The sequence below is a fragment of the Haliotis rufescens genome, unplaced genomic scaffold (genome assembly GCF_023055435.1).
Source record: "Haliotis rufescens isolate VD_foot unplaced genomic scaffold, xgHalRufe1.0.p SCAF_5, whole genome shotgun sequence".
NCBI classification, from domain to species: domain Eukaryota; kingdom Metazoa; phylum Mollusca; class Gastropoda; order Lepetellida; family Haliotidae; genus Haliotis; species Haliotis rufescens.
In genome coordinates this window covers 14548491-14620579 of record NW_025964223.1, presented here as the reverse complement: position 1 = coordinate 14620579, position 72089 = coordinate 14548491, and the positions used below count along the sequence as shown (strand labels likewise).

The 72089-nt window shown below is 40.8% G+C and overlaps 4 protein-coding genes across 4 annotated transcripts in view; 2 read left to right on the top strand and 2 right to left on the bottom strand.

Moving 5' to 3' along the window:
- The first annotated feature begins 5692 nt into the window (after positions 1-5692).
- On the top strand, positions 5693-11984 carry LOC125373465. The gene is made up of 4 exons (XM_048384553.1): positions 5693-5771; positions 7741-7846; positions 8880-8992; positions 11146-11984. Exons 1-4 carry the CDS (start codon positions 5714-5716, stop codon positions 11217-11219), a joined length of 351 nt encoding a protein of 116 aa, XP_048240510.1. The 5' UTR covers positions 5693-5713; the 3' UTR covers positions 11220-11984.
- A 2906-nt stretch (positions 11985-14890) lies between these two features.
- Positions 14891-21950, bottom strand: LOC124138284 (bifunctional homocysteine S-methyltransferase/5,10-methylenetetrahydrofolate reductase-like). The gene is given in 5 exon segments (XM_048383851.1): positions 14891-15553; positions 16788-16892; positions 17191-17369; positions 17771-17882; positions 21840-21950. Coding segments are annotated over 5 exon segments (843 nt in total). The 3' UTR covers positions 14891-15217.
- Positions 21951-58176: 36226 nt separating this feature from the next.
- On the top strand, positions 58177-64546 carry LOC124138328. The gene is made up of 4 exons (XM_048384569.1): positions 58177-58255; positions 60269-60374; positions 61421-61533; positions 63842-64546. Exons 1-4 carry the CDS (start codon positions 58198-58200, stop codon positions 63913-63915), a joined length of 351 nt encoding a protein of 116 aa, XP_048240526.1. The 5' UTR covers positions 58177-58197; the 3' UTR covers positions 63916-64546.
- A 3453-nt stretch (positions 64547-67999) lies between these two features.
- Positions 68000-72089, bottom strand: part of LOC124129484 (betaine--homocysteine S-methyltransferase 1-like) — a 5084-nt gene continuing 994 nt past the window's right edge. The window contains exons 2-7 of the mRNA XM_048384605.1: positions 72007-72089; positions 71394-71588; positions 70431-70542; positions 69855-70033; positions 69284-69365; positions 68000-68598 (exon numbers count right to left, since the gene is read on the bottom strand). The exon at positions 72007-72089 is cut by the window's right edge and continues 108 nt beyond it. Coding sequence (XP_048240562.1) covers positions 68318-68598; positions 69284-69365; positions 69855-70033; positions 70431-70542; positions 71394-71588; positions 72007-72089 — 932 coding nt within the window. The 3' untranslated portion in view covers positions 68000-68317. The remainder of the gene's footprint in view (positions 68599-69283; positions 69366-69854; positions 70034-70430; positions 70543-71393; positions 71589-72006) is intronic.

Below are 72089 nucleotides of genomic sequence, written 5' to 3'. Positions count from 1 at the left end.
GGTCACAGGCCGAAAGGCTCATTACGTTAAGAAGAGTTGTCAGGTGACATTCAGTACGTATCATTCATTGTAGCGACCTTTGAAAGTGAAGATTAAAGTCACGGGAATGCTCATTCAAAAGGTATTTCTGTTTCTTTATGTCTTGAGTGAGTGAGTGAGTATGGTTTTACGCCGCTTTTAGCAATATTCCAGCAATATCACGGCGGGGGACACCAGAAATGGGCTTCACACATTGTACCCATGTCGGGAATCGAACCCGGGTCTTCGGCGTGACGATCGAACGCTTTAACCTCTAGGCTACCCGACCGCCCCCTTTATGTCTTGAACTAACCCCGTGTTCGTATGATATGTTGAAGGGACTACAGCCAATGTTCCTTTCCATAGGGGGTGGGCCAGCTGTGCAGAGTCGCGTCCCTTGGGGACGCCAGAAACCTATGATTGTGGGTTCGAATCCCGGTTCGCCCCGATTATGTTTCTAGGTTTGTCAGCACCATACCGAAGTGGTAAACGTCTGAGACCTACATCACTTCGGGCTTTCCTCCACATTAACTGGAATACTGTTAAAAACTCATTCACACTCACTCCTTTACATACCTTTACGTTTACATCTGACTTTAACGTCACGCCCAAGATTACGGCCCTTATATTACGACGTGCATGCTCGTGTGTGGGTGTGTGCGTGTGCGTGTGTGTGTGTGTGTGTGGCTGCTTGTACTAGTCCGGACTGATGCCGATTTATAGTGTTAGCCCACTGAGATACCATGCCGCAGTTTAACATGAACACCCCACTCAGACACAGTATACTGACTCCGAGCCGACCAGTCCTTGTTTTAGACCCTTACGGCGCCAGACAGGGTAACAACAAGTACCACCTTTTAACGTCATTTGATATGACGCGGCCGGGGATCCAACCCCGGATCTTCCGCTCTCCCGGACGCTTTACTACTAGACCACGGAGGTGGTCGGAAGTACATGCTGGAGGCCATGGACTTTCTGCCTTAAAGTGGTCCTTCATACGACATCTTGTGTGAAGCCCATTTCTGGTGTCCCCTGCCGTGGTATTGCTAGAATGTGTGAGAAAGACTTTGACACATCTCTTTGAAAGAGTTTACAGCCACTAAAACACTAACCTTTTTTCAGAATTAAGGATAAGTTGTCTCCCTATTAGACTTCTGTAAGCTATTTGGTGTACATATTGTAAATGGGAGATCTGTACTGGATAGCTCTGGTAACTTTACCTTCATCTCCTATACAGGTTGCAGCGTTGTCGATTATTTTATTGTATCTACTGAGTTATTTCCAAATGTATTAGATATGTCATTTTTACCACGCACAGAGTCTGATCACTTACCTTTAGTGTGCAGTTTCAAGGATATTGTTACTGGTAGAGTCTACAAGGATAGTACTGCTCCTGTTAATTTATCCTATGTTCCTAAATATAAATTATCTCCAGAACAGTTTTCATCTTATATTAAGTATCTCAGCGAAGATATTTGTAAAGTGATGTTTGAAGAATATATATTATTGGTAGATCAAAATGTAAATGCTGCAGTATGTAAACTCAGAGAGTCAGCTGGTGCTGTTTCTATAGGAACTACAGGTAGACAAAAATAACAGCCTCCGTGGTTTGTTAAGGAGTGCGAGATTCTGAAGTCCAAGAAATACAGACTTTTGAAGAAATTTAGAAGTTGTAAGTGTGCTTCAAACTTAAAGCAGTACATATCAGCCAAAGATGGTTTTAAGAAATGTTGCAACAAAAATAAACTTAACTACGACTTACATCTAAATGAAGAAATCAATACTGCTGCTAAACACAGTGATTGTAAACAGTTTTGGAAGACGGTGAAATAGGCCATACAGAGACGTCCACTGAGAAGTTATATATCTCCAAGTGACTGGCTGATTTACTTTAGAGATCTTCTTAATCCCTTACAAGGAACTGATAATAATGAGTTTGATTGTGTTGTGGAGGAGTTTCTGCTCTCTCATACATGTGATAACTGTAATGATTTACCCTTTTCGGATGAACTCTTGTCAGGTGAGATCACTGAAAGAGAGGTCACGAACGCTATCAATAACCTGAGTACGGGCAAGTCTGCAGGTGAAGATGGGATACCCCCGGAATTCTTTAAACTACCATCGAATCTCTTTGCACCATACTTGAAGGTATTGTTCAATGAGATTTTAGACACGGGTGTTTTTCCAGAATCTTGGAATATAAGTATGATTATTTCATTATATAAATCTGGTTCAGTTTGTGAACCAAGTAATAGAGGCATTTCACTACTAAATGTTATGGGAAAAATCTTCACGTCAATCATAGAAAAACGTTTGAGAATATGGATGGAAGTACATGATTTACTCACCTAGTCTCAAGCAGGGTTCTGACCAAACTACTCTACTGTTGATAATTTGCAAAACCAGAGTTCGCTTTTATTGTGTATTTATTGACTTTAAAAAAAGCTTTTGACTATCCTAGGAAAAAAATTATGTATTTACTTATTACTTAGGGATGTCATGGTAAAATGTCTGTACTTTTAAAAAACATGTATGCATCAGTCAGCGCATGTATAAAGATCAATAATGAACGCACTGACTGCTTTACAACATCTTCCGGTGTACGACAAGGTTGTGTTTTAAGTCCGTTGTTGTTTATATTTTTCATAAATGAACTTGCTATAGAGCTGCAAAATAGTTGTCACAATGGGATATTTGTAACACAAGAAATAATGGACATTATTCTCCTTTTCTTTGCTGATGATGTTGTAATTTGTTCCTATTCTGTAAATGGCTTGCAAAAACGGTTAAATGAAACAAAACATGAAAAGCGGTGTCTTGGTTCGTCTGCCTTGAGTGTAGTCACTTACTATAAATATTTAAGTCTTATGTTTTTCTCTAGATTGTCATGGTCTATGGCATGTAAGCAATTAGCTGTTCAGGCGTCCAAAGTCATTATGCCTCTTTATAATATATTCAGGAAAAATAGTCGTGTGTCCTTTTTCAGAGCATGTACCATTTTTGAAGGCAAAATTATGCCTATACTTTTGTATGGTTCTCAAATGTGGGGTTCTCAAGTATTACGCTGCAATTGAAAAAGTTCACACTTCATATTTCCAAATTTTTCTAGGTGTTTGCCTCAAACAAGGTTATCCTTGGTGAAACAGGCTGTAGTAATATTTTTGTAGCCAGCCAATTAAGGGTAATTAAGTATTGGATTAAGTTACTTAGAATTATGCCTGATAGATACCCATATCAGTGTTACAAAATGTTAAAGGTACTTGATGACAATGGTAAAAATAATTGTGTTTCAGATGTGAGAAATCTATTTTTTGTTAATGGCTTTTCATATGTATGGATTTCCCAAGATGTGGGAGATCCACAGTTATTTTTATATTCATTTAAGCAAAGACTAAAGGATATATTTTGTCAACAGTGGCAGCAAAGTATTTCTGAATCACGTTATCTTAGCAATTACAGCAAAGTAAAATCATTGTTACAAACTGAAAGATATTTAACTGATAAAAGTTTAATCAGAGCTTATTGTAAACATAGAATTTCATTGCATAATTTTAATGTAAATATATGTCGAAGGTCCAAAGACGGTGATATGGTGAACTCTATTTGTACACACTGTTCATCCGGAGAAGTAGAGGATGAATACCATGTCTTACTTATATGTGAAACGTATTCCAATTTCATGTACAGATTTCTCCCCATGTTGGAAGGTATTTTTAAAGACCGTCAGTTAATGATAAATCTGCTAAACTCTGAAAATCCTGATATGATCCATGCTGTTTCTGTATTCTTAAAACATGTCTTTATAATGAGGAATGTGTAACTTGATTTACAATCTAATCATGTACATCACGTGACAAATGTTAATATCCAATCTGCATTGTACTATGGGCATTGGTGCCTAAATGACTGAATGAACTGTCTGTCTGATATTGCTAGAATATTGCTAAAATTACCCACTCACTCACTCATAACCCATTTATAAATTACTCAACTAACTCACTTCCCAAGAAGAAATTTTCCGTCACTGAACGATAAATAGAAATAACTTTTTCATAAAAGTATCTAGGCATGTGACCTTCTTTTTTAAAGTCGTCTCACCGTTTTCGCGACCACCTGGATATATCAGTAAAATCACAGTCTCTGCTGGTTGTAAGAGGCGACTAAAGACATGTGGTCTGGTAAATTGATTAATTGCGGTCAGACCCGTGAAGATTCCGGGGAAGAATAGGTCTTCAGCAACCCATGCTTGCCGTAAAAGGTGACTATGCTTGTCTTTAAAGGCGACCAACGGGATCGGGTGGTCAGGCTCGCTGACTTGGTTGATGCATGTCATCGATCCCAATTGCGTGGATCGATGCTCATGATATTCATCACTGGATTGTCTGGTCCAGACTCGATTATTTACAGACCGCCGTCATACAGCTGGAATATTGCTGAGTGCGGCGTTAAACAACAAACAAACAAACAATTGCGGTCATCGTACCAACTTCGCGTAGGACCTTACTCATGATTACAAACAGGCTTTCGTCATGATATAGCTGGAACACTGTCAATACACTGACGGTCAAAAGAAACTTTACAATAGTCTTAAATCATCATTGTTTAAAGACAACAAAGGATAGATGCATGAATTAAAATGTATTGGAAAGATCACAATCTCAACAAAATCAACATCTAGAAGGACAGGCACACATTGGCATATCAGTTGACTGAATTGTGGTCTTTCAAGGTAAACACATCTAAATCGCATGACCACCCCTTCATTATCCCAAAATAATTTTGATGCGGCTCTTTATGTGAAAACAAAACCTGATTTTGTTTTGGTGGGATTATTCTGAATTAGACAGTCTTGAACCAATTCTTATATTTGGTAATTTTAATTAAATTTGCTATTCATAGTACTTTGAATGTTTTTAGATTATATGCCCAGTGATGTGTCGTCGGCAAACAATATTGTTGAACAGTTCAGTATATAATTAGTTATATCGGACCCGTGAAGATTCCGAGGTAGGATAGGTCTTCAGCAATCCATGCTTGTCGTAAAAGGCGACTGACGGGATCGGATGGTCAGGTTCGCTGACTTGTGTTCGCAATTGTGTGGCGTTAAACAACAAACAAACAAACAGATATAAAAACGGCCTGAACAGACCAAATACACTTGCAATGAACTTCTGAAACAATGGACTACATTGACTAGTTCACTTTGTTATTGCCCATAGTTGACAATTGGCTTAGAACTTTTTTATCAGTCCTCGTATTTCCAGTCCGATGATTAAACTTTGCAATGCTCTAACACACTTGGCTGTATTGTCCAAAATGCACCAACAATACGCCTGAATTCTCCTTGTATAATACACATTAAATTAAACAGAAGTCATTCCCATTCCAACACAGAACTATGTCTCCGCCGTTGTCAACGGGGCAAATTAACATAAACATGTACATTGTATATTACCTCAAGTATTTTGTTCAGGATGGCGTGCATATCATATCAAGTTCACATCTTCGTTCCAAGATCAACCAGTCCAAAGGACGGTTGACTGGTTTCCAGTATTATCAAGATACCAGCCATTGTCTTCACCATACCAGTACATACTTGTGGTATCAGGTCCACGGTGTCAGTGTTAACATCAATATAATCGAGGTAGTTCTACACTGCTGACAACCCTCCTGTTTCCCACTCAGTACAACAGTAATGGTAGGGCTGACTTTAACCAAGAGCGGATGGTTGTACATCATTGTGTTGTTCACGGGTGAGTGTTTGAGAGTTTCAGTGACAAAAGTGTTTCAGAGCATCTGTTATAAATATGATGTCCGATGCAATTCCCTATTTTGACTGAACCATACACTCTCGTGTTTGTGACGGGTGCCACCGGTTGGGCAGGATACGCGCACTTTTCCGTGAACACCTAGTATCATAACTATTTTATTCATAAACACATGTTCATGATGTTGTCGGAGATTTCTTATGCATATGGAATATGCTGCATAAATGTTCTATTCACAGTATCCATGGGTGGATCGTATGTAAATCTTTCGTCAAAGCAATGGGCAACAACTAAAACACACTCACGCTTTATGCAGATTGCGTGAGTGGAGGATACCACGGGTGGAGGTGAGGTGAGGTGAGGTGAGGTGAAATTGGGTTTAACGTCGCATCTAAGATTATTGCACTTATATAGCGACGTGCATGCACGTGTGTGTGGCTGCTTGTACTAGTCCGGACTGATGCCGATTTATAGTGCTAGCCTACCCATGCCGCAGTTTAACATGAATACCACACTCAGACACAGTATACTGACTCCGAGCCGACCAGTCCTTGTTTTAGCCCCTTAATGCCGAGCGCCAGACAGGGTAACAACAAGTACCATCTTTTAACGTCTTTTGGTATGACGCAGCCGGGGATCGAACCCCAGACCTTCCGCTCTCCGGGCGGACGCTCTACCACTAGACCACGGAGGCGGTCAGTGATCCATTCATATAATTTCTCATCACTTTTTTTGCCCAATGGAATCTGTCTCTGTCGTTGACGTTTTAAATTTCTATAATAAGCATGGTATGAATTGAATAGCGAATTGTTCAAGGAAGATGAATCTCAAGAATATTATCATTACAACTAACTCCCCCTGAAACATTTTTAATTGTTTTACTGTAATTAAATCTAATAACCCTACACAAAAAAATTTCTATAAGTGCCCATGACAGATAAATTGATTATCATTAGCATGCACACGATTTATATTATTCCTCGATCTTCGTGGGTTTGTCGGACCTCGTTAACATAATTTCATTTTGAGAAAAAAAAGGTTTGCCCGAGGAACGCTATTTAAACAGTTCGGTAAAATGTCACAAAGGATATTAAATGGGCGGCATTCCACTTTGAGTTCATCTTTCCCACACAATGGACCGCTACCGTGGCCTAGTGGATAGAGCGAAAGGTCTCTGGTTCGATCCCGCCGGCGGCGTCATACAGAAATACGTTACAGGATGCTACTTGTTGTTACACTGCCTGGCGCTCGTCATGAAGGGATCACATTAGGGCTGATCGGCCTGGAGTATAATGTGTGGAGGTGGGGTGTCCATGAAAAACTCATACCCAATAATACATCGGACCTAACTAGTCAACAACGATATAAACCAAAAAAGCGTTGTAAAATATTATCTTGCTGTCATCAGCGATAACTCCTGCAGTACTAACTGCGGTTAATTATGAAAGCTTGAGAGTGACATTGTGTCTCAGGTGGCTACGAATATAACCGGCATTAGTCCGGACTAGAACAAACAGACAAGCACACAAGCACGCACGCACGCACGCACATCATACACACCCGCATGCACGTCGGTAGAGAAGTTCAGTATTTTTGGACGCAACCTTAACCCCATTTTACCTTCCCACATAATGAATGACGCACTTACTCCAAAGACCCGTGAAGATTCCGGGGTAGAATAGCTCTCCGGCAACCCATGCTTGCCGTAAAAGGCGACTAACGGGATCGGGTGGTCAGGTTCGCTGACTCGGTTGATGCATGTCATCGATCCCAATGGCGTGGATCGATGCTCATGATGTCAATCACTGGATTGTCTGGTCCTGACTCGATTATTTACAGACCGCCGTCATATAGCTGGAATATTGCTGAGTGCGGCGTTAAACAACAAACAAGCAAACAAATCAAAGCACACTGTGGTTAGACGTGTACATATTACACGAGCCTTCTTCTTTAGGAATCGGGAATGTGGTGATTGGTCAAGACTGCGACAGTTTTGTCTGCTTGCGGGAGTTCCATGGTGACATGACGACAACCGTAGGGGGTACAAGCACCTTATGTAGGTACGTACATGTAGGAGGAACTAAATGGTACGACTTCAATGATTTAATGTATAAAACAAGTGTATCATCGATAACCCTAACAACCATCAAAACACGATGCCTAGAGTTCAATCTGTGCGTGTGTGTGTGTGCGTTCGTGCGTGCGTGCGTGCGTGCGATCTGCGCGTGCGTGTGCGTGTGCGTGTGTCTCAGCGATCATAGGATCCGCTGGTTGTGTATTTGAACCACACATTCTTGGTTATATGTCCCTGCTCCTGTAACATCAACATTGTGCGCACAAATGAATAGATAATATTGCAGGAATAAATGGTTTATATATTTAAATCAAAGTTGCCTGTTGAGCAAGTATAATTCAAAATATAGTGTTTTATAGTGACAGTGACATTCAACATGCCATTTCCTACTGGAGAGGTTGCACGGGTGACGTTTTCAAACCAGCCAGGGTACGCGGTTTTTAGGTTTGAATCCCAGACTCGTCGCAATAATGACCCTGAAGCTTGGTGTGTCGGCACCATAACCACTCTCATGGGTTTCGATGTGTTAAATGTCTATAACCTGCATCCCCAGTTTGTCCTTCACAGTCTGCTGACACGCAGTGATATAACTGCAGTACTAACTGTTCAAAGCAGAACTAAACCCAATCCAATCACTCAAATTCTATGAGAAACCGATAAGTCAGCTGATAAGTCTTTAATAGGCATTACTTAGAAGTGGACGGATGACAAAGTAGACATAATTTATGGATAACAACTTCTTTACTGCTGTAAAGGCGACGTTTCGGTCTAGATCCTTGCTTGACAACGGTATAAGGATCTATACAGAAACGTCGCCTTCTCAGCAGTAAAGAAGTTGTTATCCATAAGTTGTGTCTATTTTGGTAAGTGGTCGCTCTACAACAGATGTATATCATCAAATTGAACTTTCATGTTCACGTTCCATTAGCTTTCCATGACGACATTACAAAGGTTCGCTTAATGTTAAGGACCATTTGGACAGTAAAACGACGTTCATAACATGACCGTTTTCTTCACAGCATTACACAAGCGTACCTATCCTGCCTCCGCAGGTCCACGGTGATTTGTACGTCCCTGACAATACAGGAGATGACGGACATGGCCTCTCTCCTCATGACGCATGCTGCATGTGGTAAGTCAGGACACGGGACTATTTGGTTTCATTGTGGCGTGACAACAACCGTAGGGTACAAGCACCTTATGTAGGTATGCACGTGTAGGAAGAACTAAATAATACGGCTTCAATGATTCAAACTTAATGAATAAAACAAGTGTGTCAATGATAACCAAAACAGTCAACACGGTGCCTAGAGTTCAATCCCTGTGTGTGTGTGTGTGTGCGCGTGTGTGTGTGTGTGTGTGTGTGTGTGTGTGTGTGTGTGTGTGTGTGTGTGTGTGTGTGTGTGTGTGTGTGTGTGTGTGTGTGTGTCTGTGTGTGTGTCTGTGTGTGTCTGTGTCTGTCTGTGTCTGTCTGTGTCTGTGTCTGTGTCTCTGTGTGTGTGTGTGTCTGTGTGGTTGGGTCTATGTGTGTCTGTCTGTCTGTCTGTGCGTGTATATGTGTCTGGTGTATGTGTGTCCATCTGTGTGCCTGTGTGGTTTAACTGTGCATGTGTCTGTGCGTGTATACGTGTCCGTCTGTCTGTGTCTGTGATTGGGTGTTTGTGTCTGCCTGTGTGTGTGTGAGTATGTGTGTGTGTGTGAATGAATATTGGTGTCAAAATAACAAAGTTCATGTGCAAAACAACGATGCAAAATCTACAACAATATTATTTAAAATATTCCTTAGTCCAAGTGACCGTTTTCACAGATGTTCATGTATTATGCACCAAGCTGACTATCTCTTCAAGCTCTTCCTGTGAGCGAATGAATGTTGTATTACGCCACAAGTGACAATAGTATTGCTGCATCACAGAAAATGTTTTGAAGTGAGTGAGTGAGTGAGTGAGTGATGTTCTACGCCATAATATGGCAATATTACAAGTATACCATTGCAAGATTCTTCCAAGATCGTGAATGTAGTCAATATAAAGTTCCGCGCATAATAAAGCATAACCCATGTTTCATGGTGGCTAAAAAATACAAAAACAATAAACAGTATTCAACGGTGCTGATTTGATACGTATTACGGGTAGGTTTGCAGTATTTCGATGATTGTTTTCAGCCTAGTAGTTTAATATTTGTAATGTTTTGGACAAAATGGTTGACTGCATGCCATCAACCCCCCCCCCCCCCCCCCCCCCCCCCCCATCCCTACGGACGTTGCACAAAATATCAATCACTGAGTCGTCTGGTCGGGTCAACCACTTGATTCTTCAAAGACCCTCGTTTTATAACTGGAATATTGCTTATTGTGGCGTTAAGCCAAAAAGACCAAGATTTGTCGCCGTATTTTATAGTGAGGGAAGTAGCTTGATTTTCCGGCATATAATCCCTCAACCGCCGCACCACGATAATAGAATATAAATGATCATTGAGTTTATGAGCAAATGGAATTTTGGAAAATGTTCAAATTAAAAATATTGAGGATGCAAATTATAAGCCATTTTTACTTATATCTCAACAAATGACACATATATAAGTTGGACTTTTTAACTTTTTTTCATTCTCCCACCGGACGCTAAACATAAAGATGAGAAACACAAAATAATATCGATGTCATTTTGGACTGGAGTCGTTGCCAACAAAATAATCACAATTCTAACTACATGCATTACTATATTTCCATACGGGGCGGTATGGTGGCCTAGTGGGTAAAGCGTTCGCTCGTCACAACGAAAGCCCGGGTTCGATTCCCGACATTGGCACCATGTGTGAAGCCCAGTTCTGGTGTCCACCGCCATTGCTGGAATATTACAAAACGCGGCCTGAAACCATATTTACTCAATCAACTCAATATTTCATACACGCACACTCTATCATAAACCTCATGAGACCCGTGAAGATCCAGGTTAGGTAGATCCAGAATAGGTCTTCAGCAACCCATGCTTGCTTTAAGAGGCGACTATGCTTGTCGTAATAGGCGACTAACGGGATGAGGTGGTCAGGCTCACTGACTTGGGTGAATCTCTAGTGTGAGATTGTGTTAATGATGTCAGTCACTGAATTGTCTGGTCCATCCTCGAATATTTAAAAAACGCCGTCATATAGATGGAATATTGCCGAGTGTGGCGTTAAACAACAAACCAACAAACAAACGTAAAAGGCATGAGATCTGGTTGAATTGCGTTTTAAATCAAATGTTCTTGTTTTATATTCCCTTGCACTATTTCCTATTTGATGTTGCAGGTATAGGGTCTAACAAAGCCGGATTCATTTTCACCGTGATTGCTGCTTGTATTGTCAGAGTACTAAGTGTATGAGATATGGGGAACACTTTCTCAACAGCGAACAACAAACAGGCGCTTTACGTGAGACTAGATTTAATAACGTTTGATAGTTATGTTTACCTAACATAAATACGTCATGGAGACATCATAAGGCATTCTTTGCATACTTAAGTCATCCACCAATATACCGATTATGTGTCACGTACCTATGGCGTCAATTTTTTCCTGTCCTAAAGATATGCCATTGTGCGCTAAATTGATGTTAAATTTTTGGCGGCTAACTCTACACTAACTCTCGGGTTAACTGATATATTGGGAGAGAGGTATATGTTCACGATTAAGGAACTCAAAATATCAGGCTAGTTTCAAGAAATACGCTACATAAAATGCAATGGCTTAGCAGTTTATCACAAATGTGAATTATATTATATGTTTTACAAAATATAAAATCTTTCGAAAGCACACGGAATCGACCTCCAGCCTATTATAATACCAGTAAATTGTAAGTCTTCAAAAACAAAGTCAGCATTTATTTTGGGGTGTGTGCGTCTCCAAAATCCTTGTATAAGAATATGATATCCTCATACTTTGAGTATAACTTGTTGCATTGATGTTCCTGTAAAATATGTCGGGTGTTCCTATATTTACATTTGTGTCCATTTTTAGATATATTCCTCCGCCTTGAATAAAACTATATCAATCATTTTATCAACTTCTCTGTTGTGTGTGCGTATTCATGTGCGTGTGCGTGTGCGTTTGCGTGTGCGTGTGCATGTTGTTTAACAACATTCCAGCGATATGATTGCGGTCTGTAAAATAACAAATCTGGACCAGACAATCCAGTGATTAATATTGTGAGCTACGACCCATGCAGTCGAGGTAGGATGACACACCACCAACCAAATCACCAAGCCAGATCGCCCGTTCCTATAAGTTGCCTCTTACGAACCACCTCCCACCCCACCCACACGGGGATTCTCTATTGTATTAGTGTTATCGGTGACACAGACAGTACCTTGTATCATACTTATACCATCTGAATCACAGCACAATGCGCCGTGTCGGGGAATAACACTAATACTTCTTTTGTTTTGATCATTCTGCTAAAGCAGACTCACTCCAAATTGTTACTGACTTTCACGGTCTTCATATACTGATTTGATCATTCTGCTGAAGCAGACTCACTCCAAATTGTTACTGACTTTCACGGTCTTCATATACTGATTTGATCATTCTGCTGAAGCAGACTCACTCCAAATTGTTACTGACTTTCACGGTCTTCATATACTGAATTGATCATTCTGCTGAAGCAGACTTACGCGCTTTCGCGGTCTACATATAAGTTCATTATTTGAACAGCTTGTTGAAGTATGCTTGAAGAATAGGATTTTTCCGCACCTTACGAATGCTGAGAATAAAGTTGGTGACGTTATATGTTCTGGAGATTCACTTTCCCATTTGCAACGGGGCAATGAGGAATTCTAGATGTTAGCACTTTCGCTTGAGATATCGGAGACCTGGGTTCGAATCCACACAAGCATGGGGGTACAATATGTGAAACCAGTGTTTGGTTGGACATGGCTTAATATATTTTTAACCTCGATCGGCGGAAATTCCTACTTCACATTCTATCTATGGGTGTCCCACTTGAGGAAACCTGATAAAATACGCTAGTTAACAATGACAGTCTTCCCCTCTAATCCAACATATTCACCCCACCTGCATTTATAGTGTACACAGATGATGAGCTGCCGGATATTAGTTTCACCAATAATTCAAACCCAATTCAGCTGCGTCCCTTAGACGTACCAAATATATATTATCGTGAGTTTTGGTCCCATATTCCGCTCTCATTACGTTTATCAGCGCCATAGCCGTGCCCGTGCGCTTCATCCAAATTGTAAACGTCTAAGACGTGCTACACCAAACGGACGCGTCGTGTCTTTACTGAAATACTGAATTCTCTCTCTCTCTCTCTCTCTCTCTCTCTCTCTCTCTCTCTCTCTCTCTCTCTCTCTCTCTCTTGCTCAATCTCTCTCTCGCTCAATCTCTCTCTCTCTCTATTTCTCTCTCGCTTTCTCTCTTTCTCTCTCTATTTCTCTCTCTCTCTCTCTCTCTCTCTCTCTCTATCTCTCTCTCTCTCTCTTGCTCAATCTCTCTCTCGCTCAATCTCTCTCTCTCTCTCTATTTCTCTCTCTCTCTCTCTCTCTCTCTCTATCTCTTGCTCAATCTCTCTCTCGCTCAATCTCTCTCTCTCTCTCTATTTCTCTCTCGCTTTCTCTCTTTCTCTCTCTAGTTCTCTCTCGCTTTCTCTCTTTCGCTCCCTCTCTCTCTCTCTCTCGCTTATATCGCTCTCTCTCTATTTCTCTCTCTATTTCTCTCTTTCGCTCTATCTCTCTCTCTCTCTCACTCTCCCTCTTTCTCTCTCACTCCCTCCTTCTCTATCTCTCTCTGGCTCACCCATTCACGAACTCACGAGATTCTTCATGGTTTTAGGGTTTGAAGACAAAAAGATCCTAACTAAAGTTTCAACATTATATATATATATATATATATATATATTATATATATTCGGTTACCTGGCAATCCTACGAATGGTGTTAATTTTTGTATGGCATGTGCATCAGTTTCCGTGCTTCCTCTATCACATACTGTGTCAGAAGGGTGCCTCGGCTCACCGGTACACCCGTACCCTCTATCCCGTGGAGATGTGGCGTGAATCGTGTATGTCACCAATATCGATTCAAAATACAGAGTTGCATCCCTTAGAACTGCCGGAAACACTATCTGTAATGATGTTAAAGGTCACGTGTGTGCCTATGTGCGTGCGTGCGTGCGTGCGCGTGCGTGTGTGAGGCTACTTGCACTAAAACGGACTAATTACTATTCCACTGAGATACCACTCCGCAGTCTAACATGGATACCCCACACAAACACAGTCTACTGACACCGAGCCGACAAGTCTAATAAGGTTATCCGTGCCGACCAGACCTTGTTTTACCTGTGACCACCACACATTGTAAAATTACACATCCTTTAACGTCGTTTGGTATGACGCGGCCGGGGGTCGAACAACTGACCTTCCGCTCTCAGGGCAGACGCTCTATCCACCAGACCACGAGGCGGTCCAGCGTAAGTAAATATATTTGCTCAAATTGGGAGTTCAGAAGCTTAGATTTCCACTTTATGAGTAATTAGCTCCTCTATCAAGCTATACTCCCGCCAATTGGGATAAGAAATTCTTACAGCTGGTGCTCAAACAAAAGTTGTCCCCTGGAAGTTATAAGTTACGCGACCGCCTCTGTGGTCTAGTGGTAGAGCGTCCGCCCGGAGAGCGGAAGGTCCAGGGTTCGATCCCGGGCCGCGTCATAACAAAAGACGTTAAAAGATTGTACTTGTTGTTACCCTGTCTGGCGCTCGGCAATAAGGGGCTAAAACAAGGACTGGTCGGCTCGGAGTCAGTATACTGTGTCTAAGTGGGGTATTCATGTTAAACTGCGGCATGGTATCTCAGTGAGCTAGCACTATAAATCGGCATCAGTCCGGGCTAGTACAAGCAGCCACACACACACATACGCGTGCATGCACGTCGCTATATAAGTGCAATAATCTTAAACCCAATTTCACCTCACCTATAAGTTACGCATTTCAATTGGGGTGGTGTGAACAAAATGAAATAACTTAAATCAAAATGGAAACAATTATTATAGTATTATACTATTTTATGTGAGAGAATACAACAAAACAACATTTTGAAATATTGCGTGAAATCGTATCATCTCCTGAGTGGACAATACAGCACAATACATACAATTATCTCACAAACTAAGAAACCTGACTTCGAAAAGGCAAGGCTATTGGCGTCTAAATGAGGTATTTACTAGCTACAAACTAGCTACAAGCAGGATTGATAGATACTTGGTATCTGGAATATAATACTTTATGTGCAAACTAATGTTCACAACAGCTGATACATAACAGCTTTTCACAACGTTAAAATGTGAGTCAAGAGTTTGTCTGACCATGTCAAATCACTTGGTTTTCGACATGCCCTCTCTAAGCTGGGTCAGGTAGAAGTTGTCGGAGAAGTATTTGTCCTTTCCGAAGATGAAATGTTTCTCCATGTTTGGAGAGAAGATGGAGGCAGGTGGACGACGGCCGTAGACCTCGGCGACGGCCCTTGTCATTGCCGGCGTGTTTCCGCAACAGAGGCCGACAAACTGGACACCAATTTCTTTGCATTCTTTGGCGAAATCCGTCACCTCCGCTACCCCACACAGTTGGGAAGAGAGGTCTGGGAAGGCCCTTTTGCCTGCAAATAGGACAATGAGTGAGTGAGTGAGTGATTTGGGATTAACTCTGATGTGTATAGTAGTTCAGTTATATGACGGCGTGTTAGACTAATGATGGAGTAGTTGGGGGTATAGACCCGCAACAATACCGGAAGCAAAACAATCAGAAGCTGGGTTATTTCATTGTCTGATGACGATGGTTCTCCACTTTGATAACGAGAGTTTACCACTTTGATAACAAGAGTGTACCACTTTGATAACGAGAGTTTACCACTTTGATAACAAGAGTGTACCACTTTGATAACGAGAGTTTACCACTTTGATAACAAGAGTGTACCACTTTCATAACGAGAGTTTACCACTTTGATAACGAGGGTTTGACACTTTCATAACGAGAGTTTACCACTTTGATAACGAGGGTTTACCACTTTTATAACGAGAGTTTACCACTTTGATGACGAGAGTTTACCACTTTGATAACGACAGTTTATCACTTTGAAAATGACAGTTTACCACTTTGAAAACGATAATTTATTACTCTGATAACGAGAGTTTACCACTTTGATAACGAGATTTTACCACTTTGATAACGAGAGTTTACCACTTTGATAACGAGAGTTTACCACTTTGATAACGAGATTTTACCACTTTGATAACGAGAGTTTACCACTTTCATAACGAGAGTTTACCACTTTCATAACGAGAGTTTAGCACTGTAACGAAAGACCACCTGGATGTTTCGTGCAAATCGTGGATTCGACCCAAAAGGTAGAGGCTACCAGAATGCTTTAAGAACAGGATATTATATTTCCCGCTGTTCTTAGAAATGTATTAGTTTATTAACTGCTATTGTGGCAGAAAATATAGAAATCGTTTCATCAACATTGTCCTGGTTGTCAATGAGGAAACAAATGATTTTCACCTTAAATGGTTTCAATGAGGAAAACAAATGCTTTTCACCTTAAATGGTTCATGAATTCGCGAATATTTAAATCGAGAATCACGCACATGCACATGCACACGCACAGGCACACACACATAGAGACACAGACACACATACACACGCTCGCACGCTCGCACGCACGCACACACATACACACAAGCAGACACACACACACACACACACACACACGTGCATTCATGTTGTACCGGGGCGGTCGGGTAGCCTGGTGGTTAAAGTGTTCGCTCGTCACGCCGAAGACCGGGGTTCGAGTCCCGACATGGGTACAATGTGTGAAGCCCGTTTCTGCTGATATTGCTGGAATATTGCTAAAAGCGGCGTAAACCATACTCACTCACTCACTCATGTTGGACGGCGTGGACTGCACCTACGTGTATACGGGTCAATGAGCGACTGCATTGTTGGGAACTCAGGTGATGTTCTGTAGGGAACGGGGAAGGCAGCTATCGGACCCTAAACAAAACAAGAACATTTGTAAGGAACCCATCCCTTATGTTCTTCAAGTGCAACTTTACATGGTTATACAGTTCATTAAAATGATGTGCTGTAGTTAAAGCACTGAACAGCGATTGGTTCAACAAATGTTGTGTAATGTATTTGGTATACAGTACGTAAATCTTTCGCTGATGATGATATCCCCATCATATGAAAACGTTTTCTATCGGCCTGTGAGAGTATCTCCCTTACATGTCGTCACAGCTTATCTTCTATGGAAATGTCCCTTCTCCTTCTTGACACTGTGTGTGTTTACCTTGCAAGTCTTTCTCAGCTCCCGGATCAGTGGGATGGTAGTAGCGGGTCCGCGACAACAGTTGTAGCCTACAACATCGGCCCCAGCAGCTTCCAGCTGGCGGCAGGCTTCGGCGTAGGGTATACCATCAAGTGTCTTGTCGGCGGCGATAGGGTTAATGTTCACAACGGACGGTTTGCCTGTAATGTGAAAGATACGTTGAGTGAGTGAGTGAGTGGGTATGGTTTTACGCCGCTTTTAGCAATATTCCAGCAACATCACGGCGGAGACACCAGAAATGGGCTTCACACATATATCCATGTTGGGAATCGGACCCGGGTCTTAGGCGTGACGAGCGAATGCTTTAACCACTATATAGGCTACCCGGCCGCCCCTAAGATACGTTGAATTAAGTATTATGTGATTCGGGAAAACATACAATAGCAAATTCCATTACAATAACTGAAAAGCTAGTTATATACTGACTGATATATAAGGTTTATTACATGTCCCCAAAGGACATAAAAGTAAAAACTATATATACACGCGATAGGATTGAGATATGTTTTCGAAACACAAAAGAATTATGTTTCAGCCGTACCTTGTCCATACTTCTGGATGCACTCAAGAGCAAGCTTGGCTTCCCCAAGTTCAACAAATGTTTCAGTCAGTATCAGGTCAGCATCGTACTCCACCGCTCACTGTATCTGCTCCTGTAATGATCAAGGTGAGGGGACGTGGCCAAGATTATTGCACTTATATAGTGACGAGAAATGCATGTGTGTGTGTGTGTGTGTGCTGTGTGTGTGCTGTGTGCTGTGTGCTGTGTGTGTGTGTGTGTGTGTGTGTGTGTGTGTGTGTGTGTGTGTGTGTGTGTGTGTGTGTGCGCGCGTGTGTGTGTGTGTGTGTGTGTGTGTGTGTGTGTGTGTGTCGCTGCTTCTACGTGTCCGGACCGATGCCGAAATATAGTGCTAGCCCATAAAAATACCATGCCGCAGTTTAATGTGAATACCCCAAGTCCTTGTTTTAGCCTCTTAATGCCCATCTTTTAGCGTATTTGGGTATGACGCGACCTGGGATCGAACCCAGGGATTCCGGGCTACAATGTGTGTAGATGTTCATGTTAATTGTTAGGGGCTGAGATTACCCTCCTTCAATGGTACACGCTTTCAACTGAACTACGGGACCTTTCAAAACGATGAGGCCTCAAAACTCTAATAGTTGTCATTAACGTGGCTAGGTGCCCCACCACAGGCGTGGTAGAACAATTTTGTTTTGTTTGTTTGTTTGTTTGTTGTTTAACGTCGCAGAAACATGCATACCAAGGTATAGCTTCAAAGACTGCCAATTTCAAAGATTACTTCGTGATTATGGTTGGTTGGTTTGTTGTTTAACGCCGCACTCAGCAATATTCCAGCTATATGACGGCGGTCTGTAAATAATTGAGTCTGGACCAGGCAATCCAGTGATTGATATCATGAGCATCGTCCCACCAAATTGGGATCAATGACATGCATCAACCAAATCAGCGAGCCTGACTACCCGATCCCGTTAGTTGCCTCCTACAACAAGCATAGTCGCTAAATATTTGTGATGACTATTTGTATTATATCCGGAGTACTATTCTCTATTGAAAAGTCATTTGTATGGAATAAAACAGTTATCTCTCCTGGTGTGGGATGGACATCTATGGATAGCCTTAGTCACCACACTGAAACATATGAAATGGATCTGGAATGCCTGGTCCTAATCTCATCTGGATGGCCCGATCAAATATAACCTTTTAAGGCTAATAATAATTCCTATTTCATTTAAGAGATAAAACTAGAGCGAAATAATCTTCACAGGTATTCATGACTGACTTCATTTTCAAGGTTTTGACTTTAACGGGTAGTGCGGGTCGTTAGTTTTCTCTGGAATTTCTTGAAATGTCATTGACAATGTGTTTTACATTGATTGCATCTACCCATGATGTAAATGTCCCGGAAGATAAGTGGCTCATACCTGTTATACCGAAAGGCCCTAAAGGGTGGTACCTGTTGCTAGACCTCGAGCCGTGGTTGATAGAAAACTGTTGTCAAGGTATCAACGTAACGCCCCTCAGAAGTAAAATTTACTCTCTGTGTTCAGCTCCTGTTACTGCTGTACGCTGATGACACAGTTCCATTTGGTACCGACCCTGGATCTCTACAAACTTCTTTAAACTCACTCCCATTATACTGTCGAAAATGGAAACTAACGGTTAACATATCTAACACACTAAACACACATTAACACATGTGTTTTCGTTAAAAAGCCTATTTTCAACAACTAACCTAAACGAGCTTAAACGTCTATCAAAATATGTATTATTTGTATTGACCACTTGGAATGCTCTAAATGCACACAGCGTTCTTGATGTACATATTATATTTATATCTGTACTGTATATATGCTCTTGTACCACTGTCGGTGGTCTATTGAGAAATAAAAAGAATCTTAATCTGTTACCCTGCCTGGCGCTCGGTAATACACAATGACTGGTCAGCTCGGAGTAAAAACTGTGAAGACTGTGCTATGGTATATCAGTGGGCTAGCACCATAAAACCGCCATGATTCCAGATTAGTGCACCAATCTCCCCCCCCCCCCCCCCCCCTCTCTCTCTCTCTCTCGCTCTCTCTCTCTCTCTCTCTCTCTCTTTTTCTCTCTCTCTCTCTCTCTCTCTCTCACACACACACACACACACACACACACACACACACCAGATCAAAGTCAATATCTGTTTCTCCTATAAAGGAAGGAAACATACCGATTACATCAATTGTTACATGTTCGTAGTTCGTGTCACATATTTTTACTTCCCACAGAGGCAGTGTCTAAAATATATACAAATGCCTCAACAAATGTATGGTGAGACTGCCTACAGTACCTTATTATGGATCCTCCACGAGTCTTCCGTCCTTAAAGCGTCAGTCCTACTGAATTCTGAATACACTACAATTGTTTTAGACGACACTCTGCTGAACGTTTGATTGATTGATCATTAACAGGTTTTATAGTTGTTCGGGCAACTAAGCCCATTTACACCTTGCCCATAATAAAGGTTTGCTAAGTACCTAGATATTTTATAAAGTATCAAAACTGCCACGCGCTTAAATATAAGCGAGAATGACATTCTGAACGTCATAGTGAACAATATTCCTAGAACATAAAATACCAGACAATGAGAAGTCAATATTGAGAACTGTTAGAGTCTCCACCATTGCCTTACGCTGATTAACATACTTTTGGCAATGCAATAAAAAATGAGCTATATTATCAAGCTGATGAAACACTGTACAATGTGCAGAAATGTCTTTATAAATAACATTTAGATAATCACCAAGACCACAATACCAAAGACAAAGTCTGGTTAAGAGAACCTCCTCTCTCCGATTATTTCTAGATATGTGTAATTTAGTGATAAAAGGATCGATGCCATAGAGATGACGTCCTTTTAAGGATGATGCTCATCTCTGCTGCCATTTTGTTTTAGCATGGGTACGTCATACTGACGGTGCCTAACTCTGCAGGAGAAGGTAAAATTGTTTCATCCTGTTCTGTTTCATCAAATTCTAATGCAGCTTTTGCCAATTTATCAGCTTTCTCATTTCCAAGTAATCCAACATGAGCAGGGATCCATGAAAATTCAACATCTAACAGATGTTTACTTCAGTCATTATAAAGGACGAGAATTATGCTGATTAAGTCCTGTCTCGCTGAGGAAGAACCTACCCGAATTGCTACCGCTGAAACAGGCCTTAAAAAATTAATCCAACGCAATGCTTCAATGATTGCTCCTAGTTCAGTAGAAAAATACTGAGAATCATCCAATCGGATAGAAAGTTCTCTCATTTCATTAACGATGAATATACCAGCACCAACACGACCAGACACTGGGCCATCAGTGTAAATCTGTATGGATTTAACCACTGTAAACTTCGGATATGTTTCTCAAGGTGCTGGCTCACATTTATTTACCAGTTCCAGGACATCAAGATAAACTGCTGAGCGTTTCATGTTGCCGCGATATGCAGTGGTACTTGATACTGTGTAGCCTCACTTGTATTAGGAATGCCTCTGGTATTGTAAGATCGAAATGAGACAGTGATGACTATATTTATTGTCTCAATCTTGTCATTTTGTTTGTCCGTAAGGAATGAAATCTCAAATCTTTTCGCTTTCTGATCGACCAGGTTATCTGCGATGGTAGTTGTAGGATAGCATTTTGTGCTCAAGGTTAGATTTCCTTTTACGAGAGCTTCTTTCAGTATTTTCAGTTAATTTGACAAGTTCATAAGGTTTGACCCGGAGAATGATCCGGATCATTAGTTGTGAAAGCACATGTGACGTCTGCTGCGAAAGTCGATTGAGAGAGAAATTTGAATTTACGTTGGTACTAGAACCCAAATTTTTGTAAGTACGCTAATAATACCTAAATAAATTTCTGAATATGTTTTGCATGTTTGTTTAATAAGTGCTTTCATTGAAGGTTGTCATAATCTCAAAGATGTTAAAATCCGGAAAAGTGCAATGTTAAAACTGTTTATTAAGGTTTGCAGTGTACAGATAATATAAACTTGTAAACATTTGTATGTTTAGTGATGAATAAAACAGTGTGTGATTTGAAAGAGCAAGTATTTATTGGTACTTTGTTTCTTTTGTAAAGCTTGGACCTGTCTGTCAGCTGTTTGTCCGTCGGCCCTGTTCGGGTCTGACTGTGTCGTGGCATGATGGCCTCCATCTTCCCAAGGCGAGACATTCGTGACCAACTCGTGTTATTCCGGGACAAGCCGAATAGCGACTCGTGCCCCTCTCGCGGCCATTTTTGCGACCGGGTTCCGTCTTGGCGCAAACGGGCATACCTTACGCAATTGTCAACTTGTTGTGTAATGGTTCACACATATTTCCCCGTATATTATATATATTACAGATGCAATTTAAAGCAGATCTGGACATGCGGAATTATACAGTATGTTTGAACACATTTAACTGTGTCTTGGGTATATTTTTAGATGCAAGCAATAAAATCAAATATTATTTCTGAGGGATTCTTTGACGAAGAACTTGAAATCATACGCGCATTCTGATTGGTTTGTCGTATTTTCGCACATAACATTCATCGATAGGGGAACGAGTCTTCTTGCAGGTTATGGAAAGGGGCGAGTCGTGACGAATGAAGGCGAGAGTGTCCACTAGCTTATATCCAAGCCCAGTTTTTACCCTTGAAATTCCCAACTTACTTTCTTGGCTCGATCGCGGAGCCATCCCATGTAGAACACGAGTTGTATCCCTTTTGGTGAAAATGCCATATCCAGTCAGATCGCTGTTACTTCGAATGGCTTCACAAAGATGACTACTAAAGTGGAATTATAACAAGCCGATTTTTTCACTTTCCTAATTATGTTTTAAATACTCATGTATGACAAGTGATGACAATCTCCAGGCAGTATAATGTCCATAGGAGGCATTTAGTGTAATAAATGTAGCATTTGCTACACACTGAACATAGTGTAGGTCATTGGCTTTTATTATATATATATATTGTGTCGTATACTCCTTTGGAACTTACTTGAACAGACCAGACACGGGAATGCTGATTCATAACTTATAATTAGGTGTGCCTCTTTATGCTTTGAACCAACCCAGTGTTCGTATGTCAATTGTCAAAACTAGTGACAATGTTTTCATCTACAGCTGGAACTTAGCAAGAATACAATTGGCTGAAACGAGGGTCAAGGTCGTTAAATTGGAAGACATATAACTTAATGATTAAAGTGGCATAGAGACTTTCTGTTGCAATATGTACTGCACTGGGTGTATGTTTTACATAACGGGAGGTATGTTATTAACACCAGTTTCATGAAACGAGTGAAAGAAGTGAGTGAGTTGGGTCTAACGCCGCTTTTAACAGTAGTGCAGTTATATCACGGCGCGTCAGCTTAATGTGGGAGGAAAGCACGAAGTGATGCAGGTCTCAGACGTTTACCACCGGTAAAACCCACGAGCACGGGTATGGTGCTGACAAACTTAGAAACATAATCGGGGCGAACCGGGATGCGAACCCACAATCATACGTTTCTGGCGTGCCCAAGGGACGCAACTCTGCACAGCGAATCGCGACGCCTAAGACGACTGCGCCACCTGTGAACGGAAACAGAGGATAGGTTTTTTTCCCATCTGACCCCAATCTGAAACTGAATCACGCAGGCATCAGTACAAAGAGACACAAAGGATAAGCAAGCATTCATTTTATTGACGAGGTTTTATAAGTTGTTTTCACGACACAAAATAGAATGTAAAAGTACAAAGAACAACACTGATGAACCCCATTAAAACAGAAGCCGGCAAGTAGAACCAGACTGTAGAAACGTCACTTGATGACAAAAAACACCAAACAATAACTGGGATGAAAGATCGTTATTGTGGCCGCAATAATTTACTTTACTTTGATTTAACAAGGTGAAGAGGAAATGACACATATTCGACTATTGATATCAAGAAAGTGCCCATGTGTTCGACATCAAACATATAATTGCCACAAGAACGTGGATTTGCTTCATAACCTACGATCGTTGGACTTTTGGGACACCTTGAACCTATTCAATTTGTCTCAATCATAGATAATGACAACCTTCACACAGACTTCAATTTTAATATTGCTCACGTTGAAGCTACCTTGGATCGATGCTCACGATGTCAATCACTGGATTGTCTGGTCAAGACTCGATTATTTACAGACCGCCGTCATATAGCCCCACTATTGCTGAGTCTAGCGTTAAACAACAAACAAACAAATCATATTACAGGGTTAATTACAATGCAAAACGGTATGGTACACGTAAGAAGCTACTAACGGGATCGGGTGGTCAGACTCTCCGACTTGGTTGATAAATGTCATCGTATCCCAATTGCGTGAATCGATGCCCACGGTGTCAATCACTGGATTGTCGGGTCAAGACTCGATTATTTACATACCGCCGTCATATAGCTGGAATATTGCTGAGTAAGACGTTAAACAACAAACAAACAAACAAACATGTATCTTAAGTTTCCATTTGACTGCGTTGTTATTCCGTACCTCTCACTGAATATACTATTCTACTGGTAACTAAAATGGCGGTACAATACATTTTTTTATTAACCCAACAGTGCCAGCAAAAGCTTCACATGAATTTTATCTTGGAATATATGAGTTTCTCATCAATGTTAATTTAATCTAAAACCTTAGTGTTTATTTGCACTGAAGGCATAATGTTTCTCTCGCAATAATTCTTCCTCACATGGTCCACTATAGTATAATGTTAGAAACAAGCTTAAGATTGATCTTCCTCATTGCCTCTTGCAATTAATTATTAATTTCTAATATAACGAGCCTTTATTTCGTTTACAGGCTGTGTAGGGAAACACCGTTCATATTTAATATTAGTTATCTTTACTTATGTTTCCATTTTTTCGTACGGTTCGATTGAAATTTGATACATATACCTGTATATGGCAATGAAAGGAAAATAAAATGACACACAACTCACGTATCGGCTTCTATCTATCCAAGCATTTTAAACTTATAGAAGGTAATCGCAATTCATATGTGCTAAACGTGACTCTGCAAATCATTTGAAATTGTATAATTTCCTATTTATTTCTGTAGAATTGAGGGAAATGTCTAATTTCTAACGTCTAACGCCGTATATGGTTTGAGAATAGTAAACTTCCCAAGTTATATTTATTTCAAATCGTATACGCACACATGAAATATAAGTATGTCACTACGCTCTGGTAAGGGACTGCTGATGACAGATTAGAAAATATGCAGCGTTTGGGCAACATTATTCTGACATGTGCCCACCCGCAACATGCCTATCGCACGTAAACTTTTAACACGTTGCAAACGTCGCTTAATCAATACTGTTGCTTCCTTAATTATCAAATATGTTTATTAAAGTGTCTGAATCTGAGTGACAATCGTAAATCTGTCATACCACCCTTTGCATGTTCTGCCCGAGGTCACGTGCTTCATGACTGTTACAATGTTGTGTTTGGGAGCTTGATTTCTTCGGAAATGCTACATAAATCACTTACTTTCATTGCCCGAAATTGGTGTAGTGTCAAACGAAAACAAAATACCCTCAACTTTGCTTATATGTGCAATATATGCAATTAGAATAATGCCCATACTATTCCAAACGTCAAGAAATTGTTTTATTCGTGTAGTGTGTAGTCATGTTGAGGCGGAAATATGTTTCACAGATTTAATGACATCAGAATCTGTGTGGCTTTTACATGAGATCGCACGTGATTTCATTCTAAGGAACAAAGAAACTAATGCGCCAAATGCAAAACATTACATTTCTGTTTTCACTTTAATGTTTTAAGCTTAAGACGTGAATAAGAATTGACCTCTTTATCACATATATAGTTAATATTAGTACCAGTTAGACAAGAAAATGATGACCATCCTTGAAGGTACCCTGATAAAATTCCACACTCCTTGCCATTGATGGGATGATTTTTTTCCCAGGCACTGAAAGGCCCAAGTGTTTCTCCATTGCTCCATTTCCAAGTTCCAGAGACTTTGCGAAGCCCAATCCAAGAATGATCACCTGTAAAACCCAATAGGATATTGAACTTGTTGTTTATTCGAAATAAGAGTGAGTTAGTATTAAATGTCGCCTTGGCAATATTTCAGACATATAGCAAAGGCGCAAATAGCTGAAATGTGTCCCATGGAGAAAAGAAAATTTAGATTGAAAGCATCTATGAATGTGTAGTGTAAAACAGCTTGACAGGATATAAACAAAAATATATACATGTTTCTATAATCAAAACAGGGCAAACTGACGTACATGCACAAACACATGGTGTTATCACACAGTCCATATTCCTGGTAGCATATATGTAACACCACAAAAGTGATGCAGGACATCAACATCAAGCTGCAAAATAGGCATAAGTAAAATTATGATCCTTGCAATGATGAAAGCATAGCAGGAAAAACTACAGCCCCCTCGTTATGGACTACACTCTCAAGCGTGGTTAATGACACTCAGTATATGAGGTCGTAAAAAATAGCTGCATACGAATGAATTGTCATTTACTGGTCCTCCTATTCCTGCACAGTCATCGTATAAGATCAAAAAGGTCATGCATGAGTGTTTGATTGGCACTGGGGGGTTGCGGACATTGCGGGAGGGTGGTTCTAAAGAATTGGGAGCCTGTGAAGATGCTGTCGATGCCTGCATGGTGCTTAAGTTATCAACTCTATCAACTCTATCCAACCCTGAAAACTAAGTCTTCACCAATTTCAACCAGAACCCGACCAAGCTAGTCAAGAGGACCATCTCCACCACACTCTAGCCCAAACCTACACCAACAAGACCATCATCCGCCCTATCACAATCACCTTACCATTCACTTGCAAGGCCTCACATCAAACAAGCACCAAGCAGGCATCTACCCCATGCACCATCTTCACTGACTCCCCATCCCTAAGAACCATCCTACTAGTTAATGGCCGCAACCCCGACTCCAACACTCCAACAAGCAGCCCCCAAAGGAGTAATCTATAAGATTAACTGTGACTGTGGTGACTCGTACATTGCTGAAACCTCCCGCCAAGTAGATACCGGCACCAAAGAACATAAGACTTCAACAGCCAAAGCAGACGGCAAATCAGCCCTCTCAGACCACCAGCAAAACACCCCTAGCCGTCAAATTAATTTCGACAAAGTCCAAATCCTCTCAACCAAATATCAGGACTTCACACCAAAAGAAAACTCTCAGAAGCTATTGAAATCCGCCATCACAAACCTTTGTTCAACATAACTAACCAGCCAAGATAAACTTAGTTTGTCACAACTGTTTCATACTTTTAATTCTTATCCTTACTGTACATCTGGCTTCATTACCCGTGTGCTTCATTACCTGTGTTCTATTTGTTCTTCCTACTGTACATTTGGCCTCACCCAGTTAACTCCTAGTATATGCTACTTGTAATCTATTACCTGCTGTTGTCAATGTTTATCTGCTGCTTATCACAACATGTCATGCTCTCTTACCACTCATCACTCATGTTTTTTGTCACTCCAGCGTGATAATGGTGTAAGAATATACAGTAAACTACGGTTATAACGAACACGCTTATAACGAACTGGACGATATAACGAACTTATTTTTTAGTCCCGGCCATTTGTTGTATATATGCTGTATATATCCTTATAACGAACTACTGTTATAACGCACTAAAATTAGTGGTCAGTTTGAGTTCGTTATAACCGTAGTTTACTGTACATCGAAACGTCGCAATATGCAACAAAACAAAATTTGTTATCTGTGAAGGTGTACATAATGCATGAGCAAAGACGCATAAACAAAGCTAACAACAGAGGTCTACAACACAGATAAGCTCAATAACATATGGAATGGATATAAAATTTCATAATATGCAAAACTGATAGTTTCAATAGGGCTGACGTGGATGCCATGTATAATAATGTGATCGAGATTCGATGTCCACGATTTGGAGATACTATAGCTGAGACAATTCTTGCAATGTTTCAACTTTATATGCTTTGGAGTTATCGAGGAGCTGTCAGCCATGTTAAAGTTCACGAGGTACGGACAACCAAACGAATTCACAACAGACAACGTGCCATGACATAAGGTCCCTTAAAAAATACGTTTGGGTGAGGGATAACAGAATGTACGAAAACGGACATTGCAATATGTGAACTAACTATTTTAAGATGGGGTATTGTATACGTTAGTTAAAGTTTCTGCTCATAGTCCTAAATGATAAATCGCGACATGATAATAAAATCCTGGTATTGGCAAAAAAATTCAAGTGAGTGGTAGCTGGGTGACTGAGTGGATATCTTGTCATCGTGCCCCGACAGTGAGGTCAGCGGCGGCGTTAAAGAAACAAAGTAAGGCCGCCTATGATCTTTGCTGGCTGAGCAGCATTCATATTCACCTGAAGTCGGATGTAATGTTAGGAGATGAGCGTTCTTCTCGGCGGTGTCCACGACAACAAGTCTTGCTCCAGCATCTCTGCACGCGGTCTCTGCCGTAGTTATGTCCACCTTGTAATCACTGCGCTTGTAGCAGAGATTTGAGGGACGGTGGTAAATCCAGCCAGCTGATAACAGACATCCAGCTAAAAGAGAGACTTTTATTGATTAAGTGAAATATAAACGAGATAATAGATAATAAAAGATGTAATGAGTTGGTCATGCTTAATGTGGGAGGAAAGCCCGAAGTGATGCAGGTCTCAGACGTTTACCACTTCTTGACCGAAGTAACATATGAGTGCTTCCTCGCACGTTGGACTTCCTCTTTGATAACATCCGTATACAAATTGTGGGGAAGATATTTTACCAAGAAATAGGCATCCCCATGGGAACCAATTGTGCTCCCCTTCTCGCTGATTTTGCTGATCTGTTTCGAAATTTATGTCAGTCCAAACAAGTATATTTGGCCAAGAAGTTTAACTTAAGCTTCAGGCATATCGATGATCTGATGCAGTTTAATAACCATCAAATAGCCACGCCCCTTCCACTGATTTACCCACCTGCTAGTGACATATTGGAGACCAGGGAGGCTGGCTCATCTGTTTCAATTAAGGACCATGCATAAAGATTCAGAGTGACAAAACACTCCCCTCAAGATTGTATGACAAGAGGGATGACTTCAAATGTTCAATAGTCAAACTCCCCTTCAATGTCGGCCAATATTCCAGCAGCTCCAACCTTTGGTGTTTACTTTTCACAACTTTGAGATACAACCGAGCATACTTGTATGTTTTGTCAGGTGAACAATTAACTTGACTCACATCGAGCATGCTCTTTCTGCTAAAATTTCAAACAGCGTCATACGACTCTAGCTCAAAAGTTGGTTGATCAAGGTTTCAACATTTAACGCCTCAGTAAAGCTTTCAAAACGTTTTATGGTAGACATCCCCAAATTTGACGAATCAGTGACAAAGATCATGTCCGATACATTTCCCTATTTTGACTTATACCATATGTTCCCGTTTTTTTCAGGTGAACTATTGACTTTCCTTTGCATGTGTTTGTGACGAGTGCCATCAATAGGACGGGATTCGCTCACCTTTTCGCAAACACCTGGTATCATCACTATTTGTATATGAGCTCATGATATAGTCGGAATCGTAAATCGATGTTGACTTGTATTTACATAGCTTGGGAAACGCTTCATCCCCTACCTTGATTCCAAGTGTACAACTTCATTCCCGTGGAAGATGCTAAGACACTGTCGCCATCTCGATATACGTGCGATGACACTGCACATTGGTGAGTCGCTTTGTTGTAGAAGATGGAGGAACATCCAGTGTTTGAGTAACACTGTATCACACAGTTGAACAAAGTGCTTGTCATGGCTGGTGTCAGACTGGTGTCAAGAACATCAGACAGGGCGACTGACATGAATAACTGTATAGCCATTGTGCCTGCAAAGTTGGAATCGAACCATATAACTTCCGTAATGTGTATGTTGTTTAACAGCGCCATATTTCAGCCTTATTTTTTTTGGCGTTTTATTCCTTCATACTAAAGGTACACAGTTGTTAAAGAACAAAAATCGAATTGTGAAAAACAAAATGGCCTTGGCATTTGGAATACTGACGGAGTGTTAAAAGTGGACGTTAAACCCAACTCACTCACTCACTCACTCACTCAAAAATGGTAATTTTCAATATGGCGGTTATGTTTAATATTGTATAGGAATCGGTTAAGTCGTCTCTTATGATAATAGTAACACATAAAACCGTTACTTCATATGGAGTGTATTCCTTGGAGTTTTCTGAAAGCGATCTTTGCGCAAAGTGCATTATCGTTCGTGATAACAAGTACCATGTCTTCAATCAGAAATAGTCAAGTATGTGATTGGTTGAAATTGGGGGTCAAGGTAATTAAACCGGGAGTACATATGACGTTCGTTGGAAGCTAGCTGGATGCATTTAAATTGTCATGCAATGCACATACGTATTTATTTCTAACACCAGTAGTGAAGTTTCTAAAAGGGGAGTTCATGGACCTCTATTGATGCTGATGTAGCTACAGGCATGGCATGTATTTCATCCAACCGGAAGTGGTATCATTAAACCGGAAATGAAGTTACAGGCACAACATGTTCTGTCTTATATTGTCTTCCTTTAGACATGTGTTTACATTTTTTATGCAAATTGTGTGGATGCCGCGTGCTACCGATAGGGCAAGTGAGTGAGTTTTACGCCGCTTTTAGCAGTATTCCAGCAATATCAAGGCGGGGGACACCAGAAATGGGCTTCACACATTGTACCCATGTCGGGAATCGAACCCGGGTCTTCGGCGTGACGAGCGAACGCTTTAACCACTAGGCTACCCGACCGCCCCGATAGGGCAAGACATGCGTACTCGCGAACACCTGGTGTCATCACTGGGTTTTTTGTGATCATATCATATATTGTTCACCGCGCTTTGATTTTCTGGCGTTTGCGTTTATATTTATGTTTTCCCTTCCCTCTGTGTGAGCGATAACTATTGATCCGCCTGTTTGTATAGATATCCATATGTAGCTGGTCACTGATTTTTTGTGTGATCCATTCACATAATTTTCACCGCTATTTTTTCCTTTACGCCCCATGGAACCTGCTTCAGAGACTGGTGATTATCCGGCGTTGGCGTTTTAAATTCGTAAACCGGAAGTGATATCACAAACCTTGAAGTACATACTATTTTTTTATTAATGCTGTTAGAGGCACCTAAGTGATGTCATTAACCCAGAAGAGATAATAACTTTGTCATGAAGTTAGCTAGTGGCGGTGCACTACAATGAGCATGATGTCCCAAACAAGAAGTCGAGTCATTAAACTGGAAGTGCCTTTACTTTAATTTGATTTAAGTGGCTACAAGCACTGCCCCTTTTAAGATTGTACTCCACCGGGTCCAATTTTCTCCCAAATCGAAGGGATATCATTATAACGGAAGTCCTTTTAATTTTGGTGTTAAGGTAGCTAGAAACATAGGATTAACTGTTTGTGCATACGTTTCCCGAAATAGGGACCGATGTAATTAAACATACTTTGGTATTAAGGCAGCATGGGGTTCAGTATTGGGGCATTCAGGGAAGGGACGGTTGGGCATGGAGTAGTCTGTCTTACAGACCCTGATACAAATATATATCAAATACAGCCCATGCAAGTCTATAATGTTTGGCAAGTCTATATTACTCTGAAAATGAAGAGAGTCACTGGGCTCCCTTTTATTATATTTTTATTACGATATGTTCATTTCAGAGACTAGATGTTAGTCTAGGCATTGAGCTGCAAACACCTTTTTACTTTGTGTTTCACAATCGCACTATTTTGGGTAAAAAACACCAAAGACACCACACAAGACATTAACTCTGAAGTTTGTTTTCTCTTGAATAAATATTACCTTGGTCTCAAGATTATTTTTGATTCTAGCAATAAAGTGAAACGTTTGGAAACGAATACCAATTCAAACGCTTTTTAAAAGACCACATAAAGTAAGCTGTTGGTCTCAAGGCGTACCAAAACGAATGTGACAAAAGTGGTAAGCAACTATATTATTTAGCACGTTATCCTTAATACAGCGTAGCTGTCAAAGCGGGACGGGTGTACCCACAGATGGCATGATAGATTAGATAGACCTAAACATTGAATGTCATGGGTATGTTGCATCCCTGTACGTACCCCAAATATTTCGATTGGAAACTGTCTGCAGTGGTTCTTAAATTAGGATAAGATAACCCTTAACCACCTGCGTAGACCATGTTCAAAATTGGACCAAAACCCCATTGAATACAATTCAAATATTTATCACAAATGTGCCCCGCAACAGACGGGATCGAATCATTTGTGATACCTCATTCTATTTCTCCTGGAGTACTATGTACTAAGTGTCCTTTGTGGAATTATTGATTTATTTATTTCAGTGTGAATGTCAGCGTCAGAGTCGCAAAGTGCACACAAAAAATGAATGCTACGCATACGGTACACTGCTGGTAGATAATCAATCATATGTTTTGTGTTTCACGGGTTGCATATTAAATATTTCATCCGTGAGAATCGTTTACTTACCAAAGGATTTCCGCCAATCAGAAACATGTGAGCATCGTAAGCGGGAAAGTCGATAGATGACGCAGATTGTATTGTGTCAGGGTAAGTACCGTACATGGAAATATTGTTTAAAAAGCTGCTGTTGTTTAAACGGGTATTTAACGGGTCTTGAGTATTGAAATTGTATTGACAATGTGTTTTACATTCGAGTGCATCTATAACTGATGTTTGTTTGTTTGTTTGTTTGTTTGTTGTTTAACGTCGCACGCAGCAATATTCCAGCTATATGACGGCGGTCTGTAAATTATCGAGTCTGGACCAGACAATCCAGTAATTGACAGCATGAGCATCGATCCACACAATTGGGATCGATGACACGTATCATCCCAGTCAGCGAGCCTGACCACCCGATGCCGTAGTCGCCTTTTACGACAAGCATAGTCGCCAGGTCAACATTGTCTTCAGCGTTTAGTTCAACCCTGAGAAAACCGAAAGTATTTCATTCTCCCACAAAACGGTACCATTAAATCTCCTAATGGATGCAATCATTGTAAAAGAAGTTGAAATGCATAAACATTTAGGCATAGTTCCATAAATGCCCATCAGCTTGAAATAACCTTCAGTCCATATCCTAGAATATCTAGAAAGAGAGTATAGTTGATAATACCTTCCCTTCATTATTCGAGGTCTACCACCAAAAACAACCATTGTCGTTTATTTACCTTCAACCCCAAATCAATTTCCATTCAAATATAAAACAGAATGTGTACTATAACAGAATAAAGCTTTGATTTCCCCACATAAAGATCAATTTCTTTAAGACAATTGTGATGATTTGCTTTACGTCATCCAATATTGCATAAATATTGAGCAATGAAATTCCAAAGATATGAACAAAGCAAAACATGTTATCACCAAAAGAAGAAACATGCATACCAAGGTATAGCTTCAAAAACTGAGTGAGTGAGTCGGGTTTAACGCCGCTTTTAACAGGATTCCAGTTATATCGCGGCGTGTCAGCTTAATGTGGGAGGAAAGCCCGAAGTGATCAGGTCTCAGACGTTTACCACTTCGGTGAAACCCATGAGCACGGGTATGGTGCTGATAAACCTAGAAACATAATAGAGGCGAACCGGGATTCGAACATACAATCATAGGTTTCTGGCGTGCCTTAGGGACACAACTCTGCACAGCGAATCGCGGCGCCTTAGACGACTGGGCCACCCGTGCCCCCTTCAAGACTGGCAATTTCAGATAACTGTGTGATTATGGTTGGTTTGTTGGCTTGTTGTTTCACGTGGCACTCAGCAATATTCCAGCTATATGAAGGCGGTCTGTAGATAATCGAGTCTGGACCAGACAATCCAGTGATTGATATCATGAGCATCGATCAACGCAATTGGCATCGATGACATGCATCAACCAAGTCAGCGAGCCTGACCACCCGATCCGGTTAGTCGCCTCTTACGACAAGCATAGTCGCCTTTTACGGCAAGTATTGGTTGCTGAAAAGATATTCTACTGCGGCTCTTCACTGGTCCTTTGTGATTATGGAAAGGGTTTGTCGATTACATTTACAAAGCCCAAAAGATACTCTTATATGTAGCTCTAGTCACAGAACTTAGAATAGCATTGTATCGTGAATACTTAAAGTCATATTATAAACTGACGTCCAAAAGAAACTTTACCAGAGTTTGAAATCACTCTTGCTCAAAAACAACAAAACATACATGCATGAAGTAAAGTGTATTGAGAAGATACTTATATATGTCAACATAATCAACACTGAAAATGACAATCATACCGCGACCGAGAATGACGTCAGAGCCCCCCAAAGTTGGGTGTAGTACAAAACTCGAACTTTCAGAATCATGGACAATAGGCAGAGTGCATAAACAATCGCTCACGTTCCATAACAAGTCATTAGTAGCGTGTGTGACCACCAAATGCCTCAATACACGCAAAAACTCTTCGACGCACAGAAAAAGTCAGTCGTCTGATGAGGTCACGTGGGATTTGATGCCATTCTTCTTGGAGGGCCAAGCTCAGTTCTTGCCGGTTGGCTGGAGAGTGTGGTCGTTGTCGAACACGACGATCCATCAAGTCCCAGAGGTGTTCTATGGGGGACATGTCGGGTGAGCGTGCAGGCCACGGCAGGCCGTTGACGTGGTTGGCTGCGAGGAAGTTAGTGACCATTTTGGCTGTATGGGCTCTAGCGTTGTCATGCTGATAAATGACACCACGTGGCTGCTGTTGGAGAAATGGTAGGACAACTCGACGAAGAATGTTATCCGTGAAACGCTGAGCTGTCAAGTTTCCGTCAACGATGACCAGCGGTGACCTCTCCTGCCCACAGATCCCTTCCCACACAATAACACTCCCTCCATCATATGGTACGACCTCCTCCACGCAACACGCCGCCGTTCGTTCACCCCTTCGTCGGTAACTCGTTGTCTTCCATCAGCCCTTAACATACAGAATCGACTTTCGTCAGTGAAGAAAACCGTCTGCCGGTCACGTCGTTGCCAACGCCGTACAGTCCGGGCCCATCTCAATCGCAGATGACGATGATGCGCTGTCAATAGTCTGTCCTCTGTATGGTATAAAAGCCTTGATTCCATGAGCCCTGAGTCTCCTGGCCGCTGTCTGTCGACTAGCCCTGTGACCTAAGGCATTTGTCGCCGATGACGTCACTGTCAGGAAGCGATTTCGGAGGTGCAAGGTACGCAAGTACCGGTCATCACGGGGCGTGATCACCCTGGGTCTGCCTGTTCTTGTCCTGTCAGCGGTCCGCCCTGTCTGCTCTGTAACGTTGCATCAAGTTGGTAACGGCAACACGGGAGCAACCGAAGGTTCGTGCAATATGGGCGTGGGTGGCTTCCATCTCTACCATGCCCAAGGCTCGTTCACGTTGTTCGACTGTGAGTCGTGGCATTTCTTTTGTGTGTTTTTTTATCACTTTGGATGTCTGACTTGCCGTTGCAATCGTTCTATACCCTTACCCGCACGTGCATTTGCAGTTGTCCGTGGTGCACGTGTTTTTCACTTTTTCGCGTGTTATCTCGCAAACATGTAACAGACGATTAACATTTTCTGCATACACTATTGTTGTATTGAGTAGTATAGGTAATGATGGTTCTGGCTCATTTCCACTGGAGCAGGATTCATATACCTATACCACCACTACAGATGGAATTTTTTATGCCAAAATGATTATGCGATTCAACGATAGTCATAGGATTCAGCTAAATTGGCTCCAGCTCACCACCACCTGGAGCCAATGATATAAATTTTTATAGGTAATGATGGTTCTGGCTCACTTCCACTGAAACAGGATTCATATACCTATACCACCACTACAGGGGGCATTTTTTATGCCAAAATGACTATGCGATTCAACGATAGTCATGAGATTAAGTTAAATTGGCTCTAGCTGACCAATACTTGGGGCCAATCATTGCTTTAGATGAGCCTAAATGGTAATAAAAATATTCTTCATTATTTTTATCGATAAAGCGATATGCAACATTTTTATTAAGTTCTTCGTTCATTTTACTAGGAGACCAGACTATATAACTACATTCTTTTTTGTAAATTGATAAGAAACAATTTATAACCGTATTTGGTTGGTTTGACATCACTGATATAATAAAAACCTTGTGGTAATTCTCTCCATTTAATAGCTTTCTCCATTATTATATATGTATGTAAGCATTTGTCTAAATGTGATCAAACGATAGTAAGCAATCTATTTTTAATCTCCAACCAGTTCTTTGGTTTTGGCACGGAATAATTGACGCGCTTGTTGCCTCCCCTGTTCTATGAACTTTTTTTTCTCGTCTTCGCTAATACCACTGGTCTTATGAGATTTTGATCGAATCTCCTGCTTCATTTCATTGTATTTGGTGAGTTCCGACAGCACTAAACGAAACTCATCCTCGGATATCTTACAATCGGCCATTGCTGTCGAAATATGATCATCAATGCTGTTCAACTTTGCTTCTGCGAGTATCCGAATACTATCGTGTTTTAATGCTTTCTTTTGCAACCTACGAGAAATGAATTTTATCGCTATTCCTGTTAGTCCCGAGACTCCAGCGGCTATTTCCATGCCGAGCACGATAGGCGCGGCGATTATAGTTGATAGTAAACCGATACCCGCTACACCAAGTCCCATGCCAGATACTACAAGAGCGGTGTCAACTCCGTCCAGAGCATTCACGGCTCTGCGATACTTTTTATACAATCCAAGTCTCAACTCCCTATCCTTCTCTATTCGACGTTTTATGTCGCTTATTTGATGTAATCGAAATCCATCAACAATATCCATCTTTTCAAATGCTTCATCGAGCGCTGGATATAAACTCATAGTGTATATTACGATCATATAATAGTCTTTAATTTGTCTTGCTTAAATGTTTTGAGACTATACATCAACCTTATCAAATGTATATTATACGGCAAGAATATCTTAGTAAGAGAAATGCTGTCACTTTTAATAATTTGGACCCCCTCGAGGGTTGCAACGGGTGATGCTCCGATATGAATAATACTGCAACGTCGACGCTCGTGTTTCTTGAGCCATTTAATCGATAGACCTGGTAATATTTCGAAGGCATCTTCCGGTACATCTCCGAACAAGACTTCAATAATAAGCGTGGAAATATTAGGTATTGCACTCAAGTTATCTTTAATATCTTCGAATTCAGTAATCAAATTTAAACTAACATATTTTAAGGCCGGACGACTATATAACATATGACCTGGGTTTTCTGGCAGGGGAGTGACTAACACACTTTTTCGTTTTGACGGGATATAAGCCGCGAGTACGATGCCACTATTTATTATCATAGTTAAATTATGTCCCTTACCCATCATCACATAAGGTGGGGTAATGACGATATTCAGTAGCCACTCGATGTTTGCTTCGACCATAGTCCAGTTATTCTCACCGTTGAGAATAATATTGTACAAAGTGTTTTTAATGAGTCTACTAACGTCGACATCGCTTAAATCTGCTAGATTACCCGTGAATGTGACTTCTTTCCGCTTGTATACATTATCGTGTAAGTGTAAAGCGTATAACTTACCATTGTAACCGGGTTTATCAAATCCTTCTGTGTCTCCGAGATCGGAAAGCGCAATTGTATTACATTGCCTTAGTGTTCCAGGGCCTGATGCATCAACCATTATTTTTAATATGGAGTGTTACACTTAAGTATCCTATATGTACAGGTTGATGTTTTACATCTAATACAGAAATTTTGAGGTCTGAAATAATACCACGCTTCAATTTTTTATATTGTAATGACGAGAAAGATTCCGTTCTACCGCTATTATATTTTTCATTTTTCACTGGAACAGATCTGAGTAGAGTTGAAGGACTTTCTAGTTGAATATTATCCGTCGTGCTTATTTGATCAAGATGGATGAACAACTCTTTATAGGGAACTAAATCGGGTAATTTAACCTCCTGATCTGGTAACTTGTTAATTGTGCCAACTAAGCGTGTAAATTCAAGTGTAGGTGATTGGTCCAATAAAAGTATAGTTTCTTCATGGTCGAATTTCATTGTCCCAGTTGCCTCATTTTGTGTGAGACTAATTCTATTAGGCTTACAAATTTCATCATTGAGTGAGCTTACGCTGTAATACCCATCAGGTATAGTAATGTATTTGACAGTACCAAGTACGGATAATATCATTATCCTATTATTATCTTTTGCAGCATTTATATTGGTCCACCTCGGGTAATACATTACATCGCATAGAGCGACTTCGAGTTGTCCATCCGAGTTATCGATAGTACGAAGCAGTTGAATAGACTGACTATTTGTTATTCCCAGGAGTGTAACATATATATCAAATATACAATGATACTATATCATAACTTAAATATGGAATCAACCATTATATATAATATGGAGTGTTACACTTAAGTATCCTATATGTACAGGTTGGTGTTTTACATCTAATATAGAAATTTTAAGGTCTGAAATAATACCCCGCTTTAATTTTTTATATTGTAATGTTGAGAAAGATTCCGTTCTACCACTATTGTATTTTTTTCATCTTTAACTGGAATAGATCTGAGTAGAGTTGAAGGACTTTCTTGTTGAATATTATCCGTCGTACTGATTTGATCAAGATGGATGCACAACTCTTTATAGGGAACTAAATCAGGTAAACAGAGTTAGGCGGTGTACTACCACCTGTAAAATACTGGCAATGGTTATTCCCTGTTCTCTGAACAATGTTTTAATTTTATCGGCCAGTGTAGTGTCATCGTTGAGGACTTGATCGATAGTTTCTCGAATTCGACTGATTTGCGAACGAAGTGCCTTTCTATTACTGGAAGCTGCTTCGAGGCGGGCCGATCTTTCGTCTTCTAAGTCACGTATTCTTTTCGCTATGCGGCGTCTACTGAACTCATCGAGGTCCGCCTCGTCAAGTTTTGTTTTCTCGTAAGCTATATGCTTGTCGATTTCGGATATCTTGGCTGTATTATTGATGAGTTCTCCCCGCATTGTTCGCATTGACTTCTCAAGACCTTGTAATTCCCTAATACTAAACCCCGATACCTGTAACGTGGAATTATCGTAATAGGTATCCAAGATTTCTCCGAGTCCGTTCGAGGCCACGTTAGAGGCTGCTTCCAAATTATCTGTGTTACCGAGTTCTTCCCGCACAGTCCTAAGAACCTTAGTAGTCTTCCCGGGAAGTTTTGCTCGTCCATATTCTACAAAACCTAATTTATCACGAACAAACTCGCGGCTATGTTTACCAGCTATAGTAGACAAGGCTAGGGGCTTACGAGTACTATAATGCATAAGATCAATATGCGGAGAGTCACGCAGTCGCAATATTCCTTTACTATCTAGCATAAACTTTGAATATTGCCGACCTATTGGGATAACATAATTTTTATCTTCTTTTAATGTATCGTAATAATCATCAACGGCTGATTGTAAAAGGGCATCATTTACGGTTGGGTTCATAAAGCTGGTTTCATCAGTATCTTTGATTGGATTCTGGTTATCAAAGTCATGAAAGGTATCTAGATCTAAGTCATTATGTTCAAAATTAGTCATTTTTATATTAAACATAGGGTACATGTTTTCAATATAACAATGTCTTCGCAATACGGACGCAAGTTAAACTCACAACGTAGACTTCGAGATCCATTAGGGGTCAAAGCAATTCGTCAGTCTGTAACTATAACTAATAACCCTAGTACCATCGATCAGAATCAAACGCTTCTGGTTCGCTTTCCTAATCTCGGCGCACACGATGTGTTAGTTCCGGGAACTGTCCGACTAGCATTTACGATTAGTTTGACTTCTCCCGACGTTAACAGGGAGCCCGTTCAGAACATAGGTCGTGCTATCGTTAAGAAAATCGCCATTAAAATTAGCGGTAATGAGGTTTTGAGTATCGACGATAGCGATGTATACTATTGTTACATGGATCTCTGGAGAACGGATAAAGAGCGGGAAAACTTACAGTACCAAGGTATTTGTAATAAGAATACATTGAGACTGCGCGTGGGTGCTGAAAATGGTGTTGATACCAACGAAAAAGATAAGGCCATTGCCGACGCATTAGGTAACCGATTCTATATTCCCCTAGACTTTGAATTACTAGATTCCCACATGCCCTTTTATCAAGCATCCCTAGGTGATAGGTTAGAATACGAACTCACTTTTAATGACTACGGTAGAGTAATCAGAGCTGCTGAAGATGCTAGCTATTCCATTGACAATATCTCGCTCGAGTACGATATGATAACGGATCCCGCATTAGCCAGACAAATTCGTAACCATTATTCGGGAAGTTTAGCCATTTTGTACGATCGCGTGCTGCGACATCGAAATATCACGAGGGACAAAAAAGATACAATGTGGAATATAAATCTAAACGTCCCCACGAGGTCACTGAAGGGTATTTTAATGTTGTTCGAGGATCCCTCTGATGCGTTTAAAAGAAATACCGAGAAGTTCTACAATCCCAAGATTACAAAAGTAGAATTGACTATCGAGGGCGTTCCTAATCAACTATATAGCCAAGGAATGCTAGCATATCACCAGTGGGATGAGATTAAAAAACTTCCTTCTATAAAACGTTCTCCGGATGTTAACGCGGTCGTGAAAGATCTGTCTCTCGGGAGTGTATCGATGGGTGAATACCTCACCACAAAGTACGCGCTATGGCTCGACATGATAACAACGGACAATGACAAACTACACGGCAGCAGGAGGAGAATAGAAAATGCTAGCGAGGATGTCACCATACAGATAACGAAGCTCCAGGAAACGGCTGGTAAATTAAACATATATTTGTACGTGATTATGAATGCGCAACTTAATATACAGAATGGTAGATTCGTGCAAGCAATCTATTGATAATCTTTTACCTAAAGATCCGCACTGCACTATCATATGCGGGCAAACGGGCTGCGGAAAAACAGCTTTTATTCTAGATATTTTAGAAAGTCATTATCAGGACGTTTTCGATCATATTATTATTCTGTGCCCGACTATAAGCGTTAATAAAACATACTTATCGAGAGATTGGGTAATGAATGATGACGGGGTACACAGAGTCGATCCGGGCGATCGTTTACAAGACTGTCTCCGAGTATGTCACGAAAAATACAAAGGAGAATCAACCCTTTTCGTAATAGACGACTGCAGCGCGAGTAAAGAACTCACAAAAAAGAAAGATATGCTTTTGTATTTAGCATTCTCCGGTCGGCATACTCAGCAAAGCGTTTGGGTACTTACTCAAAAATACAACTCTGTCCTGAAAGATCTCAGAGAGCAGACCAAATGGGTAGCATTCTTTCATTGCAAAGACCGAGATTCATTCGAGGAATGTTTACGCGAAAATGATGTTATTTATACCAAGGGCGAACGAGATAAAGTCAGAAAAGTGTTAGCGGCAACGAAGCACTGTAAACTCGTATTAAAAACCGATCAACCAGCTGCTTATGCAGTTGCTTAGTAAATTATAGCAAAAATGTAGCAAAATGTAGCAAAATATAGCAAAAAAGTAGCAAATTGAACATTAGCGGCTAATATTACATAAAATGTGGTTCGAAATCCTCATTCTTTCGCAACAGTTCATTATTACGGGATGTATTGGATATGCCATATTATATTATGTTAGACTTAAATATCTCCTTAGGTATTACATTATGGAATGCGACGAACTCATCGAACAAATGCTCAAAGAATCTGAGCCTGATGTAGATAAATCTTTAGATAAACATAGAGAAAGACTCGCCACTTTGGTAGCCGGTGGAAAATGTTCCCAATATTTGGGAGAAAATTATACCATCGAAAAAATTGATAACATGACCGACGAAGAGATTAAAAAACTGTACGCGCGTTACGAGTCTAGACTGGGAGCTACCATGACTAAAACGATAGGGTCGTCTATATTACAACTATACACAGTCGTAGCTAGTACGTTTCTCCCCATCCCAGCAGAACATCGCATGTATTTATGCGAATCTCTAGAGAAAGACCCATTCATCGAACACGCTATAAGCTCAGTGAGCTGTGAGTTTTATCATAGATTCGGAATGTTCTTAGCTCCGTTCACCACAGCTTTAATAATGGCTAGGTATTGTCAATTTAAACATACGTGCCCACTTAATAATATAAATGGAGACACAATCACAACAGATGTCACCACAACAGATTGTGAAAGAGGAACCACAACAGATTGCGGAACGAGTGAATGAAGAACCACCACCAGTGAAGGAGAAAACACCACCAGCGATTGAACCACATGTGAATGAGAAAACACAAAAACAACCCAGAGTGACAAAGAATCCTTTGAAAATAGCTGCAGGAAGGAAGGGAGGACTGGCACGCAAAGCGAAATTAATAAATAATTCAAATATTAATCCGATTAAAACATGGGCACTAGTAGGAGTTGCTGGTATAGCGGCTGTATGGTTCTTTTATAAGACCGGAGAAGAGAAAACGTCACCCCCACCGCAACAACAAGTTCAATTAGAGGTTAGTCCTCATATAATGCTATAAGAAGCATGACTACTCCAATTACAGACGGTAAAATGTTGGTAAACGCGACGTATCATTCAGCGGTGGTCACCGGCTTGGCCATTGGCTATGCTCGTATGGCTAAAATGATTACTAAAGCCACACCTCCCAAGCTAGATTTTAATGGATTTGATATAGGTATGATGGTTCTGGATATTGGATTAGCAATGGCAACGAAGGATATGCTCATCAAACAAGGACTTATCCGGGAAGACATAATGAAGTCATTAAACATTTGAATATTTTATATTCATATACTATGGCAACAATTGCGATGATGGTCGGTGGAGCTGTTGTTAATGCTCTAGCTTTTTCGGGGAGTAATTATTTATTTTCCAGTATGAGGGAATCAAACGCTAAAGAAGTTGAAGAGGAGCGTAAACGACATAACGAAGCTTTAGAACAATACCAAGCAGCCCAGTTACAATATACGCAGCAGAGAATGAAGAGATTAGACTTTATTCATGAAAAACTGCTTAAGGAAGGACATTCAATTCAAACGTTTAAGGATGTCGAATATGCCATGCACGAATACTACCTCGTTTTTGGGAAAAAACTAGACCCAATACCGATACCAACAATGAGTCAGTTTTATGCACCGTCAGAGGCTCAGAAAGACCGAGAGGTCACATTTGTGATAATGGGGTTATCTGCTCTATTGATTTTCAGCTATACAATAGCTACTCATAAATAACCACAGCTGTGGCTATGCATAAACCGTGACCTAGTTATAGCGATCTATAAATAGCCTAATCAATATCTCGCCTAGTGTAGATGTGATTTGCATTTAGACAAATGATATGATAGATGTATATACCATGAATAATTGCAAATTTACACTCATGGGGAAGACGACTCTATGTAATCGACGCTGTGTTGATATTTACTGCGGTATACACAATTATTACATCAGGCGTGGACACATAAACTATAAGTGTTCTGAATGCGGGATAGGGGTCAAAGGTCGTTATTGTTTATGCAAGAAACACGGTGCTGATAGGGTCAGGAACCAGATTATTCATGCTAGGAAGAGAGATTACATCAATGAGAGGAATAGGTTGGGGAGAATACGTATTTAGATAAATGAAAACAACCAATTAGACATTTGTCTCATTTTGCATATACCATTCAACCACAATGGTTTTTGTTAGAGACTTAAAAGCTATGGCAAAGCAAAGTGGCCTACGTGGATATTCTCGTATGAGAAAAGCTGAATTGATTACCTTACTCGGTTTGGAATACAACAAACCCCAGACTGTTAGAGAACTCAAAGTTCGAGCGAGAAACAGTGGGCTGAGAGGTTATTCTCAAATGAGAAGAGCTGAATTGATCGCTTTACTAGATAATAATGATGATGATGATGATATTCAACATAATGATAATAATCAACAACAACAAGAATTAATATTTGTACCCACATCCGCCGGCGTTGGTAAATATCTAAGAGGTTGGAAGATGGATATTAATTCCAACATGGATGTTAACGATATTAAGCCCATCATATGGAGTAAAAGTAACGAGGAGTTAGATGATTTACATAGTATAAAATACCAGCTGACGATTAAAATGTCATTGAGTAAAAGTAGCGCAGATGATAGCGTCGAATATACCGAACCATATTTCCAAAGCAATCAAGAAGTTATAACCGAATCCGATACTATAAACTCATCATTAGATACATCAATTCAGAGAATACAGGAAACTTTAGAACGCTGGACTAACAGAGATTCTGGTTGGGGTGTGGATAAAATTGATAGTTTATATTTAGATATAGCGAATTATATCCCCTTCAAAGGTGGATCTTATATAGATTTACCCCCGTATTATAAGAAGAAAAAAGCCATAATTAACGTAAAAAATAAATCCGATGACTGTTTAAGAATGATGATAAGATCTGCATTGTTCCTCGTAGACAAAAATCCGGATAGACCTTCTAGCTATCCCAAAAACGATGGACTCAACTTCGATGGTATAGACGAACCTACACCAATATCGCAAATTGATAAGGTGGAAAAGCAAAATAATTTAGCTATAAATGTTTTCGGGCATTCTAAAGGAATTGTTGTACACAGGATAAGCTCCGCTCCGGAACATATTCCCAGAATCAATTCATTTCTGATCGAAAAAGATGGAAAATATCATTATACATGGATAAAGCGTTTAAACAGGCTACTATACGATCAAACAAAACATGCTAGAAAGAAATATTTCTGCGAAAGATGCCTACATGGGTACAGCAGACAAGATCTATTAGAAGCGCATAAAGAAGACTGTAGAGGTGTTGGACAGACCGCTATCAGGATCGATATGCCTAAAGAGGGAAAAAATATATTAAAATTTGAACATTATTGTAATCAAATGCCAGTACCGTACGTAATTTACGCCGACTTCGAAGCGCTTATCAAACCCATATAAAATACCGAACGCAATACTGGTAGTAGTTTTACCTACAAAACTCAAGAACATATTCCTTGTGGGTTTGGATATATAGTTGTAAGGTATGATGGGAAAACAAACCCGCCCGTGATTTACAGAGGTCCCGATGCGGCGGGAAAGTTCCTAGAATATCTACAAAATGAAGAGAGAATAATCAGGGAAAAATCATCGTGTAAGAGACTTATGCGTATGACGAGGGATGATTGGAGTGTCCATAAGAAGTCAACGAGTTGTCACGTTTGTAATAAACCCCTGGATGGGGATTCCGTAAGAGATCATTGCCACGTCACGTGTAATTATCGGGGAGCCGCGCATAACGAGTGTAACTTGAAACTAAAAATCAATTCTCAAACAATACCCATCCCCGTTGTGTTTCATAACCTTAGGGGATACGATTCACATCTCATTATGCAAGCAATCTCAAAGACCGACGGCGGTTTAACGTGCTTTTCTAACAATATGGAAAAATACATATCGTTCTTGTTGACTAAACCTATACATTATAGGGACAAGGATGGGAAATCTAAAATAAAGCAAAGTAATGGGCTTAGATTCATAGACTCTGTACAGTTTCTGTTATCTTCCCTGGACAATTTAGTTAATGCGAACAATCCCGATGACTTCGCAACAACAAATCAATATACCGATAAGATAACTCGTCATTTGTTGCTGAGAAAAGGTGTATATCCTTACGAATATATGGATGATTGGTCTAGATTCGAAGAAACTGAATTACCACCCCTCGAATCATTCTATAGTAACTTAACAGAATCTAGAATAACAGATGCCGATTATGAACACGCTCTGACGGTCTGGGATAAATTAGGTTGTAAGAATTTAGGCGATTATCACTATCTGTACTTAAAAACCGATGTACTGTTACTCGCCGATATATTCGAGATATTTAGAAAGACATGTTTAAAACAATACGGCTTGGACCCGGCATGGTACTATTCCAGTCCCGGACTATCGTGGGATGCATTGTTGAAGAAGACCGGCGTAGAACTAAAATTACTCACAGATTACGATATGCACTTGTTTATTGAGAAAGGATTAAGAGGTGGTATATCGATGGCAGCTAAAAGGTTATTCTAAGGCTAATAATAAATTAGTGGAAGGATACGATCCGAGTAAACACGACACGCACATATTATTTCTCGAAGCTAACAATTTGTACGGATGGGCTATAAGTCAACCTTTACCCACAGGTGGTTTTGAGTGGGTCGATGATATCAATGTTACTAATATCCATAATAATGATGAGAATAAAGGGTACATACTAGAAGTTGACTTGGAATATCCAAGTTCGTTACATAAAGACCATAACAGTTATCCGCTAGCTCCCGAAAGATTAATGGTTAATAAAGATTGGATGTCGGAATATCAATGCTCCCTGATGGGTAATAGTAGGTTAGCTAACGTAGAAAAACTCGTACCAAATTTGATGGATAAGACAAAATATATAAGTCAATACAGAAATCTCAAGTTGCATCTATCGTTAGGTATGAAACTTAAGAAAATACACAGAGTTCTAAAGTTTGATCAAAGCCCTTGGATGGAGCCCTATATAAGGTTGAACACAGATTTAAGAAAGATAGCTACCAGCGATTTCGAAAAGAATCTATATAAGCTCATGAATAACTCGGTATTTGGTAAAACTATGGAGAATCTAAGGAAGCGTGTTGATGTGAAATTAGTCAGATCTAATGAGGAAGAAAGACTCAGGAAACTTATAGCCAGTCCGGCTTTTAACAGAAGCAAGATCTTCGATAACGACTTAGCCGCGTTGCATATGCAGAAGAGTAATATAAAATTCAACAGACCGGTGTACGTCGGTATGAGTATTCTCGACTTGTCAAAACACTTAATGTATGACTTTTATTACAATGAACTTAAGAAGCAATACGGTGATAGATGCGAGGTGTTATATACCGACACAGATTCTTTGTTGATGGAAATACAAACCGAGGATGTGTATAAAGATATGGCAGAAAAAATAGATATGTATGACACGAGCGATTATCCTAAAGATAATCCACTGCACAACGTTGTAAATAAAAAGGTATTAGGTAAGATGGAGGATGAATGTGCTGGGACCCCTATAGCGGAGTATGTAGGATTAAGACCTAAGATGTATTCTATAAAGAAGTCTGATAATGGAGAGATAAGAAAAGCTAAGGGCGTTAAGAAGTATGTTGTAAAAAAGCATATCAAACACGAACATTATAAAGAATCATTATTCAACGGTAGAACGTTCAAACACAAGATGAACTCTTTAAGAAGTTACAATCATAGGATATATGGATTAAGAATGAACAAGACATCATTATCCCCCTTAGATACAAAGAGATGGATTGATAATGATGGTGTAACTACCTATGCTTATGGTTATGGTGGTAATACCGTACCGTCGGGAACTATGAACAACTCTTCTCGTACAAATGCCCTACCCGGTCCATCTTGAAGATAATAAAGAATAGGCGCTCCTTCTTTCGTAACCAATCGACTAATGTTATACGTCTTATGGGATCGGTTGCGCGACGTAGGCCTCCTTCGAGTTCACCGGCCTGGTATAAATATCTTACCCTTACTCTATCCGGAAGTTTTCGTTCTTTGCCTCTCCTCGGTGCTGAAGATTCGGAAGTCACGGATTTCATTTTAATAGCATCGGATGGTTTCTTCCCTATTAATCTCGTCACTTCATTATTCAGCGCTGATACAACGGCTGATAATCGTGTCACCCATTCGGTTGATCTCAATCGTTCCAATTTCATTTCGATCCCATACTGATAGCCAAACAAACGTTCCAATAATGTCCTGTAAAATCTTTTGACGATAGCTTGACTGCGGTGGGCCTCTCTTTCACCACGGACGATTTCGACATCGTGCTTTGTTAAGAGTTTAGTTACCGATCCCATAAACTCGCAACCGGGATCTACTTGAAATAGCTTAGGCCATTTTAGTGGTCCCCGTTTATATATGCGACTCAGTGCATTAGCTACTTCTGTTGATTCTTTCTGTTAAAGCGTATTTATACGTTTTGCGTTTTACCTTATTGTGGGGAAGAAACAAGAGGTCAGGCTGATGAACTTCATTCGTCGTAAAAATATCAAACTTCTTCCTCGGTATATAACGCGGTGCCGGTAAATATATTTGCCACATCGCTTGTTTCTTTAACCAATCCTTGGCCACATCTTTAGATACCTTAGCCGCGGTGGCTAATTTTTTTATTGCTCCTACACCTTTCCAATATCCTCGTGGGCTATAGTAAATTTTATCCATTATTAATTAATATTGATGTTTCGTTTAATACAACTCATGACTATCGTTGAATCGCATAGTCATTTTGGCATAAAAAATTCCATCTGTAGTAGCAGTATAGGTATATGAATCCGGCTCCAGTGGAAGTGAGCCAGAACCATCATTACCTATAAAAAATTTGTATCATAGACTCCAGGTGGTGGTGAGCTGGAGTCAATTTAACTTAATCTTATGACTATCGTTGAATTGCATAGTCATTTTGGCATAAAAAATGCCCCCTGTAGTAGCAGTATAGGTATATGAATCCGGCTCCACTGGAAGTGAGCCAGAACCATCATTACCTATAAAAATTTATATCATTGGCTCCAGGTGATGGTGAGCTGGAGCCAATTTAGCTGAATCTTATGACTATCGTTGAATCGCATAATCATTTTGGCATAAAAAATTCCATCTGTAGTGGTGGTATAGGTATATGAATCCTGCTCCAGTGGAAGTGAGCCAGAACCATCATTACCTATACTACTTATTGAGGTTATGTGTTTTAGATAGACTTCATCGAAAAACATTTTATACTGAAGTTTATATTTTCAGTTGGTAAAGTTTCTTTTGGACGTCAGTTTATGTTCATGTAAGAATCCACATACATCCGTATTTAAAATGATAGGTTTGTACTTATCAAACACAACAAAATACAAATTTGTACGAAACCACAAAGATACAACTGCGCCAACACATCCATAGCTTCTATTTTGTTAAAAGTAAATTGAAAAATAATATATTGAAGTCAGTAATTACAGAACTTGGTAAGCGGCCAAATTGTAAATCGTATTCAAACCTCTGAAACAAATATAGGCATATGAGTGAGTGAGTGAGGTTTAACGCCACTTTTAGCAATATTCCAGCAATATCACGGCGGTGTAGGCACATGAACTGGTCCCACATGAACGAAATTAGGTGTCATCACTGGAGGAAACAATCATGTGAAGTGTCAGCTTCACTTTTCAAGTACCTGCTGCGTGACACACAAACTCTACGACCGCCTCCGTGGTCTAATGGTAGAGCGTCCGCCCGGAGAGCGGAAGGTCCGGGGTTCGATTCCTGGCCGCGTCATACCAAAAGACGTTAAAAGATGGTACTTGTTGTAACCCTGTCTGGCGCTCGGCATTAAGGGGCTAAAACAAGGACTTGTCGGCTCGGAGTCAGTATACTGTGTCTGAGTGGGGTATTCATGTTAAACTGCGGCATGGTATCTCAGTGAGCTTGCACTATAAATCGGCATCAGTCCGGACTAGTACAAACACACACACGTAAATGCACGTCGCTATATAAATGCAATAATCTTGGACGCGACGTTAAACCCCATTTCACCTCACCTCACCTCACAAACACTCAGACACAGTATACTGACTCCGAGCCGACTAATCCTAGGTTAGCCCCTTAATGCCGAGCGCCAGACAGGGTAACAACAAGTACCATCTTTTAACGCCTTTTGGGATCGAACCCAGGACCTTCCGCTCTCTGGATGGACGCTCTACTTCTAGACCACGGAGGCAGTGCTCAGTTTGAGCAGAATATGTAATCTATACACAACAATATCATACGTTAGTTGGAAACGGAACACTCCGGGTATAATCGCTAACTAGAAACTAGATATGCCTCTCTGAAGGCTTCACTTAATCGATATGAAAGTTCACGATTGGAGATATCGCATCGGAGAAATAGATTTCGGAGATTCGTTCGTTAGTCGACGTTCCTACATCCGAACATCCAGACACACACAGACACACACAGAGATAGACAGACAGACAGACAGACAGACACACACACACACACACACACACACCCACACACACACACACACACACATACACACACACACACACACACACACACACACACACACACACACACACACACACACACACACACACACATTTACTTGTATTCACGTCAGAATGAGAGCCACCATCAACTAAAAACCCGTGATTAGCACCACTAGTTCCAGTTGGACGACATGCTACAAGCATACACTACCTTGTTACAGATCCTTAACCGTTCAAGTCTTCCGTCCTCAAAGCGCCAGATGTAGTGAATGCTTTGGACACTAAAACTTCTAAGTATCTAACTTCATCGACCGGTGCACGGAAACGGGCGAATCTATAAACCAAACAGGCGTTAAACGAGGTTTACTTCATCGACGTAAGATTGATGCATGCATGTATTTATGTGGCTGTTTGTACCAGTCCGGGGTTATTGAGGCAAGCCCGCTGAGATACCCCAAAAATACTATATACTGACTCCGAGCCGGTGTCACGAAATATATTCGCCCCCGGAATAAAATCCCCCCTCTCAGTTTCGGTGTGTCTTTTTAAAAAGGTGTTCTTCATTAAGATTCACCGCCAGCCCGATTGTAACAATTACATGACTGTACACTTTGCTTTGACGATGCCGGTTGATGTTGTTCAATACAGACTGGCGGTGGGTGTTTTTGAATCTATTCTACATGCTAATCATTTCGGGAAGATGATAGACATTTCTCTATATTTTGGCTTACTTTGCTTATATAATTTCCGATTATCATTCTTAGTTTTACTTTTTCTCTTCTGCTGCGGTGATATCCATCCGAATCCAGGACCTTTGCATAGTCCAGATTTAAAGATTTTACATCTAAACGTACGCAGTCTTAAAGACAAAGTAGATTTAATCAGTGCTGATTTAGATAGTTATGAAGTTGTATGTTTAACAGAAACCTGGTTGCACCATGATATTCTAGCCACTGATATTACACTGATACCATTTTCAAATCGTAGCCTGTATTAAGGAATATATTTTAGATCTTAAATCAGAGTATAACGGACAGCCTGAGCTGGAGGCGCGCGAGGATATGTTGACAGTTTTTACGTAGTTAGGGTTAAAACCGAATGTTTGCGAGGATTAATTAGATTTCTGAATTCAGTTACAACAGTAACCGTACCGGTACATGTATTTGTTACATTAAGTCATTTCATTCAAATTTGTTTGGTATGATTATGTCTTATAATTGTTTTAGTATGGAAGGTACAGTTACCAAATAAAATATGACCATATTTCACAATCTATTTTTAAAGTAACCCTCCTTACATTAAAGATAACTATTTAAAAAATATAGTACCTAAAGACATTTCAACAAACCGAATAATCGGGGGGGGGGGGGGGGGGGCTTTACACTGAGGGGGGCGCGAAATATATCAGAACAGATTCTCCGGGTATCTAGGTACATCGCCGATCTTCCACATGCCTGTCTGTCGCTATATGCAAAACACCACCGACAGGTTAACCAACCAAAAGATATTGGTTGCAATGTTACTCGGACAAAACTATGGTTTAAATAGTTTCACATGCCTTATAATTAACACATTAGTACAAATGCTTTTGAAACTTTGCGAATTTGCCTTACTTAGTATCCAGACAGGTTAAAGTGTGATACTTTATTTTTTTACGTTTTATTTTAGCAATGTTGACTAATTCACTGAAAAGCCCCTTCCTGCTGAAAGGGGACATGCAGTATGTAGTTATGTCTTCATGACAAGTGATGGTAATCTAAAGACTGCAGTGGCGGATGACCTATATGTTTGTTCAATGTGTAACATAAGCTGCATAGAATTAAATTAAATTCCGCCTGTGGACCTCATGTTTTGCTTCTATGCTGTACAGACATTGGGAAGGTTCTTGGAAAGCATGTAATTAACGCAAGTTCACTCTCACGGTCACAGGCCGAAAGGCTCATTACGTTAAGAAGAGTTGTCAGGTGACATTCAGTACGTATCATTCATTGTAGCGACCTTTGAAAGTGAAGATTAAAGTCACGGGAATGCTCATTCAAAAGGTATTTCTGTTTCTTTATGTCTTGAGTGAGTATGGTTTTACGCCGCTTTTAGCAATATTCCAGCAATATCACGGCCGGGGACACCAGAAATGGGCTTCACACATTGTACCCATGTCGGGAATCGAACCCGGGTCTTCGGCGTGACGATCGAACGCTTTAACCTCTAGGCTACCCGACCGCCCCCTTTATGTCTTGAACTAACCCCGTGTTCGTATGATATGTTGAAGGGACTACAGCCAATGTTCCTTTCCATAGGGGTGGGCCAGCTGTGCAGAGTCGCGTCCCTTGGGCACGCCAGAAACCTATGATTGTGGGTTCGAATCCCGGTTCGCCCCGATTATGTTTCTAGGTTTGTCAGCACCATACCGATGTGGTAAACGTCTGAGACCTACATCACTTCGGGCTTTCCTCCACATTAACTGGAATACTGTTAAAAGTGGCGTTAAACACAACTCATTTACACTCACTCCTTTACATACCTTTACGTTTACATCTGACTTTAACATCACGCCCAAGATTACGGCCCTTATATTACGACGTGCATGCTCGTGTGTGTGGGTGTGTGCGTTTGCGTGTGTGTGTGTGTGTGTGTGTGGCTGCTTGTACTAGTCCGGACTGATGCCGATTTATAGTGTTAGCCCACTGAGATACCATGCCGCAGTTTAACATGAACACCCCACTCAGACACAGTATACTGACTCCGAGCCGACCAGTCCTTGTTTTAGACCCTTACGGCGCCAGACAGGGTAACAACAAGTACCACCTTTTAACGTCATTTGATATGACGCGGCCGGGGATCCAACCCCGGATCTTCCGCTCTCCCGGACGCTGGAGGCCATGGACTTTCTGCCTTAAAGTAGTCCTTCATACGACGTCTTGTGTGAAGCCCATTTCTGGTGTCCCCTGCCGTGGTATAGCTAGAATGTGTGAGAAAGACTTTGACACATCTCTTTGAAAGAGTTTACAGCCACTAAAACACTAACCTTTTTTCAGAATTAAGGATAAGTTGTCTCCCTTTACCATTTTCTTGGTGTTTGTTTATATCCCCAATGAACGCTCAACGATGTACAGTAACAGTAAATCAATCGGAATTGATCACTTGGAACAACAACTGACGCACGATATGTATGACTAAGGAGAAACATGTACATTTATCCTGTCTTGCGATTTTAACGCAAGAAACGGGTGTGAATTAGATTATATTTTGGATGATGGTATTGAACACTTACCCACTGATTATTTTAGTTGTATTAGAAATTCCCTTGATGCAAATGTTAATAATTTTGGTAGAAGTCTATTAGACTTCTGTAAGCTATTTGGTGTACATATTGTAAATGGGAGATCTGTACTGGATAGCTCTGGTAACTTTATCTTCATCTCCTATACAGGTTGCAGCGTTGTCGATTATTTTATTGTATCTACTGAGTTATTTCCAAATGTATTAGATATGTCAGTTTCACCACGCACAGAGTCTGATCACTTACCTTTAGTGTGCAGTTTCAAGGATATTGTTACTACTAAATGTTATGGGAAAAATCTTCACGTCAATCATAGAAAAACGTTTGAGAATATGGATGGAAGTACATGATTTACTGTCCTAGTCTCAAGCAGGGTTCTGACCAAACTACTCTACTGTTGATAATTTGCAAAACCAGAGTTCGCTTTTATTGTGTATTTATTGACTTTAAAAAAGCTTTTGACTATCCTAGGAAAAAGATTATGTATTTACTTATTACTTAGGGATGTCATGGTAAAATCTCTGTACTTTTAAAAAACATGTATGCATCAGTCATCTGGATAGCTCTGGTAACTTTATCTTCATCTCCTATACAGGTTGCAGCGTTGTCGATTATTTTATTGTATCTACTGAGTTATTTCCAAATGTATTAGATATGTCAGTTTCACCACGCACAGAGTCTGATCACTTACCTTTAGTGTGCAGTTTCAAGGATATTGTTACTGGTAGAAGTTGTAAGTGTTCTTCAAACTTAAAGCAGTACATATCAGCCAAAGATGGTTTTAAGAAATGTTGCAACAAAAATAAACTTAACTACGACTTTCATCTAAATGAAGAAATCAATACTGCTGCTAAACACAGTGATTGTAAACAGTTTTGGAAGACGGTGAAATAGGCCATACAGAGACGTCCACTGAGAAGTTATATATCTCCAAGTGACTGGCTGATTTACTTTAGAGATCTTCTTAATCCCTTACAAGGAACTGATAATAATGAGTTTGATTGTGTTGTGGATGAGTTTCTGCTCTCTCATACATGTGATAACTGTAATGATTTACCCTTTTCGGATGAACTCTTGTCAGGTGAGATCACTGAAAGAGAGGTCACGGACGCTATCAATAACCTGAGTACGGGCAAGTCCGCAGGTGAAGATGGGATACCCCCGGAATTCTTTAAACTACCATCGAATCTCTTGCACCATACTTGAAGGTATTGTTCAATAAGATTTTAGACATGGGTGTGTCCAGAATCTTGGAATATAAGTATGATTATTTCATTATATAAATCTGGTTCAGTTTGTGAACCAAGTAATTATAGAGGCATTTCACTACTAAATGTTATGGGAAAAATCTTCACGTCAATCATAGAAAAACGTTTGAGAATATGGATGGAAGTACATGATTTACTGTCCTAGTCTCAAGCAGGGTTCTGACCAAACTACTCTACTGTTGATAATTTGCAAAACCAGAGTTCGCTTTTATTGTGTATTTATTGACTTTAAAAAAGCTTTTGACTATCCTAGGAAAAAGATTATGTATTTACTTATTACTTAGGGATGTCATGGTAAAATGTCTGTACTTTTAAAAATCATGTATGCATCAGTCAGCGCATGTATAAAGATCAATAATGAACGCACTGACTGCTTTACAACATCCTCCGGTGTACGACAAGGTTGTGTTTTAAGTCCGTTGTTGTTTATATTTTTCATAAATGAACTTGCTTTTGAGCTGCAAAATAGTTGTCACAATGGGATATTTGTAACACAAGAAATAATGGACATTATTCTCCTTTTCTTTGCTGATGATGTTGTAATTTGTTCCTATTCTGTAAATGGCTTGCAAAAACGGTTAAATGAAACAAAACATGAAAAGCGGTGTCTTGGTTCGTCTGCCTTGAGTGTAGTCACTTACTATAAATATTTAAGTCTTATGTTTTTCTCTAGATTGTCATGGTCTATGGCATGTAAGCAATTAGCTGTTCAGGCGTCCAAAGTCATTATGCCTCTTTATAATATATTCAGGAAAAATAGTCGTGTGTCCTTTTTCAGAGCATGTACCATTTTTGAAGGCAAAATTATGCCTATACTTTTGTATGGTTCTCAAATGTGGGGTTCTCAAGTATTACGCTGCAATTGAAAAAGTTCACACTTCATATTTCCAAATTTTTCTAGGTGTTTGCCTCAAACAAGGTTATCCTTGGTGAAACAGGCTGTAGTAATATTTTTGTAGCCAGCCAATTAAGGGTAATTAAGTATTGGATTAAGTTACTTAGAATTATAAGATAGACACAATTTTATGGATAACAACTTCTTTAATACTGTAAAAAGCGACGTTTCGGTATAGATCCTTATACCGTTGTCAAGCAAGACTGAATGAGGGACATAGTGCAGAATATATATAGCAAGTGGAGGATTAACAGTAGAGGATTAACAGTAACAACAAGGGCATACATGAGTGGGATAACATAGGTAGGTGTGACAAGAAGTTGTTATCCATAAAATTGTGTCTATCTTGTCATCCGCCAACTTCTAAGTAATGCCTATCAAACAAGTTACTTAGAATTATGCCTGATAGATACCCATATCAGTGTTACAAAATGTTAAAGGTACTTGATGACAATGGTAAAAATAATTGTGTTTCAGATGTGAGAAATCTATTTTTTGTTAATGGCTTTTCATATGTATGGATTTCCCAAGATGTGGGAGATCCACAGTTATTTTTATATTCATTTAAGCAAAGACTAAAGGATATATTTTGTCAACAGTGGCAGCAAAGTATTTCTGAATCACGTTATCTTAGCAATTACAGCAGAGTAAAATCATTGTTACAAACTGAAAGATATTTAACTGATAAAAGTTTAATCAGAGCTTATTGTAAACATAGAATTTCATTGCATGATTTTAATGTAAATATATGTCGAAGGTCCAAAGACGGTGATATTGTGAACTCTATTTGTACACACTGTTCATCCGGAGAAGTAGAGGATGAAAAACCATGTCTTACTTATATGTGAAACGTATTCCCATTTCATGTACAGATTTCTCCCCCTGTTGGAAGGTATTTTTAAAGACCGTCAGTTAATGATAAATCTGCTAAACTCTGAAAATCCTGATATGATCCATGCTGTTTCTGTATTCTTAAAACATGTCTTTATAATGAGGAATGTGTAACTTGATTTACAATCTAATCATGTACATCACGTGACAAATGTTAATATCCAATCTGCATTGTACTATGGGCATTTGTGCCTAAATGACTGAATAAACTGTCTGTCTGATATTGCTAGAATATTGCTAATATTACCCACTCACTCACTCATAACCCATTTATAAATTACTCAACTAACTCATTTCCCAAGAAGAAATTTTCCGTCACTGAACGATAAATAGAAATAACTTTCTCATAAAAGTATCTAGGCATGTGACCTTCTTTTTTAAAGTCGTCTCACCGTTTTCGCGACCACCTGGATATATCAGTAAAATCACAGTCTCTGCTGGTTGTAAGAGGCGACTAAAGACATGTGGTCAGGTAAATTGATTAATTGCGGTCAGACCCGTGAAGATTCCGGGGTAGAATAGGTCTTCAGCAACCCATGCTTGCCGTAAAAGGTGACTATGCTTGTCTTTAAAGGCGACCAACGGGATCGGGCGGTCAGGCTCGCTGACTTGGTTGATGCATGTCATCGATCCCAATTGCGTGGATCGATGCTCATGATATTCATCACTGGATTGTCTGGTCCAGACTCGATTATTTACAGACCGCCGTCATACAGCTGGAATATTGCTGAGTGCGGCGTTAAACAACAAACAAACAAACAATTGCGGTCATCGTACCAACTTCGCGTAGGACCTTACTCATGATTACAAACAGGCTTTCGTCATGATATAGCTGGAACACTGTCAATACACTGACGGTCAAAAGAAACTTTACAATAGTCTTAAATCATCATTGTTTAAAGACAACAAAGGATAGATGCATGAATTAAAATGTATTGGAAAGATCACAATCTCAACGAAATCAACATCTAGAAGGACAGGCACACATTGGCATATCAGTTGACTGAATTGTGGTCTTTCAAGGTAAACACATCTAAATCGCATGACCACCCCTTCATTATCCCAAAATAATTTCGATGCGGCTCTTTATGTAAAAACAAAACCTGATTTTGTTTTGGTGGGATTATTCTGAATTAGACAGTCTTGAACCAATTCTTTAATTTTGGTAATTTTAATTAAACTTGCTATTCATAGTACTTTGAATGTTTTTAGATTATATGCCCAGTGATGCGTCGTCGGCAAACAATACTGTTGAACAGTTCAGTATATTAGTTATATCGGACCCGTGAAGATTCCGAGGTAGGATAGGTCTTCAGCAATCCATGCTTGTCGTAAAAGGCGACTGACGGGATCGGATGGTCAGGTTCGCTGACTTGGTTAATGCATGTCATCGATCCCAATTGTGTGGCGTTAAACAACAAACAAACAAACAGATATAAAAACGGCCTGAACAGACCAAGTACACTTGCAATGAACTACTGAAACAATGTACTACATTGACTAGTTCACTTTGTTATTGCCCATAGTTGACAATTGGTCAGGCTTAGAATTTTTGTATCAGCCCTCATATTTCCAGTCCGATGATTAAACTTTGCAATGCTCTAACACACTTGGCTGTATTGTCCAAAATGCACCAACAATACGCCTGAATTCTCCTTGTATAATACACATTAAATTAAACAGAAGTCATTCCCATTCCAACACAGAACTATGTCTCCGCCGTTGTCAACGGGGCAAATTAACATAAACATGTACATTGTATATTACCTCCAGTATTTTGTTCAGGATGGCGTGCATATCATATCAAGTTCACATCTTCGTTCCAAGATCAACCAGTCCAAAGGACGGTTGACTGGTTTCCAGTATTATCAAGATACCAGCCATTGTCTTCACGATACCAGTACATACTTGTGGTATCAGGTCCACGGTGTCAGTGTTAACATCAATATAATCGAGGGAGTTCTACACTGCTGACAACCCTCCTGTTTCCCACTCAGTACAACAGTAATGGTAGGGCTGACTTTAACCAAGAGCGGATGGTTGTACATCATTGTGTTGTTCACGGGTGAGTGTTTGAGAGTTTCAGTGACAAAAGTGTTTCAGAGCATCTGTTATAAATATGATGTCCGATGCAATTCCCTATTTTGACTGAACCATACACTCTCGTGTTTGTGACGGGTGCCACCGGTTGGGCAGGATACGCGCACTTTTCCGTGAACACCTAGTATCATAACTATTTTATTCATAAACACATGTTCATGATGTTGTCGGAGATTTCTTATGCATATGGAATATGCTGCATAAATGTTCTATTCACAGTATCCATGGGTGGATCGTATGTAAATCTTTCGTCAAAGCAATGGGCAACAACTAAAACACACTCACGCTTTATGCAGATTGCGTGAGTGGAGGATACCACGGGTGGAGGTGAGGTGAGGTGAGGTGAGGTGAAATTGGGTTTAACGTCGCATCTAAGATTATTGCACTTATATAGCGACGTGCATGCATGTGTGTGTGGCTGCTTGTACTAGTCCGGACTGATGCCGATTTATAGTGCTAGCCTACCCATGCCGCAGTTTAACATGAATACCACACTCAGACACAGTATACTGACTCCGAGCCGACCAGTCCTTGTTTTAGCCCCTTAATGCCGAGCGCCAGACAGGGTAACAACAAGTACCATCTTTTAACGTCTTTTGGTATGACGCAGCCGGGGATCGAACCCCAGACCTTCCGCTCTCCGGGCGGACGCTCTACCACTAGACCACGGAGGCGGTCAGTAATCCATTCATATAATTTCTCATCACTTATTTTGCCCAATGGAAACTGTCTCTGTCGTTGACGTTTTAAATTTCTATAATAAGCATAGTATGAATTGAATAGCGAATTGTTCAAGGAAGATGAATCTCAAGAATATTATCATTACAACTAACTCCCCCTGACACATTTTTAATTGTTTTACTGTAATTAAATCTAATAACCCTACACAAAAATTGTTCTATAAGTGCCCATGACAGATAAATTGATTATCATTAGCATGCACACGAATTATATTATTCCTCGATCTTCGTGGGTTTGTCGGACCTCGTTAACATAATTTCATTTTGAGAAAAAAAAGGTTTGCCCGAGGAACGCTATTTAAACAGTTCGGTAAAATGTCACAAAGGATATTAAATGGGCGGCATTCCACTTTGTGTTCATCTTTCCCACACAATGGACCGCTACCGTGGCCTAGTGGATAGAGCGGAAGGTCTCTGGTTCGATCCCGCCGGCAGTGTCATACCGAAAAACGTTACAGGATGGTACTTTTTGTTACACTGCCTGGCGCTCGACATGAAGGGATCACATTAGGGCTGGTCGGCCTGGAGTATAATGTGTGGAGGTGGGGTGTCCATGAAAAACTCATACCCAATAATACATCGGACCTAACTAGTCAACAACGATATAAACCAAAAAAGCGTTGTAAAATATTATCTTGCTGTCATCAGCGATAACTCCTGCAGTACTAACTGCGGTTAATTATGAAAGCTTGAGAGTGACATTGTGTCTCAGGTGGCTACGAATATAACCGGCATTAGTCCGGACTAGAACAAACAGACAAGCACACAAGCACGCACGCACGCACGCACGCACGCACGCACGCACGCACGCACGCACGCACGCACGCACGCACGCACAAGCATACACACCCGCATGCACGTCGGTAGAGAAGTTCAGTATTTTTGGACGCAACCTTAACCCAATTTTACCTTCCCACATAATGAATGACGCACTTACTCCAAAGACCCGTGAAGATTCCGGGGTAGAATAGCTCTCCGGCAACCCATGCTTGCCGTAAAAGGCGACTAACGGGATCGGGTGGTCAGGTTCGCTGACTCGGTTGATGCATGTCATCGATCCCAATTGATCGATGCTCATGATGTCAATCACTGGATTGTCTGGTCCTGACTCGATTATTTACAGACCGCCGTCATATAGCTGGAATATTGCTGAGTGCGGCGTTAAACAACAAACAAGCAAACAAATCAAAGCACACTGTGGTTAGACGTGTACATATTACACGAGCCTTCTTCTTTAGGAATCGGGAATGTGGTGATTGGTCAAGACTGCGACAGTTTTGTCTGCTTGCGTGAGTTCCATGGTGACATGACGACAACCGTAGGGGGTACAAGCACCTTATGTAGGTACGTACATGTAGGAGGAACTAAATAGTACGACATCAATGATTTAATGTATAAGGCAAGTGTATCATCGATAACCTAACAACTATCAAAACACGGTGCCTAGAGTTCAATCTGTGCGTGTGTGTGTGTGTGTGTGCGTTCGTGCGTGCGTGCGTGCGTGCGTGCGTGCGATCTGCGCGTGCGTGTGCGTGTGCGTGTGTCTCAGCGATCCCCGGATCCGCTGGTTGTGTGTTCGAACCGCAGATTCTTGGTTATATGTCCCTGCTCCTGTAACATCAACATTGTGCGCACAAATGAATAGATAATATTGCAGGAATAAATGGTTTATATATTTAAATCAAAGTTGCCTGTTGAGCAAGTATAATTCAAAATATAGTGTTTTATAGTGACAGTGACATTCAACATGCCATTTCCTACTGGAGAGGTTGCACGGGTGCCGTTTTCAAACCAGCCAGGGTACGCGGTTTTTAGGTTTGAAGCCCAGACTCGTCGCAATAATGACCCTGAAGCTTGGTGTGTCGGCACCATAACCACTCTCATGGGTTTCGATGTGTTAAATGTCTATAACCTGCATCCCCAGTTTGTCCTTCACAGTCTGCTGACACGCAGTGATATAACTGCAGTACTAACTGTTCAAAGCAGAACTAAACCCAATCCAATCACTCAAATTCTATGAGAAACCGATAAGTCAGCTGATAAGTCTTTAATAGGCATTACTTAGAAGTGGACGGATGACAAAGTAGACATAATTTATGGATAACAACTTCTTTACTGCTGTAAAGGCGACGTTTCGGTCTAGATCCTTGCTTGACAACGGTATAAGGATCTATACAGAAACGTCGCCTTCTCAGCAGTAAAGAAGTTGTTATCCATAAGTTGTGTCTATTTTGGTAAGTGGTCGCTCTACAACAGATGTATATCATCAAATTGAACTTTCATGTTCACGTTCCATTAGCTTTCCATGACGACATTACAAAGGTTCGCTTAATGTTAAGGACCATTCGGACAGTAAAACGACGTTCATAACATGACCGTTTTCTTCACAGCGTTACACAAGCGTACCTATCCTGCCTCCGCAGGTCCACGGTGATTTGTACGTCCCTGACAATACAGGAGATGACGGACATGGCCTCTCTACTCATGACGCATGCTGCATGTGGTAAGTCAGGACACGGGACTATTTGGTTTCATTGTGGCGTGACAACAACCGTAGGGTACAAGCACCTTATGTAGGTATGCACGTGTAGGAAGAACTAAATAATACGGCTTCAATGATTCAAACTTAATGAATAAAACAAGTGTGTCAATGATAACCAAAACAGTCAACACGGTGCCTAGAGTTCAATCCCTCTGTGTGTGTGTGTGCGTGTGTGTGTGTGTGTGTGTGTGTGTGTGTGTGTGTGTGTGTGTGTGTGTGTGTGTGTGTGTGTCTGTGTGTCTGTGTGTGTGTCTGTGTGTCTCTGTGTGTGTGTGTGTGTCTGTGTGGTTGGGTCTATGTGTGTCCGTCTGTCTGTCTGTGCGTGTATATGTGTCTGGTGTATGTGTGTCCATCTGTGTGCCTGTGTGGTTTAACTGTGCATGTGTCTGTGCGTGTATATGTGTGTGCCTGTTTGTGTGTGTCTGCGAGTGGTGTGTCTGTGTGGGTGCTCTCTCTCTCTCTCTCTCTCTCTCTCTCTCTCGCTCTCTCTCTCTCTCTCTCTCTCCCTCTCCCACTCTCTCTTTGTCTGTATGTGTGGTGTAACTGTGTGTATGTCTGTGCGTGTATACGTGTCCGTCTGTCTGTGTCTGTGAGTGGGTGTTTGTGTCTGCCTGTGTGTGTGTGAGTATGTGTGTGTCAATGAATATTGGTGTCAAAATAACAAAGTTCATGTGCAAAACAACGATGCAAAATCTACAACAATATTATTTAAAATATTCCTTAGTCCAAGTGACCGTTTTCACAGATGTTCATGTATTATGCACCAAGCTGACTATCTCTTCAAGCTCTTCCTGTGAGCGAATGAATGTTGTATTACGCCACAAGTGGCAATAGTATTGCTGCATCACAGAAAATGTTTTGCAGTGAGTGAGTGAGTGAGTGAGTGAGTGAGTGAGTGAGTGAGTGAGTGAGGGATGTTCTACGCAACAATATGGCAATATTACAAGTATACCATTGCAAGATTCTTCCAAGATCGTGAATGTAGTCAATATAAAGTTCCGCGCATAATAAAGCATAACCCATGTTTCATGGTGGCTAAAAAAGACAAAAACAATAAGCAGTATTCAACGGTGCTGATTTGATAAGTATTACGGGTAGGTTTGCAGTATTTCGATGATTGTTTTCAGCCTAGTAGTTTAATATTTGAAATGTTTTGGACAAAATGGTTGACTGCATGCCATCAACCCCCCCCCCCCCCCCCCCCCCCCCCCTCCCCCCTACGGACGTTGCACAAAATATCAATCACTGAGTCGTCTGGTCGGGTCAACCACTTGATTCTTCAAAGACCCTCGTTTTATAACTGGAATATTGCTTATTGTGGCGTTAAGCCAAAAAGACCAAGATAAACATGATTCTCCGAATTGTCGCCGTATTTTATAGTGAGGGAAGTAGCTTGATTTTCCGGCATATAATCCCTCAACCTCCGCACCACGATAATAGAATATAAATGATCATTGAGTTTATGAGCAAAAGGAATTTTGGAAAATGTTCAAATTAAAAATATTGAGGATGCAAATTATAAGCCATTTTTACTTATATCTCAACAAATGACACATATATAAGTTGGACTTTTTAACTTTTTTTCATTCTCCCACCGGACGCTAAACATAAAGATGAGAAACACAAAATAATATCGATGTCATTTTGGACTGGAGTCGTTGCCAACAAAATAATCACAATTCTAAGCACATGCATTACTATATTTCCATACGGGGCGGTATGGTGGCCTAGTGGGTAAAGCGTTCGCTCGTCACAACGAAAGCCCGGGCTCGATTCCCGACATTGGCACCATGTGTGAAGCCCAGTTCTGGTGTCCACCGCCATTGCTGGAATATTACAAAACGCGGCCTGAAACCATATTTACTCAATCAACTCAATATTTCATACACGCACACTGTATCATAAACCTCATGAGACCCGTGAAGATCCAGGTTAGGTAGATCCAGAATAGGTCTTCAGCAACCCATGCTTGCTTTAAGAGGCGACTATGCTTGTCGTAATAGGCGACTAACGGGATGAGGTGGTCAGGCTCACTGACTTGGGTGAATCTCTAGTGTGAGATTGTGTTAATGATGTCAGTCACTGAATTGTCTGGTCCATCCTCGAATATTTAAAAAACGCCGTGATATAGATGGAATATTGCCGAGTGTGGCGTTAAACAACAAACCAACAAACAAACGTAAAAGGCATGAGATCTGGTTGAATTGCGTTTTAAATCAAATGTTCTTGTTTTATATTTCCTTGCACTATTTCCTATTTGATGTTGCAGATATAGGGTCTAACAAAGCCGGATTCATTTTCACCGTGATTGCTGCTTGTATTGTCAGAGTACTAAGTGTATGAGATATGGGGAACACTTTCTCAACAGCGAACAACAAACAGGCGCTTTACGTGAGACTAGATTTAATAACGTTTGATAGTTATGACAATGACGTCATTTACCTAACATCAATACGTCATGGAGACATCATAAGGCATTCTTTGCATACTTAAGTCATCCACCAATATACCGATTATGTGTCACGTACCTATGGCGTCAATTTTTTCCTGTCCTAAAGATATGCCATTGTGCGCTAAATTGATGTTAAATTTTTGGCGGCTAACTCTACACTAACTCTCGGGTTAACTGATATATTGGGAGAGAGGTATATGTTCACGATTAAGGAACTCAAAATATCAGGTTAGTTTGAAGAAATACGCTACATAAAATGCAATGGCTTAGCAGTTTATCACAAATGTGAATTATATTATATGTTTTACAAAATATAAAATCTTTCGAAAGCACACGGAATCGACCTCCAGCCTATTATAATACCAGTAAATTGTAAGTCTTCAAAAACAAAGTCAGCATTTATTTTGGGGTGTGTGCGTCTCGAAAATCCTTGTATAAGAATATGATATCCTCATACTTTGAGTATAACTTGTTGCATTGATGTTCCTGTAAAATATGTCGGGTGTTCCTATATTTACATTTGTGTCCATTTTTAGATATATTCCTCCGCCTTGAATAAAACTATATCAATCATTTTATCAACTTCTCTGTTGTGTGTGCGTATTTATGTGCGTGTGCGTGTGCGTTTGCGTGTGCGTGTGCATGTTGTTTAACAACATTCCAGCGATATGATTGCGGTCTGTAAAATAACAAATCTGGACAAGACAATCCAGTGATTAATATTGTGAGCTACGACCCATGCAGTCGAGGTAGGATGACACACCACCAACCAAATCACCAAGCCAGATCGCCCGTTCCTATAAGTTGCCTCTTACGAACCACCTCCCACCCCACCCACACGGGGATTCTCTATTGTATTAGTGTTATCGGTGACACAGACACTACCTTGTATCATACTAATACCATCTGAATCACAGCACAATGCGCCGTGTCGGGGAATAACACTAATACTTCTTTTGTTTTGATCATTCTGCTAAAGCAGACTCACTCCAAATTGTTACTGACTTTCACGGTCTTCATATACTGATTTGATCATTCTGCTGAAGCAGACTTACTCCAAATTGTTACTGACTTTCACGGTCTTCATATACTGATTTGATCATTCTGCTAAAGCAGACTCACTCCAAACTGTTACTGACTTTCACGGTCTTCATATACTGATTTGATCATTCTGCTGAAGCAGACTTACTCCAAATTGTTACTGACTTTCACGGTCTTCATATACTGATTTGATCATTCTGCTAAAGCAGACTCACTCCAAATTGTTACTGACTTTCACGGTCTTCATATACTGATTTGATCATTCTGCTGAAGCAGACTTACTCCAAATTGTTACTGACTTTCACGGTCTTCATATACTGATTTGATCATTCTGCTAAAGCAGACTCACTCCAAATTGTTACTGACTTTCACGGTCTTCATATACTGATTTGATCATTCTGCTGAAGCAGACTCACTCGCTTTCGCGGTCTACATATAAGTTCATTATTTGAAAAGCTTGTTGAAGTATGCTTGAAGAATAGGATTTTTCAGCACCTTACGAATTCTGAGAATAAAGTTGGTGACGTTATATGTTCTGGAGATTCACTTTCCCATTTGCAACGGGGCAATGAGGAATTCTAGATGTTAGCACTTTCGCTTGAGATATCGGAGACCTGGGTTCGAATCCACACAAGCATGGGGGTACAATATGTGAAACCAGTTTTTGGTTGGACATGGCTTAATATATTTTTAACCTCGATCGGCGGAAATTCCTACTTCACATTCTATCTATGGGTGTCCCACTTGAGGAAACCTGATAAAATACGCTAGTTAACAATGACAGTCTTCCCCTCTAATCCAACATATTCACCCCACCTGCATTTATAGTGTACACAGATGATGAGCTGCCGGATATTAGTTTCACCAATAATTCAAACCCAATTCAGCTGCGTCCCTTAGACGTACCAAATATATATTATCGTGAGTTTTGGTCCCATATTCCGCTCTCATTACGTTTATCAGCGCCATAGCCGTGCCCGTGGGCTTCATCCAAATTGTAAACGTCTAGAGACGTGCTACACCAAACGGACGCGTCGTGTCTTTACTGAAATACTGAATTCTCTCTCTCTCTCTCTCTCTCTCTCTCTCTCTCTCGCTCTATCTCTTGCTCAATCTCTCTCCTGCTCAATCTCTCTCTCACAATCTCTCTCTCGCTCAATCTCTCTCTCTCTCTCTCTCTCTCTCTCTCTCTCTCTCTCTCTCTCTCTCTCTCTCTCTCTCTCCTGCTCAATCTCTCTCTCACAATCTCTCTCTCGCTCAATCTCTCTCTCTCTCTCTCTCTCTCTCTCTCTCTCTCTCTCTCTCTCTCTCTCTCTCTCTCGCTCTATCTATTGTTCAATCTCTCTCTCGCTCAATCTCTCTCTCTCTCTCTCTCTATTTCTCTCTCGCTTTCTCTCTTTCTCTCTCTATTTCTCTCTCGCTTTCTTTCTTTCGCTCTATCGTTCTCTCTCTCGCTCTATCGCTCTCTCTCTCTCTAGTTCTCTCTCGCTTTTTCTCTTTCGCTCCCTCTCTCTCTCTCTCTCTCTCTCTCGCTTATATCGCTCTCTCTCTATTTCTCTCTCTATTTCTCTCTTTCGCTCTATCTCTCTCTCTCTCTCTCACTCTCCCTCTATCTCTCTCACTCCCTCCTTCTCTATCTCTCTCTGGCTCACCCACTCACGAACTCACGAGATTCTTCATGGTTTTAGGGTTTGAAGACAAAAAGATCCTAACTAAAGTTTCAACATTATATATATATATATATTATATATATTCGGTTACCTGGCAATCCTACGAATGGTGTTAATTTTTGTATGGCATGTGCATCAGTTTCCGTGCTTCCTCTATCACCTACTGTGTCAGAAGGGTGCCTCAGCTCACCGGTACACCCGTACCCTCTATCCCGTGGAGATGTGGCGTGAATCGTGTATGTCACCAATATCGATTCAAAATACATGATTTGAAATATAGTGCTTGATTCTTTCGTATCAAGGCGAACAGTCGTGCAGAGTTGCATCCCTTAGAACTGCCGGAAACACTATCTGTAATGATGTTAAAGGTCACGTGTGTGCCTATGTGCGTGCGTGCGTGCGCGTGCGTGTGTGAGGCTACTTGCACTAAAACGGACTAATTACTATTCCACTGAGATACCACTCCGCAGTCTAACATGGATACCCCACACAAACACAGTCTACTGACACCGAGCCGACAAGTCTAATAAGGTTATCCGTGCCGACCAGACCTTGTTTTATCTGTGACCACCACACATTGTAAAATTACACAACCTTTAACGTCGTTTGGTATGACGCGGCCGGGGGTCGAACAACTGACCTTCCGCTCTCAGGGAAGGCGCTCTATCCACCAGACCACGAGGCGGTCCAGCGTAAGTAAATATATTTGTTCAAATTGGGAGTTCAGAAGCTTAGATTTCCACTTTATGAGTAATTAGCTCCTCTATCAAGCTATACTCCCGCTAATTGGGATAAGAAATTCTTACAGCTGGTGCTCAAACAAAAGTTGTCCCCTGGAAGTTATAAGTTACGCGACCGCCTCCGTGGTCTTGTGGTAGAGCGTCCGCCCGGAGAGCGGAAGGTCCAGGGTTCGATCCCGGGCCGCGTCATACAAAAAAACGTTAAAAGATTGTACTTGTTGTTACCCTGTCTGGCGCTCGGCAATAAGGGGCTAAAACAAGGACTGGTCGGCTCGGAGTCAGTATACTGTGTCTGAGTTGGGTATTCATGTTAAACTGCGGCATGGTATCTCAGTGAGCTAGCACTATAAATCGGCATCAGTCCGGACTAGTACAAGCAGCCACACACACACATACGCGTGCATGCACGTCGCTATATAAGTGCAATAATCTTAAACCCAATTTCACCTCACCTATAAGTTACGCATTTCAATTGGGGTGGTGTGAACAAAATGAAATAACTTAAATCAAAATGGAAACAATTATTATAGTATTATACTATTTTATGTGAGAGAATACAACAAAACAACATTTTGAAATATTGCGTGAAATCGTATCATCTCCTGAGTGGACAATACAGCACAATACATACCATTATCTCACAAACTAAGAAACCTGACTTCGAAAAGGCAAGGCTATTGGCGTCTAAATGAGGTATTTACTAGCTACAAACTAGCTACAAGCAGGATTGATAGATACTTGGTATCTGGAATATAATACTTTATGTGCAAATTAATGTTCACAACAGCTGATACATAACAGCTTTTAAAATGTGAGTCAAGAGTTTGTCTGACCATGTCAGATCACTTGGTTTTCGACATGCCCTCTCTAAGCTGGGTCAGGTAGAAGTTGTCGGAGAAGTATTTGTCCTTTCCGAAGATGAAATGTTTCTCCATGTTTGGAGAGAAGATGGAGGCAGGTGGACGACGACCGTAGGCCTCGGCGACGGCTCTTGTCATCGCCGGCGTGTTTCCGCAACAGAGGCCGACAAACTGGACACCGATTTCTTTGCATTCTTTGGCGAAATCCGTCACCTCCGCTACCCCACACAGTTGGGAAGAGAGGTCTGGGAAGGCCCTCTTGCCTGCAAATTGGACAATGAGTGAGTGAGTGAATGGGTGAGTGAGTGAGTGAGTGAGTGATTTGGGATTAACTCTGATGTGAATAGTAGTTCAGTTATATGACCGCGTGTCAGACTAATGATGGAGTAGTTGGGGGTATAGACCCGCAACAATACCGGAAGCAAAACAATCAGAAGCTTGGTTGTTTCATTGTCTGATGACGATGGTTTTCCACTTTGATAACGAGAGTTTACCACTTTGATAATGATAGTTTACCACTTTGATAACGAGAGTTAACCACTTTGACAACTAGAGTTTACCACTTTGATAACGAGAGTTAACCACTTTGACAACTAGAGTTTACCACTTTGATAATGATAGTTTACCACTTTGATAACGAGAGTTAGCACACACACATAGAGACACAGACACACATACGCACGCACGCACACACATACACACAAACAGACAGACAAAGACACACACACACACACACACACACACACGTGCATTCATGTTGGACCGGGGGCGGTCGGGTAGCCTAGTAGTTAAAGCGTTCGCTCGTCACGCCGAAGACCGGAGTTCGATTCCCGACATGGGTACAATGTGTGAAGCCCATTTCTGCTGATATTGCTGGAATATTGCTAAAAGCGGCGTAAAACCATACTCTCTAACTCACTCATGTTGGACGGCGTGGACTGCACCTACCTGTATACGGGTCAATAAGCGACTGCATTGTGGGGAACTCAGGTGATGTTCTGTAGGGAACAGGGAAGGCAGCTATCGGACCCTGAACAAAACAAAAACATTTGTCAGGAACCCACCCGTAATGTTCTTCATGTGCAGCCTTACATGGTTATACAGTTCATTAAAATGATGTGCTGTAATTAAAACACTGGACAGCGATTGGCTCAACAAATGTTGTTTAATGTATTTAGTATACAGTACGTAAACCTTTCGCTGATAATGATATCCCCATCATGTGAAAACGTTTTCTATCGACCTGTAAGAGGATTCGCTGTGCAGAGTTGCGTCCCTTGGGCACGCCAGCAACCTATGATTGTAGGTTCGAATCACGGTTCGCCCCGATTATGTTTCTAGGTTTATCAGCACCATACCCGTGCTCGTGGGTTTCACCAAAGTGGTAAACGTCTGAGACCTGCATCACTTCGGGCTTTCCTCCCACATTAAGCTGACACGCCGTGGTACAACTGTTAGCGGCGTTAAACCCAACCCACTCACTCACTCCCTTCTCCTTCTTGAAGCTGTGTGTGTTTACCTTGCAAGTCTTTCTCAGCTCCCGGATCAGCGGGATGGTAGTAGCGGGTCCGCGACAACAGTTGTAGCCTACAACGTTGGCCCCAGCAGCTTCCAGCTGGCGGCAGGCTTCGGCGTAGGGTATACCATCAAGAGTCTTGTCGGCGGCGATAGGGTTAATGTTCACAACGGACGGTTTGCCTGCAATGTGAAAGATTGTGAGTGAGTGAGTGAATGAATATGGTTTTACGCCGCTTTTAGCAATATTCCAGCAACATCACGGCGGGGGACACCAGAAATGGGCTTCACACATTGTACCCATTTCGGGAATTGGACCCGGGTCTTCGGCGTGACGAGCGAACGCTTTAACCACAAGGCTACCCGACCGCCTCTAAATTACATTGAATCAATATTATGTGATTCGGGAAACATACAAATGGCAAATTCCATTACAATAACTGAAAAGCTATTTAGATACTGACTGATATATAAGGTTTATTACGTGTCCCCCAAAGGACATAAAAGAAAAAAATATATATTCACGCGATAGGATGGAGATATGTTTTTGAAATACAAAAGAATTATGTTTCAGCCGTACCTTGTCCATACTTCTGGATGCACTCAAGAGCAAGCTTGGCTTCCCCAAGTTCAACAAATGTTTCAGCCAGTATCAGGTCAGCATCGTACTCCACCGCCCACTCTATCTGCTCCTGTAATGATCAAGGTGAGAGGACGTGGCCAAGATTATTGCACCTGTATAGTGACGAGAAATGCATGTGCGTGTGTTCTTGTCCGGACCGATGCCGAAATATAGTGCTAGCCCATTAAAATACCATGCCGCAGTTTAACGTGAATACCCCGAGTCCTTGTTTTAGCCTCTTAATGCGTATTTTGGTATGACGCGACCGGGGATCGAACCCAGGACCTTCCGCTCTCCGGGCGGACGCTCTACCACTAGACCACGGAGGCGGTCTGTAATGATCAAGAAAACAGATGGAACGATTCAGCACGGTAGTCAGAACCTCTTCACACCCGTGGGGATTCCGGGCTACAATGTGTCCTCAGCAACTATGTTAGTCGTAAGAGGCGACTAACAGGGACTTTGATTTTGGCTTACGCCGATGCAAGTTTTTTAATGGTGAGAAAGTGAGTGAGTATGGTTTTACGCCGCTTTTAGCAATATTCCACCAATATCACGGCGGGGGACACCAGAAATGGGCTCCACACATTGTACCCATCTCGGGTATCGGCGTGACGAGCGAACGCTTTAACCACTAGGCTACCATTTTATTATTTAGTTTTGCCAAGACAGGCTATTTACAGGCTGCCGTCAACTAGAATATGCCAAGAAAACTTAATTGACCACGAATTCAAATTGATAATGGTCGTGTGAGTAATGTCAATGATTTAGTAGTCTTGAACACAATCTCATGACGCGATACTGTGGTATATTTGAGTAGAATGTAATAAACCATATAGAGAGATTTAAAAAAAAGGTACGGATTCCTGTATCATTCTAAAATGACACTAAGGTGACACTGGGAATACGTTTTCCACAAACCTTAAATATTGCTTCGGTCTGCTCAATGTGTTCTTGGCTATCTTTCCTATATCTAGTGGTGTTGCAGATGTTCCCCGCCATCAGCGTCCCGGACTCGTCAGCCACTTCTTTCGCAATCTTCAGAGCATCCTTGTTGAGTTTCTCCAGAAGATGTTCCTTCCCGATCAGCCTCAGCTTCTCCCGGTGGCCATAATACTGGGATCAACAGTGATTGAGAAATATACATGATGCTTATCTAGTGTCTTGCATTGGAAACTGGTATCATTTTTTAATGGCCTTCCATTTGTGAAATTGTGAAAGATAATGAAAATGGTCAATATTCATTGACAGCCTTTTATTTGCAATGTGGTTCGACGACTTGAAAATTGGAAAGCCCAGGAATCCATTTGTGATTTATTAATTATCTAGCCCCGTGTACGACATATGGCACACTCATTATTCATTGACAGCCTTTTATTTGCAAAGTGGTTCGACGACTTGAAAATTGGAAAGCCCAGGAATCCATTTGTGATTTATTAATTATCTAGCCCCGTGTACGACATATGGCACACTCATTATTGTTAATAACAGGTGTGTATAATTACCTGCTAAATAATTCAGAAGGTTAACTTACGGTAAACGCCAGGACGACTTCACTTCCAGCGTGGACAAACTCCTCACTCAGACTTCTGACAAGGTGTGGATAATCCAGAACCA

Excerpts from the sequence above, each read along its gene's own strand:
- LOC125373465 (XM_048384553.1), top strand. The coding sequence starts at position 5,714 with ATGGTAGGGCTGACTTTAACCAAGAGCGGATGGTTGTACATCATTGTG. Across the intron at positions 7,847-8,879 it reads GGTACAAGCACCTTATGTAG|CATTACACAAGCGTACCTAT; the intron begins GTACGTACATGT and ends TTTTCTTCACAG. Across the intron at positions 8,993-11,145 it reads CATGACGCATGCTGCATGTG|GTATAGGGTCTAACAAAGCC; the intron begins GTAAGTCAGGAC and ends TTGATGTTGCAG.
- LOC124138328 (XM_048384569.1), top strand. The coding sequence starts at position 58,198 with ATGGTAGGGCTGACTTTAACCAAGAGCGGATGGTTGTACATCATTGTG. Across the intron at positions 58,256-60,268 it reads CATCATTGTGTTGTTCACGG|GAATCGGGAATGTGGTGATT; the intron begins GTGAGTGTTTGA and ends CTTCTTCTTTAG. Across the intron at positions 61,534-63,841 it reads CATGACGCATGCTGCATGTG|ATATAGGGTCTAACAAAGCC; the intron begins GTAAGTCAGGAC and ends TTGATGTTGCAG.